Below are 72,089 nucleotides of genomic sequence, written 5' to 3' on the forward strand. Positions count from 1 at the left end.
TGACTCGTTACTTTATGTGATAACTCCAGAATGCTTTTACCTTTCCAAGAGATTCGGAGATTGTTTTCTCGGGACACATTGGACTTTAAGTTACTGGCAAAATTTGGTCGATACATTTAGTATTTAATTGTGAAAAACACAAATTTAGAAAAATGCACATTTTTCGCTAAATTTGAGTATCTGCTTGTAAGAGATAGTTATACCACACAAAATAAATGCAAATTAACATTTCCCATGTCTACTTTAGATTGGCATCGTTTTTTCAACATACTTTTATTTTTCTAGGACGTTACAAGGCTTCGAACTTTATCAGAAATTTCTCACAATTTCAAAAGGCTATTTTTACAGGGACCTTTTCAGTTGTGAAGTGGCTTTGAGGGGCCTGTATAATACAAATCCCCATGTCACCCGAATTTAAAAGCTGAACCCCTCAAAGTATTCAGAACAGCATTTAGAACGTTTAAACCTTTAGGCGTTTCACAAGAATTAAAGCAAAGTGGAGGTGAAATTTACAAATGTTATTTTTTTTGCAGAAATTCATTTTTAATCCATTTTTCTCTTTAACACAGAATGTTTTACCAGAGAAACGCAACTCAATATTTATTGCCCAGATTCAGCAGTTTAGAAATATCCCACCTGTGGACCTAGTGTGCTAATGTACTGACAGGCCTCAGAAGCAAAAGGAGCACCAAGAGGATTTTGGGGCCTTTTTATTAGAATATATTTTAAGCACCATGTTTGATTTGAAGAGGTCTTGTGAGGCCAAAACAGTGGAAACCCCCAAAAAAGATCATATTGTGGAAACTACACCCCACAAGGAATTAATCTAAGGGTGTAGTGAGCATTTTGACCCCACATGTGTTTCATAGATTTTGTTAGCATTTGGGCCTGAAAATAAAAAAATATTTTTTTTTTCAATAAGACGTAGCTTTAGCTCAATATTTGTTGGAAAAATTAAAAGGAAAAAAAATTAACCCCGACATTTGTAAAGCAATTTCTCCTGAGTATGGCAATACCACATATGTGGTCATAAACTGCTGTTTGGTCACACAATAGGGCTCTGAGAAGGAGCGCCATTTGGCTTTTGGAGCACAGATTTTCCTCGATTGATTTCATGACATCATGTCGCTTTTGCAAAGCCTCTAAGGTACCAGTACAGTGGAAACTACCCAAAAGTGACTCCATTTAAGAAACTACACCCCTTGAGGAATTCATCTAGGGGTGTAGTGAGCATTTTAACCCCGCAGGTGTTTTACAGAAATTAGTGTGCGCTCCATGTTGAAGAGTGAAAATGGGAATTTTTCCATAGATACGCCAATATATGGTTTACAATTGCACAGGCTCTGATGTGAAATAAATCAAACCCCTGAGAAGTGACCCCATTTTGGAAGCTACACCCTTCAAGGCATTTATTAAGGGGTGTAGTGAGCATTTTGACCCCACAAGTATTTTCCATAAATGAATGCGCTGCAGATGGTGCAAAGTAAAAGTTAAAATTTTTCTTTAGCTATGCCATTTCAGTGGCCAATATGTTGTTCCCAGCTTGTGCCACTGGAGACACACATCCCAAAAATTGTTAAAAGGGTTGTACCGGGTATGGAGATGCCATTTATGTGGAAGTAAACTGCTATTTGGGCACAGTGTAGGGCTCAAAAGGGAGGGAGCGCCCCTTGGCATTTTCGGAGCGTGGATTTTGCTTGGTAGTAATTTTGTTTGGAGTTTTACTGGTATTTCAGTTTAGAATGTGGGGGCATATGTAATCTGGGCAGAGTACATCAGGGGCATAGTCACGTGGTATAATAATGGGGTAAAAAAAAAAACAAAAAAAAAAAAACATCGAGATGTGTGTTATGCTGTGAAGCAATCCTTTATGCACTGGCCAGTGTCGCACTGATAAATGGTGTCCTTTCTTATCACCCTTTTGGTCCACACTCTCCAGCAAAATTCCCCAAACTGCAAAGGTGCGAAGTGTTGTCCTGGTATATTATGGGTGCCCTCGCTTACAGCAGATATGTTTGGGGCTTCCCCCCTCCCTGGTTGCCTAATTTTAGGGCCTTTCTAAAACGCCTCTTAAAGCAGAAGAAATGTTCCCCTCGAACTTGCACAACTGCATATTCTTTCTTTCTTGACTTTTTGGAGCCTTCGCTTATTTTATGTTTTCATAGATGTAGTGGTAGGAGGGCTGTTTTTTTGCAGGACGAACTGTAGTTATTGTTACCATTTTGGGGTACATGCAACTTTATAACTTTCTATCCAATTCTTTTGTAAAAAGAATGTATTTTTTCTGTCGCCATGTTCGGAGAGCCATAACTTGTGACTTTTTGATCACTTTTTATTCCAATTTTTGTAGGGCAAAGTGACCAAACAAACAGAAATTCTGGCTTTTCTTTTTTACGCCGTTCACCGCATGGGGGAAATAACGTAATATCTTTATAGTTCAGGCTGTTACGGTCGAGGCGATACCATATATGTATGGTTAATTTTTTTTCAATAATAAAGGACTTTACAAGGGAAAAAGGGCAATTGTTTTATTTTATTACTTGAAACTTTTATATCTTTTAGAACTCTTTACCTTTTTTTGTTTTTTAGTCCCACTAGGGGACTTGAAGGTCCAGCGGTCTGATTTTTTTTTTTTTTCGAATACATTGCACTACCTTTCTAATACATTGCTGGGGTGCCGATAAGATGCAAACCACTTAAATGCAGTGATTGCTTTTGACCGCTGCGTTTAAGGTGTTAATGGCAGGGATCGGAGCTAAATTCGCTCCCCGCCATTACAGTAAGATACAGCGGACACTGGGGAATGATGGCACAGACTCCGCTTCTGAGCTGGTGCCATATATTTGTCTTATGGATATCCCAAAATGCGGGAAGCACTAGCTTTCCATACGACAAATGACGGGAAGGGGGTTAATACTGGTTAACTGAAGACAGAGTGTCAGTAAAACATACCAATGTTATCTGCTTGCCTTCAGACCCGCTATACATTGCAGCGATCAATGCCTCAGTTCCTCACATAAAATACGGAGTATGAGAAATACTGCAGACATTCAATCTGAAATGCTTATCACCCGCCACATGACCCTGAAAAACCAGGCTGCATGACACAAGTGTAAAATCTACATCCATTACCAAATTAAATGTGAGCACTTTAATACGGGGCACAAAAAAAAACCACTAACTGGATAATAAAACACTTTTATGGGCATAGTGTCCAGAAAGCAACCACAGCACTAATAGAGCTACATAATATACATCACATATGCAGTGATAAACAACAGTACCACAAAGACGTAAAGTCCAGTGCTTACTCTTATCTATTATGCAACTAATGCGATCTTTCAAGTCGAAGCTCTGCTGCAAACCTAAAGTTTTGATTGAACGAAGGGATTAAAAAGTACAAAATAAAAAAAAAACTTCACTACTGTGTAGGAAAGCATTTTAAAACATCCACTAGGACATGGTTTGATTTGACGCTTGTGAATACAGTAAAACTGATAATCATGCATGAACGGGACCAGACAGGATCCAGATTATCAGAACATTAAAATGAACAAGTATGGAAGATCTCATGGGTAGAGACCTTCAGCAGGCCAGTGCAGTCCAGTTATCAGCTTCCAAGTAGTTTGTTGGCTTCTTCCTGCTGCTCAACTATTGCTATACCGGGTCTTCTTCAGGTTTCCTGCCGATTGGAATGCCATCTTCACACTCCAATATCGCAAACTTCCGGATTTTTCATATACACCGGACGGTCGGGATTTAAAATGTGGTAAAACCTTTCAGCCATACAGTCTTCTGTGGCATCCTTCCACAGTGATGATACTAATACTGAAGGACAAACCTTTTCTTGTTGCATATATTCACGTAACGCAAATCTCAATTCTCTTTCAATTAAGAGGAATTCTTGTCTTTTAAAATGCCGAAAACTGGCTCTCTGACAAGTTTAAAATCACTACTACTAAATACGGCTAAAAGACTTACACAGTGCCTACCATGACACATATTGATAAGCGGTTATATCCAACGCATGTATAGTCATATGTCTATATTGGAAGCTACGAGTCATACTCTTTCTTGGTTGCATCAGACCACAATCCATGATGATGTCTCTGGGAGTTAAACTTTTCATTTGGATGAATCCTTGTGGTTTCCAAAGCTGTTGAACGTCCAGGTCTTTGGGAATTCTGTGTGTTCATCATGTAGTTAGCTAAACTGGTCAAAACGGTTGAGATTTCAGAAAGTTTCTGTAAAGACTGTTGCTCCACAGCTAGAACCTTCTCGCTCAGTAGAGTATTGTCCCGATGAATTCGTTTAAGCATTCGTCCCATTTTGGCACATGACATTCTGCATGTTTTATCGGTCTTCTTTGTGGGGCCTTTAAAAACAAAGGAAACCGTGTGAATTAAAAAGGTACGGTTTCACAACACAAAAATAGATAACAATTTTATAGGGTCTTTTCAAAAATTGTGTAATAGGACATATCACTGACGGCACTCTGCAATTTCCATAACTTCCACTCCTTTTAATGTAGAGTGAGTTTCTGGGATCGGTAGGTATCCAAGCAGCGCAATTCCCACAATTCGAGTTTACAGATGCTCAGATCTGGGAATATTACATGAATATAGCACGGCGGTAGAGTCAAAGTTTTACCTTCTTTTATAGTACCTAGTTAACTTAAAAAGGGCTGTCAGAGATTCAGACAAAATCACCAGATAGGCCAGACCTGTAAAAATAGTGACATAAATGGAATAGATTTACTGCCAAAATTCTGCTCCAGCCCGGTCCCACTGCTTTCCTTTAGTGCCCGTTTGACTGCAGTAGGGACTTGTCCTGACATTAGATAATCTTTTATTCTACTATTTTTGTTTTTAAAAAAAAGGTCTGTCCCATTTCAATGATTTGTCTAAACAACAAAATTCCGCAAACCTCAAGAACCCATTTAAAGTTACAATGAAATTCCTTTAACCAGCATCTGATAGTCGGATGGTCTGCCACAGGACGGCAACAATCTGACAAAACCAGAAAAAGGTTGATCAAAGAGAACAGTTTTTAAATCCGACGAATATCATTATCAAAGCGGTAGAAGCATTTAGTGGGTTGCGGTCGTCTTTGATGTTCTCTACCTATACTTTTTTTCTTTTTACGACCAGTCAAAAGTCAGGCACTTGTGACATTCAATCAAAGACAGATATGAAGGGGTTGTCCAGTCGGTTAAAGCGCTTCTCAGCCGATCAACATAAAAAGCGCATTTTTCCTTTTTCCTGCATCAATATATGGACTTAGTGAGTGGACCCCTCCTCTAAGGACCCACTTTACTAGCCAGTTTTTACTGTATTATGCAAGATTAACCCTTGCATTGAAAAGAAATAAATCTAACCATCTTTTACTAGGTTTTTATTAAAAGGCTGTAGCGGTTTGTTTAAAATACCAACCATATTTCCATGGATGCTTAATTCAACTATGGTGGTATATAATGGAATATAAGTACGTACACAGTGATGCAATTAAAACTTTCCATGATCACAATCCATACACGTGTTACACTTTAACTTAGCGTATGGGGTGTGTACCTTGCTATTTCTTTGCATCGTGGGCTTCTTTCCGTCACACTTGGTCCTTCACTTATTCAGGTTGCCTCCGCAACCCTCTTTTTGCCACCCTATAAGAAGCTGAACCTTACGGGATGTTAGAAGTCTTGCGGAGCACTTGTGCTTCCCTGGAACCCCTCCAGAGATCACTACTGAATTAGTGAGGGTCAATATAAGGCTGTAAAACTGGGTCCTAGTAAGCCCTCCCAGGTCAAGGTCATTTTACAACTATCAGACTACTTGTAAAATAATCCTTATTCTATTTATTCAAATGTAGGCAATGTATGGTATACATGTATTGTAATTCCATGAGATGAGAACGCAGTTTGTATAAAAAAAAACATATCACAAATCCACTCCAAAAGGCCAACCCCTTATCTAGACCACATTTCCGGTGACATTTTCTGTTCCATCATATACTATGCAGTCTACCCATCTTCTTTGTGATGACCACCCCCTTAGAAGACCACTTTTCAATGCAACTTTCGATAGTCATCTCAGAGGTTTCACCGTATATATAAATACTTTGTACGCAAGAACACAATGGTTGCTTTACATTTTAACCAATGCTCTGCAACATCAATTCCATCGGATATATGGAGGAGGTGACCGCTGCAGTTTATTTTAAATTTATTGTTGAACAATTTGCTTATGCAACTCTGTTCCGTCTATTTCCCACCAGTCTGAAAAGGTTACCTGGTTTATTTATTATGAAAACATGTAAAGTGGTTTCTAGGATCACAGTTTAAAATCTCTTGAAAATGTTGTTAGTAGCATAAGATGTGCTTTACCAGATTCCCCATAGTAATTATTGTGTTCCTCTTCATCCTCTGAGTCACTGTAGTCCAATCTGTGCTTCGTGACCTAAAATTTTGGATACAAAAAAAAAATGTGAAATTGAATTTGTTCTGTTTGCAAAATACTCGATGCAAAAAGGTTTTAAATAATGAAAGGGAATTACAAAATGTAGAAGGAAAACTGCAAATACAACAATATACGGCAAGTGTTCTGCTGTTTAGTTACTACTTACCATGATATGTTTTTCTGTGCCGTTTTTCATTCTCTTGCGCGTGACTTGTTGTCTATGATGAGTTAAGTTAAATAAAAACGTCAGATATATTAACCATACCAGTAACATGCTTAGAATCTTTATTAGCATTTTTCCAGCTATATTATTATATGATATAACAATATTATTTGCGTGAGAAATTCCACTGTAGCAGAATAAGTTGTGTGTTATTTTGATCAAGAATATAAGAGACTCAAATATGCCCTCACTTTAGGGCTGGTTTACATGGCACCATTTGTAGATCACGTTCCCTCGATGTATGTGCCCAAATGAGTAATTTATTTTTTTACGCAAACGCTGGAAAGTCTCTTTTAAAGAGAAACTGACAGGGAGACTTTAGCTTATAGAGGATAAAGTCTGTATTAGAAAAAAGTGCAAGGTAATGATAGTATAGTACTGCAATGTTAAAAAAAGATGTCATGTATTGCAGTAGTGACACGCCATATATTTTGATGTATGCTATGAATACAATATCAACATGATGCATTATAACAAAAGTAGTTCTATTAGCAATGCTAAAAAATATGCATTTAGTATGGACTCACTAATGGATTGTGCAGAATAAAATGGATTATAAACATAAAGCTTTAGAAGTCATTACTTACTTATCAGCCGTCTTTGAAAAGGAGTGACTGTGGTTGGAGGCAGAATCCTCATTTACCATTTCCTCACTGTCACATGATGATAAGTCAGAAAGATCATCAGAGTCATCGGTCTGATAACTTTCATAGTCATGGGGTCTGTGATTGCGAAAACACCAACAATTAAGTGTTTCAGTAAAATGCTTGTGGGAACTAAGAACGAATACCATGCAATACTGCGAATGTATCAGCAAAACGGTGACTGCAATTTCTTTTGATAACCTGAGTCAGCGACAGTCCGTAAATTGACAACTGGATGTTACCTTTCTCCTTGTCAAATGGGCGTTTCCCTTCATAGTCTCGGGCTGAGCACAGATTGGACAGTGTCACACTGCAGGGACACACCCCCCAACTAGTAACACCCAATTGTCAATTTATTAAAACATTTGTAGGAGTAATAACAGAGAAGCAGCACAACGCAGGAGTTCTAAGAACAGATGCTCCAGTTTAGGGTTTGTTATGGGGAATACAAGTATTTACCAAAAAGGACAAGTCACTTTACCAAGCTCGAAAAACTATCGCCAAGTATTGAATTCAGGCAGATCCTCCTGGGATTTCGGAGGTAATCAACTCCTTAAACTCAACCATCCTATTGGAAAGGAAGGTGTATTTTAACTGGTTGCCGACACAGGACGAGAATGCTCGCCCTGAGCGGCGAGTACTTTGCGCATTAGGACGAGCATTCTCGTCCTGTGTGACAGCAGTCTGTGCGCCCTATAAATACTTGCAATAGATTTATTTTAGCTAGAGATCAAGTAAAACGTTAAGGCCCCATGCACACGAACGTGCTTTTGCCGCCGCAATTCCCCCGAAAATCTACTGGAGAATTGCGGCCCCATTCATTCCTATGGGGCCATGCACACGACCGTGGTTTTCACGGTTCGTGCATTGCCCCGGAGTCCGGACCTTATTACGGCCGTGTTCTGCGGTCCAGGCTCAGTGAAAATAATGGCCACGGCCATGTGCACCGCCTGCGATTAGCGGGTGGCTCGCGGCTGTCACGCCGTGACTGGCCGACCAGGAAATCACGGCCTTGCACATGGCTACGGTCGTGTGCATGAGGCCTAAGTGTCTCTAGAAATTTTGCAAACAAAAGTGATGAACTTACATAGAAATTTTCAACATTTCATTATTGGGCTCCTCTGCAGAGCTGTCAAGATCTTCCCTCAATCGTTTGGTTCCCCTGGTCGGCTTCCTGTCAGTGGACCATGCTGACCTGTTGTCAAATGCCTAAAAGGATAAGACATATCGGGTACAAAGAGAAAATAATCAAATATAAAAGACAGGTCAGAATTGGGGCAGTTTGTGTATAATATTAGATTATAAGCCATGTGACGTTTAAAAACTGTAAATTTCTCAAAAATTACAGGTTTTTATTCTAAAATTATTTTGTAAACTTTTTTTGTTTTTTATTTTATCCACATAAAAAAATAAAATTAAAAAATAAATAAATCTTGAAATATTCTAGTTTTCCCACTGGCCACTAGAGCACTCACAATAAACAGACACTTACTGTAGTCTGCAGATTTGCAGTATAGATTGGAATTGAATGACAAGAGTCCTCTCATTATCATTATTAGGTGGGTGAGTTAAAGACACTGTCACCACATTAGAAGTGCCCTATCTTCTACATAATGGGATCAGCACTGTAATGTAGATCACAGCAGTGTTTTTTTATTTAGAAAAACAATAAATTTTGACAGAGTTGTGACCTATTTTAGATTTATGCTAATGACTTTCTTAATGCCCAACTGGCCGTTTTTTAGCTTTTTTCCAAGTGGGCGTTGTAAAGAGGAGTGTATGACGCTAACCAATCAGCGTCATACACTTATCTGCATTCATGTACTCAGCACAGTGATCTTACGAAATCACTATGTGCTGTCACTTACTCACACATTAATGTTACTGAAGTGTCTTGAGTGAATAGACATCGCTTCCAGCCAGGACGCGATGTCTATTCACAATCCCGACACTTTGGTAACATTTGTGTGGTAGTTAATGACTGCAAGCGTGATCTCGCGAGATCATGCTGTAAATGACAAGCGAGATCACGCTGTAAGATAAGTCCCACACAAACGTTACCGAAGTGTCGGGATTGTGAATAGACATTGCGTCCTGGCTGGAAGCGATGTCTATTCACTCTCAAGACACTTCAGTAACGTTAATGTGTGAGTAAGTGACAGCACATAGTGATCTCGTAAGATCACTATGTGCTGAGTACATGAATATAGAGAAGTGTATGAAGCGGATTGGTCAGCGTCATACACTCCTCTGTACAATTCCCACTTGATCAAAAGCTAAAAAACGGCCAGTTGGGCATTAAGAAAGTCATTAGCATAAATCTAAAATAGGTCATAACACTAAAATTGATAGTTTTTCTAAATAAAAACACTGCTGTAATCTACATTACAGCGGCAATCACATTACGTAGAAGATAGGGCACTTCTAATGTGGTGACAGAGCCTCTTTAAAGGGATTTTCCAGAGAGAAAATTGATGGCCTATACTCAGAATATACCATCAATGTCTGATCTCCCTGATCCAAAAGTGGGAGTCTGACTCCCCAATCAGCTGTTTTGAAGGGGCCGCGCGTTGCTTCCCCTTAATCGCTCATGCTGCTCAATACTGTGTATCACCGACACACTTGTGGCAGCAGTACAAAGTACTTGGAGGGGGAAGACTAATATATCGTAAACTGCGGCTCCAAGTGTGTCAGCATTTTACAGTATTGAGCAGTATAGGGAATGAAAGGGAAGCAGCGCTTGAACAAAACAGCAGCCCCTACAACACAACTGATTGGAGGGTGTGCCGAGAGTCAGACCCCCACTGATCAGATATTGATGGCCTAGCCTGAGGATAGCCCATAACATTTCTATTTTTGGAAAACCCATTTAAAAGATGATCTGTCATTAGAATTCACAATACAATCTGCATACATTAACCCTTTCAAGACCGAGCTCATTTTGACCTTCATGACCAGCCCCATTTTCTCAAATCTGACATGTGTCTCTTTATGTGGTAATAACTCCGGAATGCTTTTGCCTATCCAAGCGATTCTGAGATTGTTTTCTCGTGACATATTGTACTTTGTTAGTGGAAAAATTTGGTCAATAAATTCATTGCTTATTTGTGAAAAACACCAAAATTTAAAGAAAATTTGCAAAAATTATGATTTCTCTCATTTTAAATGTATCTGCTTGTAAAACAGATCGTAATACCACACAAAATAGTTACTATTTTATATATTCCATATGTCTACTTTATATTTGCATAGTTTTTTGAACATTATTTAATTTTTCTAGGACGTTACAAAATTTAGAACTTTAGCAGCAATTTCTCACATTTTCAAGAAAATTTCAAAAGGCCATTTTTACAGGGACCAGTTCAGTTCTGAAGTGGCTTTGAGGGCCTTATGTACTAGATAGACCCCATAAATCACCCCATATTAAAAACTGCACCCCTCAAAGTATTCAAAATAGCATTCAGAAAGTTTCTTAACCCATTAGGCTCTTCACAGGAATTAAAGCAAAGTAGAGGTGAAATTTACAAATTTTATTTTTTTTGCCGAAATTCATTTGTAATAAAAAAAATTTCCGTAACACAGAAGGTTTTACCCGAGAAATGCAACTCAATATTTATTGCCCAGATTCTGCAGTTTTTAGAAATATCCCACATGTGGCCCTAGTGTGATAATGGACTGAAATACTGGCCTCAGAAGCAATGCAGCACCTAGTGGATTTTGGGGCCTCCTTTTTTTAGAATATATTTTAGGCACCATGTCAGGTTTGAAGAGGTCTTGTGGTGCCAAAACAGTGGAAATCCCCCAAAAGTGAGACGGTTTTGGAAACTACACACCTCAAGGAATTTATCTAGGGGTATAGTTAGCATCTTGACCCCACAGGTATTTTGCTATATTTATTGGAGTTTGTCTGTGAAAGTGAAAATCTACTTTTTTTCTGAAAAAATATATAAAAAAAAATTATATTTGCAAGGAATAAAGATTAAAAAGCACCCCAGAACTTGTAAAGCTACTTCTCCCGATTACGCCAATACCCCATATGTGGTACTAAACTGCTGTTTGGACCCACGGCAGAGCTCAGAAGGGAAGGAGCGCCATTTGGATTTTGAAGCGCAGATTTTGCTGGATTGGTTTTCAGTTCCATGTCGCGTTTGCAACGCCCTGGAGGGAGCAAGACAGTGGAAACCCCCCCCCCCAAAAGTAACCCCATTTTGAAGACTACACCCCTCAAGGAATTGTTATAGGGGTATAGTTAGCATTTTGACCCCACAGTTTTTTTGCTGAATTTAGTGGAATTAGGTCGTGAAAATGAAAATCTGAAATAACATAGAAATGTTTAATTTTTACAATGAATAAAGGAGAAAAAATTACCCCAAAATTTGTAAAGCAATTTGTCCTTATTACAGCAATACGCCATATGTGGGAATAAACTGCTGTTTGGACCCACGGCAGGACTCAGGAGGGAAGGAACAATATTTGGCTTTTGGAGCTCAAATTTAGCTGGAATGGTTTTCGGGTGTCATGTCGCATATGCAAAGCCCCTGAGGTACCAAAACAGTGGAAACCTCCCAAAAGTCCCTTTAGGGGACTGGAACGAGCGATCATTAGGTTGCTGGTACAATACACTGCAATACTAATGTATTGCAGTATAATGTCATTTTACAGGCTCCTGTAACAGCGCGATCACTGTTCCTGTCCGTTAGTCCCGGGTGTCAGCTGTAATACACAGCGGACACCTGCGGAATATGGAGCGTGAACAGCGCATAAGCCCGCTCCATAAATAACCCCTCGCACCACGACATGCTATTAAGTCGTGGTGCGCCAAGGCGTTAATGCGCAGCGGATGGTGCAAAGTGAAAATTAAAATTTTCCACTGATGTGCCATTTTAATGCACAATATATTGTGCCACTGAAGACAAATACCTCATACAATGTTGAGCGGGTTCTCCCGGATATAAAATGTCATATGTGGACGTAAGCTGGTGTTTGGGCACGCTGTGGGACTCAGAAGGGAGGGAACACCATTTGGCTTTAGGAGCGCAGATTTTGCTTGGTAACTGTTCTGTTTAGGGTTTTGCTGGTATTTCAGTTTATAATGTGGGGGTATATGTAATCTGTGCGGAGAACATCAGGACATAATAAGAGGGTATAATAATGGGGTACATAAATAATAATTCGCAGATATGTGGCCGGTGTCGCACTGATAAATGGCGCCCGATCTTATCCGCTTTTGGAACACTCTGCACATTTTGAATCGCCATATTCTGAGAGCCAGAACTTTTTTATTTTTTCTCCAACGGCGCTGTGTGAGGGCTTATTTGTTGCGGGACAATCTGTACTTTCCATTGATACCATTTTAGGGTACATGTGATTTTTTTTAAATCACTTTTTATTAGATTTTTTTGGAAGCAAAGTGACAAAGAAACATAAATTCTGACAATGTTTTTTGTATTTATTTTTTTTTTTTACAGTATTCACCGTGCGGTATAAATTACATTTTACTTTATTCTGCGGGTCGGTACGATTAAGGCGATACCAGATGTATATAGGTTTTTTTATGTTTTGTGGCGATTGCGCAATAAAATCACTTTGATAAAATTATTTATTTTTTGTGTCACCATATTCGGAGAGCCATAACGTTTTTATTTTTCCGTCAAAAAAGCGGTGTAAGGGCTTTTTTGCGGGACGGGTTGTAGTTTTTATTGGTACTATTTTGGGGTACATGCGACTTTTTGATCACTTTTTATTCTATATTTTGGGAGGGTTGATGACCAAAAAAAAGTGATTCTGACATTGTTTTTTTAATTATTTTTTTTTCGGTGTTCACCGTGTGGGAAAAATATTATAGTTTTTTAGTTTGGGTCGTTACGAACGCGTTGATACCAAATGTGTACTTTTTTTAACATTTTCATTTTTTTCCTATAATAAAAGACTTATTATAGGAAAAAAAAGCACTCTTTTTTTTTTGTAACTTTTATAACTTGTTTTTACACTTTTATAAAACTTTATTACTTTATTTTTTACTTTTTACTTGAAGCCTGGCAGCACTGATCGCTGCTATAATACATTACACTACCTAGGTAGTGTAACGTATTATAAACTGTCAGTGTGACGCTGAGAGTCACACTGACAGGAAGCTTATGAGAACCAGCATCCGGCTGGTTCTCATAGGCTGCTGTGCATGGCAGACCCGGGGGCTGTTATATGGCCCCCGGTTCTGCCTTATAACCGACTGCAGCACCAGCAATCGGTCCACGGGAAAGTTTGTTGTAGCAACAAAACTTTCCAGTTCGTTGCTACAACACACTTTCCCTGCGATCACATGACCGGGACCTGAACTAATCAGGTCCCGATCATATCTCCGGGACCAGAGGCAGGTGATAACAGCGCAATCCGGGTGTCAGCGCTACTCTGAGACACCCGGATCGCGCTTTTAACACCCACTGTGAATTCACGTCGGCACTGCACAGAGCCCAGCAAGTGCCGACGTGAATATACAGTGGACGGTCGGGAAGCGGTTAAAGAGATCTTAGATCTGAGGAGACTGTGTAATCCTTTCTTCAAGGTTTTTTGCTGGATATTAAACTGAGCATTTTATGAGATCAAGTATATGCGTGAGACAGAGTATATGCATAATGGAATCTCAATCTCCTCCCACATACAACTGACAAGCTCCTTCCCTGCACAATACTGAAGTCTTACACATACTCAATACAAGCTCCCTGGCTCTGCAGTAAAGAAAGCAGCAGATTGAGTTAGAAGCTGTAGCTCCACACTAAACAGGCTCTCACTGCAGTTACTTAAAATATATATATATATATATATATATATATATATATATATATGTCCCCTAACATTTTTACATAGCGTCAGAACTTATCCTGTGACAATTTTAATACAACTTCTCCATTGTGCCAATTAGCTTCAAATAAAACTAACCTCTCCAAACACTGCAAGCCTTATAGCTTGATAGGAAATCAGGTCTAGAGACCTTGCTAAGAATATCCGTGTATTACAGATATCACACTAAATATTCCCAGGACCAGAACAAAATAATGTTTTTGAATTAAAAATAAAAATGATGCATTTTACCTGATCAGCATTTTGAGATGTTTTGGACATTGCTAATTGGTTGTAGTTTCCGGTGCTATCAATCATGAGTGGCCTAAACACAAGGCAAATTCATTATTCTTGCGCTTCTAATGTGCAATACCACAAACCATTTTAATTTAAAGATCTTCACATATTCATAAGGGAAACATAGCTGTTAAACACTAGTAGACATGTGCCAAGCAAAACAAGTAGGTAAATACAATAAGGTTCTATTCACAAGGTGCATTCAAAAACGCAAATTTGACTGCACCATGTGAGTAGACCCTAAGACCAAGGCTACAAAATATTACAGGCCTCCAACGCTACACTGCCATGTGCCCCGGCTGTCATTTTGCAGGCGAGTTTTCAGCATGTGTGAAAACGTTTGATAGAGTTGGAGCCTCAGTTCACAGAGTCTTTTGACACGTTTTTTGAAGCGGAAACCGCGTCAGAAAAGCCACCAAAAAACGGCCGAAAATGCCTCCCATTGATTTCAATGGGAGGGAGGAGGCGTTTTTTTCCCAAGAGCGGAAAAAACAGCTCGCGGGAAGAAGAAGCGACATGCCCTATATTCGGGCATTTATTTCTCTGACCTCCCATTGACATCGCAGCGCTCAATAGCTGTGGGCGGAAAACGCCACGAAAATCGGCGTGCAGCAGAGCAAAATCTGCCTCAAAATTCCAAACTGAATTTTGAGGCAGATTTTCTGCCTGCAAAAAACTCTGTTTGAATCCAGCCACCCAGCCTTAAGGAGGTTTTCCCATCAGGGACATTTATGACACATCCACAGGATATGCCACAAGTATCAGATAAATGAGGGTCCCACCTCTGGAACCCGCACCTATCTCTAGAACAGGGGGCCCCCTAAACCCCATTCTATCCTCTGTTCCCGATGCGACTTGTTAATTTCGACCAGGTAACTACCATAGAAGTGAAAGGCAGTTACGGAAACATAGCACACGTCTATCTGACATTTATGGCATATCCTGTGGATATGCCATAAATGTCCTTGATGGGAAAACCCCTTTATTTCAACAAAATGCATGGATACATAAAAAATTAGATACATCACAAATAAGTGCAAACAGACCAAAACATAAGCCTGAAAGTGCAAAAAGATGGCTTGATGGGCAACAGAGAAAAAGGTCACGTATTTGACCAATACTGGTTAGGGATCCAAAACATCACATCAGTAAATGGCAATAGGGGCTGGGTAAAAAGGGGTAGCGTGGCGTTTGCCGACGGGCTGGATTGTGATTAATACATTTGCAACGTAAATGAACCGTGACAGAGCTGCTGTGAATGCTTGGTAGAAGCCAACATTCTGAGGTTATTGGGAACAGTTGACAAGCGTGTCAAACACCCCCCTAACAGTTTAGCAGAGATCCTGTATTGCAATCACTTTTTCCTGCACCTGGTGTAAAGAATACACTTCCTAGAATACTAATCACCATAACAAGCTCATTGGGAGAGTTCATTAACAATTCTACGCCAGTTTTCTGGCGTAGAAAAGTTGCAAAAGGCTCAAAAGTTACAATTTGCAAGGAAAATTGCGACTTTTGGGCATTTTACTCCGCCCTCGTCACTTTTGGGGGGACAAGGTGTGTGGTTTACCAAAAGGAAGATCGGCCGCCACAGCCCAACAATTTGAATATAATAAATGCCAGAAAACTGGCTTCAATTATAGCGGAAATAAAGATCAGCTCCTAGCTGGCATAGACGTCACTTCGTGGGGCACAGCAAAGTAGAGAAGTAGAGGCCCGCGTTGGGCCCCGCCCTCGATCCCATCAGAACCCCCCCCGCTCCCCATGACCATAAATTACAAAAGAAAAACCAAAACACTTTGCTTCTCCCTTAAGGCTTCCTCAGCACGTTGCGACTAATGCAAGCGTGAAGGATGGTTTATTTGCTTATATTCTCTGTATGAAATTACATTATGAATTATCAAGCAGGATGCCGAATTACTAAGATATGTATTATGTGAAAGTGATTATAATAATGTTTAAATGATTTAGTTTCGTGCAGCAGCCATCTTGTCTGGAGTTCCCATCTTGGTTCTTTTGAATAAGAAAGACATTGTTCCTTTAACGCAAGTAACGTTGATTTTGTATGTTTTATCTTTGACCTTGGTTCCCATACGAAGCTTGCAGAGAACGCACAGGGAGTGAGATGGGAGGGTGGCAAATATGCTTGTGGGAATGCCTCTCCCATCTTAGAGGAACATTCTAGCCAAGAGAGATTAGGCCACCTGCAAACCTGATGTGTGAAGAATTATAATGATGTATCTGGGATGTATCGTATGGTCTGCTATTGGCTGAATAACAAATATGGTCACATTGTCTCTGATTTGTTAACCTCAAGTCTACACCCCATTTGAATGATATTATTATAGTGGAGTTTGGTAATAAACCTCCAGAGGAGTATTTTGAGCATATCAGCAGCGTCTGTGTTTTCTTCTCCTCTCTCAATATATATCGATGAAATATCCTAATTAGGATGCTGGATAAAGTTCCTGGCGTCAGTGTCCATTGGAACACTCATCTAAATTTCAGTCTAATATATTTTGAGCCATTGACTTCCACGACACAAGGTACTGACACCAGGCAATGTCAGGACCTTGTATGTGTTGCAGGAATCAGGACGTTTAGTGCTGCATCACATATAGGGCCCCGACTCGATGCTCGGCGTCAGCACCTTGTATGAGATGAAGACTGCTAAGGGAGCCAGAGGGCAGAAGCAAAAAGTCAGTATACATTTTTTTTTTTAATGTCTGATGGGATGGGGATGGATGGCATAGAACCGCCGCGGTTCCCGCCACAATTGTGGCACGTGGCCAGCCAAAAGACGCAATAAATTGGTGTTGCATCTTACTTCAAACGGTTTACTATTAAGACAGGCAAATGTAATACTATTCTAATTATTTTACTCCAATGTTCCAGCAAAGATTGGCATCAAATCATGGAAACACAGAAGGCCATATTGTTTTTCAAATGTAAGCCTCAGCCCTTATTTCTCTGGTCAAACCTTCAAAACCAACCCTTCTTGGTTCTCGGGTTATCAGAGTGCCAAAAACCCAGCAATGCCAATTATGTGACTGAATGGTTTCCAACTTCAGTGCTTATATATTAGTGTAGCTACTTGGCGTGGTCCTAGTATGGAGACAATCTGTGGTACGACCATGCAAACAATTCAAAGTGTCCATACAGTAGTGTAAACCAAACAGTAACATCCACATGGAATTACTTCTACCAATACACAGTGATGTCCACAAAACCGTAGTTCTAATAGAAGTATGTATGCCACATAGTACCTCGAATACCTCCTACACATTTATCTGCACTGCACCCATCTACACTAACTGAAACTTACATTTGGGCAGCCAATTGAATGTGAACTATTTCTTCATGTAACAATCTGTACAATCAGAGATCAGTACTGGATAAATCCTTCGGTCAGAAGCAATCTGTCTGATCTTTTCTATCAGGGCAGATTTATGGCATTCTGAGATTTTGCCAGAACCAAGAACATTTGTTTGTCAAAGCGTTGGGGAGTCAGTAGCTGCCACTTATGGCTTCAATGGTTAAAAGCGTAGCCTAACATTTTCAGCGCCGCATACGTTTATGTTGTACTTACTGGCTTGTTTGCAAAGTGGCTATTTGTTCAAAAGACTGTGAAGCTGTAACCTACAAATAAAACATAAGCAAAAAGCACTGTTAAATATCAGATTACTTCATCAATATCACGTGCTAACAATGCTCCACACAACTTTGGACAACCATTTTTCTAAAGAGCTATAAAGCACCACTATATAAACGAAAAGTTCTACAGCTTTCTAATATACCTTGTGTTTCAATTCTTCACCATTTTCAAGATATTGGTTTGCTGCCAGTGAATGAAAACATTTCTACTTTACATTCAGAGGTAGTACTGCTCTCAGCTGAGAAGTAGTACGAGTTGTATCCAGTCTAGGCAATGTTCCGTGGGCGAAGGCTCCCTGAACACTATATACGGGCGGAAAATCCACAGCGGAATACTGTGCAGGCAAGTGGATGAGATAAAAAAAAAAAAAAAAAAAAAATCTCATCTACATGCTGTTAAACACTTTCTGCATGGAAATCAGAGAATGCTGCAGATTTGTGTAAAGTGTAAGACACGTACAGAAGAATTTGGACGATTCGGACTTTATGATAAAAGAAGCTTTGCTGTGGAACCCGTGATATAGAACTTTGAACAGCAGAATGTAGTGTGTAGTAACAATCTTTCGAATAACACGGTCTTCAGCGGCATGACTGTGGGGAGGGAGTCTCACTCTCCTCTTACACGTAGACTTCCGGGGCAACAATCTATAGAATGTCCCTCACCGCAATGAGCTAAGAACGGGGTAACTTCACATTGATGCTCTTTTTTTCGCATCGGAGTACTATTCTGCAATTTCTTATTCCTCTGGGAACAGCTCTGCTCACCAACTGTTGTCTCTGCGTACTATGACCACCGGCCTGCACATGCCCCTCTCCGGATCTCCTCTCGATCAGAGATCTGCACACGTTGCCTGCCTGTTCTTAGACACCGCTGGTGAACATGCAGGGGGATCTCCTAAACCCACTTTTCCCAGAGTCTGTGGCCTGCTTCACTGGCAGTTGAGAAATAGCTCTTTTCACATAGTCGTCCTCCTCCTCTGCTGGTTCAAATCCAACGGCCTCCAATTGCACACGACTACATCTCCTCTCTGGGACCACTGGATTGACTCCAGTTATCAGATAAGCAGGACTAGGTATGTACAGGTTTGTAGCCTCTAAATGTAAACCAGTGTTGTCTTTCACTGACAGCAAACAAATATCTTGAAGATAGTGCAGAATTTTACTATTATCTAATATACTTTGTGCTTAATTTTCACTTAAAGCGATTCAACTTTATTTACATAAAACTAGAAAAAGAGATCCTGTCTTTACAGCGGTATTTAAGCAGCGGTGGATGTAGAACGGATTTAGTGCAGCCAGAAATGTGTATAACCTGCATATTTTGGGTCTTTCCTCCCCTCTCAGTTTCTGTAAAATGCACCTTTTCTCTTTAGAACTGCTGAGAGGAAGGAGCGTTTTGCTTTGTCCTCAGACCCCCTCCCTTCTGACAACATAAGTCTCACACACCAGAAAGTCTAACATTGTGCCCTTCCTCTCCTCAGCATCTTCAGTTACTGTGTTACAGGAGAGGAGCTTTTCACTGACAGAGGATTTTAGAGTTTGCAGGCAGGTAAAGGAGGAGTAGAGGTTGCTGGAAGGTGAGGAAAGTTCTAATTGCTCCTAAATAACAAAAGTCTTATAGTACTCTACTTCATAGTTTTGTACTTAACCAGAGAAAGTCAAAAAACCTATGAGGCAATTGCAAGTTTTCTTATTAGGGGGGAGAGAATTCCTTCCGGACTCCAAGTGTGGCTATCAAAATAAATTCCTGATTTATTGCCCCATCTCAAACAACGAATAACCTTAACTTCGGTTATATCGCAATATCCTGTGGCAGCGTTCCATAGTTTAGAAATACTGGGTGGCAAGACCTGTTGACACTGCATATTGGATCAGCTGTCCTAGAAACCAATATTTTTTGTTATAAACAGCGGATATAAAAATGTTAATGACTTGCCAGAAAAGGACAAATCACATTTAGTTACAGGTGATTTTTTTCATTTTAGCGGGAAACGGTCTTTTAGGGTATATTCACAGGGTGATATTGTTACGCAGAGCGCCACACCATTACCACACTGAAAATAAACACAAATACGTTTGGATTGTTATGTCGTTTTACCACAATAACTTTCCAACATCCATCAATGGTCAATGCAATCGCAGTAATACCACAGCAAAAAAAACATACGTAATTGCAAATAGCTTTGCGAAGTTGCAATACTGGTATGGCTCTCCGCCACTCCATGCCAACATGTTAATATACCCTTAGACATCTCTTTTCTAATTTGGCTACAGCTGAAACTTATTTTATACTCACAGTTTCAAACTGCGACTGTGTCGGTCGTAATTGTAGGACCTCCTTCCACAAGGCCTCATTTTCCCTTTTCAAAATAAAAAAAAATAAAATAAAATATGTTTACAGAGGTAAACAAGGGCATTATTTCTTTACTGATCAAAAGGTACATAGGAATGCTGAGCCCAGACATAAATAAATGCACCAATGTTTTCTACTTCCAAAGCGAATAATAAAACAAATAAAAAAAGAAAAAAAATCTGCCTTCTAACTAGGTCTTTTTTTGTTTTTTACTTTAGGATGATAGCGGTCTACATTCCTGTATAACAGAATGCATATTGCACTTCAAATCTACATTAAAAAGTTGGAGTAGCTTTAAGAGGGACCTGTCTCTGCAGATATGTCGGATTTATAAAATACTTGTATTTTCTTTGACAAAACAATTCTGAAGCCTCTTTTCTTAGAACTCATGCATACGACAGTAAATTTTATCTGCAATTACGGATGCTTAATTGCCGATAGAAATGAATGGGTCAGTATTTTATCAGCCAAGGACACCTTTCCATATATTTACGGGTGTGTCCAGGTCGTAGAAATGACCCGCAAAAAAAAAAAAAAGGGACATGTCCTACTTTTGCCACTTTACGGACCTGTACTTATTACTGTGAGCACGGTCCACAAACGCAGCCGTCCGTGCCGTATTTACGGACCATGAATACTGCATGGTCCTGTGCATGAGGCCTTAATTATTCCTCCTGGAAACTTATGAATAAATTGACAACTGGTTGTTGGCAGCTCCCTTGTCAATAGAGCACGTCTACACAATCTGACAACGTCCAATTAGTGCTGACAATTTCAGACTGTAAAGGGAGACAACCCTTTGACGAGAGGCTTGGTAACACCCAGTTCTCAATATATTCATACATTTCCAGGAGGAATAACAGGAATGACAAAAAGCAGAGTTCTAACAAAAGATGCTCCAGAATTGTTATTGAATGAGGAATACAAGTATTTACCAAAAACAAGCATGTCTGGAAAACAGACAGGTCTTTTTGAAATACTTTGATTCCAAATTTGGTTTTAAATTCTGCTAGTTGTCTTTGAACCAGACAGCAGTTTCGCTCCAAGCGGATGTCAGACAATTGACCTAATAGTTTATTTCTAAGTGTTTAACCATCACTTGAGCCCCCAAATTAACTGCTCTCTGGTAATAAGCAACCAAAAGAAACTGGGAATTGAGTGACGTGAAATGTAAAAAAAAAAATTTCATAAATTTAAAAAAAAGCAGTAATTAAAAAGTTTAAATCGTAAAGCCACACATATAAACACTCACACTGTCAGCACCTTTCAATGGGGTAAAGGGAATAAGCCACTGCCAGACCCCTCTAGCAGGGGGTGGGCTTATCTCCCGCTGGGCATGTTGGACTTCAACATCTGGTGTTGGGGGAAGACTGAGGCGGCCCTCATACACGTCAGCCAATCCTACCAAAATAAACTTCTTAGGCCGTGTTCAAACGGCATGTATTTGACGTGTTTTACATGCCAAAACCGCATGCTTTAGAGGTGTTTTCCCATCAGGGACATTTATGATCTATCCACAGGATAGGTAAAATGTCAGACAGATGAGGGTCTAGAACATAGCTCTAGAACGGGGCCTTCTAAACCCTGTTGTACCACTCTGCTTTGCGGCTGAAGCGTGTGATTTCTGACCATGAACAATAAAACAGCGCAGCACACATGCTACGCTACTTCCGTAACGGACAAGCACTACTATGGGAGTTACAGAGACAGCATAGCTCAGCGAGCTACGCTGTATTCTCATTCATGGTAGGAAATCACACGCTTTAGTGGTGTAGCAGTAGAACGGGGTTTAGGGGGCCCTGTTCTAGAGATAGGTGCAGGTCCCAGAGGTGGGACCCGTATCTATGACATATTTTGTTGATATGTCAAATGTCCCTGATGGGAAAACCCCTTTAAGCTTCCCATTGACACCAGAGGGAAAGCACCTAGTTAGCACATACGTGTTCTTTTACGCACATGTAACAAAAAATTAACCGTGTAAAAAAAAAAAAAAGTGCCAGGTCAATTCTTTGGAGTGGCAAATGCTCCTAGTTCCCGTAGTCAATGGGGGTACTAATTACGTTGCCGAGAACGCACACTAAACTCCTATGCTGTCAAAAACGCTTTACACTTTTTTTTTTCAGCGCCGTGTGAACGAGGCCTTATGTGTATGGCTGGCTTTAGAGTGCCTAAGTGCCTATATGTATGGCTAGCTCCAGGGCGCACAGACTATTTCTGTCCAATTTCTATCCTGGCCAATAGCAATCTAAAGGTGGCCATACACATGAAATAAATGTCATCCGAACCTGCAGATTTCGTCATGATCGGACAAATCTCTAAAGTATGTGGCGAAAAGGAGGAGAAATCTAACATGGCCGATCCTTTGTTCCCATGGGAATAAGCTGCTGCTCCTCCGTATTTAAAATTATGCACACCCAGCCAATTGTGCATGTTTATGGTGGAGTCGTTCAGCCAACAGCTAACTAAAAAGGGGTTGACCCAAGATTAAAAGTTACCTCCAAACCACAGAATAGGTGATAACATGCTGATCGGTGGGGGTCCGATCTCAAGAACCCCCACCGATCACAGGAACGGACGTCCTGCTCCTCAGAATTAACTAAGCGGCAAGTTGGACAGGCGCACTGCTGCTCTATTCACTGTATATGGCACTGCCGGAGACAGACTAGCGCTATACTCTGCTACCTCTAGCAGCGCCATAGAGAATGAATAGAGCAAGTGTGGCCTGCCGCTCCAGTCATTCTGAGGAATGGGACCCACGTTCTCGTGATTGGTGGGGGTCCCAGCGGTCAGACCGCCACAGATCAGTGTTATCACCTATCCTGTGATTTGGAGACAGCTTTTAATCTTGAGACAACCCCCTTAAAGTGCATGGCCATCTTATACTGATGTGTGTACATGGCCTAATAAATCGAATTGAAACGAGTCATCTACTAGAAAACAGATTGGACGGGTTTAAAAAAAACACGATTGTATTTTGTAAACAGCACGTGAAAGACGACTCCATTATAGGGAAAAGGGTGATTTTAGGCTAGGTTCGCATCCTATTGAAATTAAGTGTATTTTTTGTTGGGCAATTTTACCATTAAAACAGGGATGCGAGAGGACAGAAAAGTGATACAGGCTCCCCATTTTCTCTGGATCCTGTTTTTTGTACATTAGAGGTCAATGGTAAAATGGTAGGCATCCTGTTTTAGGCCCCATGCACATGGCCATGCCAGTAATCACGGCCTGCGATGGCGGGCCACATTTTTGAGCACGGCCCGAAATACGCAAGGGGACAGACATTTTACATAACTTTCCGGACATTTCTACGGCATGGACACCCACGGCCAATAGAATTGAATTGGTCTGTAATTGCGGACCGTATTATGGTCTGTAACTACGGGCAATTTTTACGGTTGTGCGCATGAGGCCTTAGGCTGTGTTCCCATCCCATGCATAAACTTGGTGTGGACAGGGCCTTGTTTTGCTGATATTTAAAAAAAAAAAAAAAAAATAATAAGGGAAGGATTGGTTCTATCCTAACAAAATATCTGTGTATAAACCGCAAACACAGGCCAATCAGCAGATATTGGATTTTGTCTGATTGGTCAAAAACTTGTGCGTGTAAACCCAGCTTTACTGAACTTCCTATGCAGATTTTAACTATTTTAAAATGTATTTCAAAAGTTGAATTGGTCATTAATAATTAGTGTTTCCACACTATTTTTAATACCTCTGGGCTACACTTATCACACAAACAAGTAACATACAAAAGCCGTAGGGATCGGGAGACGTTCAACTGTTTACGGTGGGTCTGTAAACTACAGTGGCGATGTATATCCTAAATACCAATGGCCACACTCCCAACACAGATAGCTGAATGATACATTTTTAATATATATGACTGCAGAAAGGAGAGGCTGTTATAATGGGCTAAGGGAAACATCATAAGGGCTTCCAGTATATAGGCATGAACGATAATAAAAAAAAAAAAAAAAAAAAAAAAAAAGGGACTATCGCCAAATTATAGGCATATCAGTAAGCAGAAGTCCGAATTTCGTGTGGAGTTTAAGCTCTATTGACCCATAGCTCCAACTCAAAGAAATTCTGGTAATACGAGTGCATAAGGAATGGTCCAGTTTAGATGCTGGGCTCATGATATGGCTCAGCTGCGTCTCACCAGATTATTACCAATTGTAGCATTTTATTTTTACAGACCCACAGTGCCTCCATATGCATTGGGCTATCAGTTTACAATCTGCTATTTAAAAGAAATAAAAAATAAATAAAATTGTACACACACACACTTCAGTCATAACGGTTACATTCGCCACTTTTTATAGTCCTAGCCAAGATGTCTTGCTTTAGGGTACCTCTTCAGAGATTCAACAGCTGTGTCAAGGAGATCTTGTCTTGCTTGCAGCTGATGGAGCAAGGTTAATATTTTCTGCATGTCATCTGGCTCAGTTTTACCTTCCTCAACACGGGGAACAGACACCTGGCAGAAAGTTATTGTACACAATAAATGACAGAGTCTTGGTGAGGACATGTCTCATTCTCTTATGTAGTAGGAGTTAAAGAGGCTCTGTCACCACATTATAAGTGCCCTGTCTCCTACATAAGATCGGCGCTATAATGTAGCTGACAGTAATGCTTTTTATTTAGAAAAACAATCTATTTTCACCACTTTATTAGCGATTTTCGATTTATGCTAATGAGTTGCTTAATGCCTAAGTGGGCGTGTTTTACTTCAGACCAAGTGGGTGTTGTACAGAGTGTATGACGCTGACCAATCAGCATCATGCACTCCTCTCCATTCATTTAGGCAACGCATAGGGATCCTTTTAGATCCTTATGTGCTGTCTTATACTAACACATTAACTATACTGAAGTGTTTAGACAGTGAATAGACATTCCACGGGATATCTATTCACAATCTGTGCACTTTGTTACTGTTTCTGTGGTACTTACAGCAGAGCAAGCGTAATCTCGCGAGATTACGCTGTAGATGACAGGTTACAACGAGATTACGCTTTGCTCTGCTGTAACTACCACAGAAACAGTAACGAAGTGCAGAGATTGTGAATAGACATCCCGTGGAATGTCTATTCACTGTCTAAACACTTCAGTATTGTTATTGTGTTAGTATAAGACAGCACATAGCGATCTAAAAGGATCCCTATGCGCTGCCTAAATGAATGGAGAGGAGTGCATGAGGCTGATTGGTCAGCGTCATACACTCCTCTGTACAACGCCCACTTGGGCATCAAGCAACTCATTAGCATAAATCTAAAATCGCTAATAAAAAGTGGTGAAAACAGATCGTTTTATTAAACAAAAAGCACTGCTGTCACCTACATTATAGCACCCATCTCCTTATGTAGGAGACAGGGCACTTATAATGTGGTGACCGAGCCTCTTTAAGAAGGTTTTTCAGGAGCCATAGCAGGAAGAAAAAAAAAAAATGAGAATAGTTCCCTTACCAATATATTTTCATAATTCTGCCTCCACTCAGCACTAGTGAAAGGCCACAGCTGTATTTAAACATAGCCACAAAAAGAGGTCTTAGGGCCTGTTCACATCAGCATTAGCTTTCCGTTGAGGGGTTCTGTCTGAGGTTTCAGTCATAGAACCCCTCAACGGAAAGACAAATGGAAACCTTAGCTTCCGTTTGCATCACCATTGATATCAATGGTGATGGAAACATTGCTAATGTCACCATTCCGGCAGGTTTCTGCTTTTTCGACGGAATCAATAGAGTAGTCGACTGAAACCTCAGACGGAACCGCTCAACGGAAAGCCAACGCTGATGTGATGTCACAATTAAAGGACCGGTTCACATCTATCCAAACACGTGACTCTGGCGCTGCATGCAAATTGGTCACAAGGACACATTACTATCTCCATATGGTTTACATAAGGCCGTGGCTTTTCAACATCAGGGAGTTGGAGTAAAACAACAATGGGGAATATAGTGGTAAGTATATTTAAATATATATTTTTTTTTTTTACTTGTTGCTGTTTTTTGTAAAAAAGATTTAAAAAAAATAAAATAAATCAAAACATACTGAAAGAACTCCTTAAAGCAACCTTACACTCTTACCTGAGATATCTAAGGTATGAGCCTATGTTCTAGATGCTTTCTATAGCTGGAGTTACAGGCTATGATTTTTCTCTTCAAACATAGTTATTCCAAGAAATTAGAATGACAAGTAAAAGATAGTTTTCAGTTGGACGTTTTTTGACATTATAAATGAATTCTGACATGGTTAAGGGCCTGTTTACATCTGCATTTGGGTTTCCGTTGCTCGGCACCATCAGAGGAGCAGACGAAAAATAACGGAAGCGCCAGTTCTGTTGCATGACTAACACCATCAGTACTTGACAAATTCCCTTGACTTTAATGCATTCCGTCAGGTTTCTGTCGTGGTTTCCATAATTTTACCGGAAACAATAGCGCAGCTTGTTGAGCGGTTTCCGCCATTTTGGACCGGATCTGTGAAGAGGCCCTAACGGAGCCTCTAACGCAGATCTGAATAGGTCCCTTGTTTGTGTTACCAGACCGTAGTGATAGATGTAAAAGGGAATCTTTTCCAGTAGCTAGGATAGGAATTAATTGCCCCCAATTATCTCAAGTTGTAAGCAGAGAAACATAGCGTGTAAAACCAGTCCAACATGTAAAAGGTGTTTTAGGGGTAGATATTTTTTTGTCGCTGTGCACAACAGATTTCAAATGCCTTGAAAAAAAATGTGCGTGCTTTCGAATGGCACAAGGGAGCCCTTAAAGCGTACCTATCGTTTTTTTTTTTTATAGATCAGTAGTTGATGTGAATAAATGAAACTATGTAATATATCTTATTTGAGGGAAGTGGCCCCTTCCTCCCCTTCCAGCAGCCTGTCGTGCCCCTTTCCCTGCAATCTTTCTGTAAATGTTCAAAAACATTCAGTCGCCAAAAAAAATCTGTTTAGTGTAAAACAGTAAATACTAGAAATGGAGGAGGGGGATGCAGCTGCAGCTGGTTACCCAGTGTTTTCAGCACGAGTGGTGACGTCTGATTGGTTAACGCACCCAGAACAGCTCTTACATCACACCAGGAAGAGCCCACCCACTCAACAGGCACGGAGAGAGAAAATGTACATTTACAGAAACCAGCAGAGGGACGAGAAGAGGGGGGAAAGAGAGGAGGGAAGAAGACCCAAAATACACAGGTTAGACATCGCATTTCTGGCTGCATTGCATCAAATATACATATATAATATATCTACATCTGTCAAAGGAGTGATTTTTGTTTTGGTAACGATAGGTACTCTTTAAAAAGTATAACCACTCCCCACACAAATAGACAAAAGATAAAATGCATCATACTGTATCATATAAAAGTCAACTATTAAAAAATAGAGACCTATAATTTCTTCAATAACTTACACAAATGCAAAGCATAACCTGATGGAACATTTACAAGAACACATCTTTAAAGCCAAAGTAGAGGTCTTCAAGAAAAATTTATTCTACGATTATCAAGACAGAAAATAATTGCCTCTTAAAGAGGCTCTGTCACCAGATTTTGCAACCCCTATCTGCTATTGCAGCAGATCGGCGCTGCAATGTAGATTACAGTAACGTTTTTATTTTTAAAAAACGAGCATTTTTGGCCAAGTTACGCAGATCTGTGACGTCACTCACAGGTCCTGCATCGTGACGGCCACATCGGCACCAGAGGCTACAGTTGATTCTGCAGCAGCATCAGCGTTTGCAGGTAAGATCGACTTACCTGCAAACGCTGATGCTGCTGCAGAATCAACTGTAGCCTCTGGTGCCGATGTGGCCGTCACGATGCAGGACCTGTGAGTGACGTCACAGATCTGCACTGTCAGAAGCTGGGCGTTCTGAAGAGAAGAGGATGTTACTTCTCTTCAGAGCGCCCAGCTAGTGAAAGTATTAAAAACGCCCCGATGTACGCACATAATACACGCCCACTTGGACTTTTACTTTTAAACACACCCACTTGGACTTTTGCAAGCCTCATTTGCATAACTACAAAAATGGTCATAACTTGGCCAAAAATGCTCGTTTTTTAAAAATAAAAACGTTACTGTAATCTACATTGCAGCGCCTATCTGCTGCAATAGCAGATAGGGGTTGCAAAATCTGGTGACAGAGCCTCTTTAACTAAAACTAATGCCAATATTAAATTGTTCTAGTGGCTGCTATTATGCCGACACTACTTGAAAGACTCCAAAAAGAGTACCCAACAATTTCTGTATGCCAATTTAAAAAAAACGATCACCATTTCTGTGATCTAGAAGAGTCACACGTTATGCAGAATACATGGCATAAGTATAGATAATACAGAAGTTGCACAATCAATTATGTTGACAAACATACATGACACCTTGAATTCAAATCACAAAATCAAGTTTTTGGCATCAGGTATTAGTTAGAGATGATCGTTAGGCTATGTTCACATCTGCGACAAGAGTCTCCGTTGCAGATTGTCATATTTGATGGGAAGAAAAGTGTGGATTATTATTAAAGGGGTATTCCTAAAATAAACAATCACCTATCCACAGGACAGGAAATAATTGTCTAAACGCTCACACCAATCACGGGAACGGGGGTCCCGAACCTACAGTTCCTCCTCACTGCTCAGCCACAGAGCACTTCTCCCCATTCATTTACACAGCACATAGTGATCTTACTAGATCACTATGTGCAGCCACATAAACACACTATAACGTTACTCAAGCGTCCCGACAGTGAATATACATTACCTCCAGCCAGGACGTGATGTCTATTCAGAATCCTGACACTTCGGTAACGCTTGTGTGCGAGTTACAGCAAGGCAAACGTAATCTCGCGAGATTACGCTGTAAACTCATTTAAAACGAGATTACGCTTGCCTTGCTGTAAATCTCACACAAACGTTACCGAAGTGCCAGGATTCTGAAGAGACATCACGTCCAGGCTGGAGGTAATGTATATTCACTGTCAGGACACTTGAGTAACGTTAATATGTGAGTAAGTGGCCGCACATAGTGATCTAGTAAGATTACTAGGTGCTGTGTAAATGAATGGGGAGAAGTGTATGACATTGATTGGTCACTGATTGCTCAGCGTCATACACTCCTCTGTACAACGCCCACTTGGTCAAAAAGTAAAACACGCCAAGTTGTCCATTAAGAAAGTAATTAGCATAAAGATAAAACAGGTCATAACTCAGTCAAAAATAAAAAAACACTGCTGTAATCTACATTACAGCGCCAATCACATTATGTACAATATAGGACACTTCTAATGTGGTGACAGAGCCGCTTTAAGATACTGCAAGAGGCAAGGCTATACTCCATTGAAAAGGTGTAGTGGCCACCTGAGTTACCTTGGATGAACTAGGTATATGTTCTTCTACTGTGGTTCACTGGCTTAGTATCTGAGGGGTGTTTTAAAGGAAGGGATGGGTGCCAAAGGCAGGTGTCACCCATTTGCAAAGTGTACAGAGCAATCCTTGTGCAAAGAGAAGCAGCTCCTTGCAAGAGGTCCTGTGTGCGGTGTCCTGGCTCGTCTATGAAATGCAGACAGCGGGAAGAGGGGGACCGCCCTGTCTGCAAACACTGATTAGTGGCCACGTGACTGCAGTGAACCAATTGCTGTACAGGATCAGAAGTGCGAGTCCTGCACCCTATAGAAAACTGAAAATTGGCAGCCCGCTGCTACAAACGGTGGACAGGAATGTTTTATACAGAGGAGCCCGTTGTGAATGTCTGGCTGTAGCTGCACTAGAAGGAAAAAAGTGGCACGCGACCTAAAAGATGGATATTTTGGCCTCAGTATGTGTCACCGTTTCGTTTTTTTGCTGGATAGAGTAGCGGATTCGACTATTCTATCCAGAGGCATCTAGTAAAAAAAACTGTATACTTTGAACGGATGCCTTAATATCCTATGGGCGACGGATGCCACTGCATGGCATCTGTCAGTGGACACGAACGTATACATTGGAAAATGTTCCCTTGTATGTTAAATGGAGCCCATTAACGCAGTGTGAAAACAGCCTACAAACTTTTGCAGATACCATTTTTCAAGCCCTCAGGCAACAGTGGTTTCATCATCATGGCCCTAGTGAGACCAAAGCCTTAGTCAGGGAAAGCAATTCAATGGTGGTTAATGTTCTCTGTATGTCACAAGCAGGCACAGGGTTGTGAATGCAACTTAATTTTTATTTTTACAATAAAAAAAACAATTCATTAATTTCTTTGAAATACAGCTTCTATGTACCCCGGATACAGAGAAGCTGTAGCTTGCACTGAAACCTGAATCAGTCAGGTCAGCGGGACCGACTGCTTCTGTGACAGTGGGTAATGATCCACCTTTTATAGATCACATCTAAGTTATAAACTAGCTGGATTCTGCGTGATAGACACACAGGCCCGCTAACAAAGAAGTCAGTCCTGCGGACCTGAAGGATTCGGATTTCAGCGCAAGATACAGCTACTATTTATCCAGGATACATAGCTGTATATCTAAAAGTTCTTTTTTTTTTTTTTTAAACAAAACAATTAAAAAGTTGCATTAAACACCATGATACTTTGTTTGTTATATTAAAAAAATCTTAGGGTAATTACTCATTAAGAAGTCTTTCAGTATAAATTATTCTGATGTTTGGGCCATATGTTAAAAACAAAGTAACAGCCAGTAGGTAATATATCCCGATCTCGATGCGGTTAGAAAGTGCTGTTGGCCCAAATGGATTCAGATAAACAAGCACTTTTACTCAAACACAAGATGAGGGAGAACAAAGGGTGAGATTTATTAATACGATCTTAAAGAGAGACCGTATAAACCTATGCCAAACTAGTCACAGTGGCGCCTGACGTATGATAAATTTGGAACATATTGCTAGACATTTTAAATACTTTTCTCTTATGCCATGTCTTGACTGGAATAGTTTACATCAATATCGATCCCGGTCTACCTACATTTGCTAAACACTATACCCGACATTTGTAAAGTGCAAATAAGCAAACAAACCTTAGCCTTCCGGATTACCCGTTTATCTCCCGTACTTGTCGTTACCTTCCGCTTTATCTTGGAGAGTAGCTCTTCATGGCCACGCTTGAAAGACTGGTGTTGATATCTGCCTGAACAATATTTATCATGTCTGGCTGCACCAGTATCATCCTGCATAACTTTATGAAAGCCATCTGAAATAAAAATTACATGCATTTCAGTGCCAAACTTATCTTAGTGCAGCTATCGGAATTGTAAATTTAAGTTTAGGTCATACACCAGACTAAGAGCCTATTTACACCGGCCAATTATCAGGCAAACGAGCGTTCACAATAATTGCGCTGTGTAAACAGGGCAACAATCAGCAGATGAACGAGCAAACACTCGTTCATCGGCTGATTGTATCGTTATAAATGGCCAAAATATTATCGTTATCAGCAGCACATCTCCCTGTGTAAACAGCGAGATGTGTGGCCGACCTGATAGAAATATATGGGGACGAGCGATCGGAGTAACGAGCGCTCGTCCCCATACTAGCTCCTTGTGAAAGGAGCAAACGAGCGCCGATCAACGACCAGACAAAATTACACACTAACGTTACTCAAGTGTTCTGACAGTGAATATACATTACCTCCAGCCAGGATGTGAGGTCTATTCAGAATCCTGACACTTCTGTAGCGTCTGTGTGATCTTTATAGCAAGGCAAGCGTAATCTTACGAGATTATGATGTAACCTGTCATTTAAAACAAGATTACGCTTGCCTTGCTGTAAATCCCACAGAAACGCTACAGAAGTGTCAGGATTCTGAATAGACCTCACGTCCTGTGAGAAAGTGGGCACATGACGATAAGTCAGAATCCTTGCAGCCGGTCATTACTGCTGCAGTCCCACACTGGTGATTTAGATAACCCATCGTTGTGACATTGTGTGTTGGACTCACATCAGAAGGCCAGACAAAAGTAATGTCCAATGCAGCAGGCAAAAGAAAAAAAAAAAAAAAAAAAGCCCTCAACTCTAGGAGGTGGATGGGGAGAGAGAGGAGACATGAGGTCCCGTGTCATGAAGTTCTGGAACATTCCTCCCCGGAGACACGCATCTGTGGAAAGTATCGGACATTGCAGCGGAAGGAACGAACAGCAGCAGTTATTGGACGAGGAGATACAAAAAAAAAAAAAAAGGGCCGAGGGACAGAGGTAGAAGGAGCTTCCGGTCCAATGAATCCAGAGTGGTTCCACTGGGAAAGGATCACCCTTTGAAGGGGAAAATTGCACCATGGTTGTCTAGATCAAAATGTTACAGAGAACGCTCACTCAGAGGCGGAGAGAGGTGGTAGAGCCTCTCCGGAAGGGCCGAAACCCCGTCTGAGGAACACTACCTACCCTGGCGAAGAAACACTTGCCAACTGAGTGTCGAAGGTTACACCAAGGAACTTTAGTGCCTGGAAAGGGAACAGACAAGACTTTGAGCAGTTTACGATCGAACCTAAATTGGGTCAAAGTACCAAGTGTAATCCGGAGAGCAGCCACATTGTCCTCCCCTAGGAGGAGACTTGATCAAAATTTCATCCAAATGGGGTGACAACCCCCCCTCCCCCCGGCTCAAAGAAGAGCCATCAACATGGAGGGATTTGGTAAAAAATAGGCATTCAGTTACTTGAGGTCCTGGCTGGGGAGCACTGACCCATCCTATTTTGGTATGACAAAGATTGGAGTAAAACATCAAAATCTCTGATCTAGAGGTACAGGGATGATGACCTCTTGAAGTGAGAGAATCGATTGCCTGAAAAAAAAAAAAAAAAAAAGGGAACAGCAGACTGGAACTCAGGAGGAATGCTAGTAAGAAGGTGTTCCCACGTAGTGTAAACGCTGCGTCATTTCCGCAGCATTTACAGTAGCAGCAGCAAAGTGGATGAAATGTAGAAAATCTCATGCTCACGCTGCGGAAAAAAAACTGCAGTGTAAAAGTTAATAAATTGAACTGCAGTGCGGAATTTCATTCCGCAGAGCGTCAATATATGCTGCGTTTTTGTTGATCCTCTGTTGTGGGTTTTCCACATTGAATTCAATAGGGATGCAAAATCCGCAACAGAAAGCCAAGTGTTCCAAACGTAAATCGCAGAAATAAAAAATAAATAAAATTTAAAAAATTGGAACTCCAGGAAAAAAAAAAACAAAACTAACGTTAACCCAGAACGCTCTCATCCCACGTGACCGCTGCAGCCAATCGCAGGCTGCAGCATCATCGTAGGAGGCCGGACTACGCGCAGAAAAAAAAGGGAGGGGGGGGGGTAAGTGTCCTACAATTTTTCGGACGGAAGGTGCAGCGGATTCCAGGTCGGATATGCTGCATAATTTTTACGCAGCCTATCCGACTCGTGTGAACCCGGCTTTAAAGAGAACCTTTCACCTGCCCATACTTGTGCAGCGGAGTGTGGAATGTAATAGGCAGGGCTGCACAAACACTGTTTCACTTGAAATTATTTTTCTAACTTTCTCCCTTATTTACATATCGGTGCCATTATATTTGGTGCCCGATATATAAATAAGCCCCTGAACTGTCAATGGGGCATTTCTATCTAACTAAATGGCAAGGGGGCGTGATCTCTTCCCCAATCTCTTGTCCAATCAGCTACAGTGTCAGGGCGGCTTGCGCTGTGTTCCCTCCCGCGAGAACACACACAGAGAGCGATGCAGAACCACCAGCCTGTGTGTGTTCTCGCGGGAGGGAACACAGCACAAGCGGTCCGGACACCGTCCGTAGCCGATTAGACAGTGTCAGAGCGAAGAGATCATGCCCCCATGCCATTTAATTAGATAGAAAAGCTCCATTGACTGTTCAGCTTATTTACATATCAGGCGCCAAATATAACGGCACCGATATGTAAATAAGGGAGGAAGATAGGAAAAAAGTGTAAAGTGAGACAGTGTTTGTGAAGCCCTGCCTATTATATGCTGCACATGTATGCGCAGGAGAAATGTTCTTTAACGTGATCTTGTATTCCAAGAATACCACTTCCTGAATCGAGGCCTCCGAGATGTGGTATGTCTGACTTTGTTCTGGGGTAGGCAAGAGCTTGTTTCGCCTGCGGCTTCTGAGATAATCTTGTCAAGATAGGTGACGGAAAAAAACGGAAGCCTGAAAAGAGAAGAGCAGTTAAAGATATTTTGGATCCTTTAACTGTGGACCAGAACTTCAGCCAAGTTGTTCTGCGGATGGCAATGATGGAAGCCAAAACACACACCACCAGGTATCCAGTACCAAGAGATGCTTCGCACAGATACTTTGTCGTGCTAGACATTTGGAGTGGGAAAACCATCAATTCTTCCAGAGGAGCTCCTGAGAGGATACCATGACGAAGTTGCTAGGCCCTCTCAGAGGGCGCAAGGCAGAGCCAGTATCCTCAAAGAAAGACCTGAATAATAACGCCGGTCCAGCAGGTCTAGAAACGATGCTGCATCCACAATAGGTAGGATAGTGGTCTTGGCCCGGCGGAAGATTCCCCCCAATCACTGGCGAATTAGACCATTTTGAAGAGACAACTTATGGAGAGGGATACATAACATCTAACCAGCCGACATTAACAAACTTCTTGTCAGGGTTTCCACACCTTAGAGACCACCTCTTAGAGCTCAGAGTGAGAGGAAAAAAAAACTTTTGCGACCGTTAGGTCAACAGGATGAAACTATTTCAGGTAAAGGACACACCCCTGTTTGCATACCACACCCCCTATTTGCATGCTACGCCATTGAAATAATATTTATCCCCTGATCCTGCTGTATATAATATATGCCATGACACTGCCCCCCTACAGTATATTGCCCCCATAGTGCTCCCCACACAGTATAATATTCCATAGCTGCCCCCACACAGAATATTGCCCCCCCCAGTATAATGCCCCCATAACTGCCCTCCACGCAGTATAATGCCCACCATAACTGCCCTCCACGCAGTATAATGCCCACCACAACTGCCCTCCACGCAGTATAATGCCCACCACAACTGCCCTCCACGCAGTATAATGCCCATCACAACTGCCCTCCACGCAGTATAATGCCCATCACAACTGCCCTCCACGCAGTATAATGCCCATCACAACTGCCCTCCACACAGTATAATGCCCATCACAACTGCCCTCCACACAGTATAATGCCCATCACAACTGCCCTCCACACAGTATAATGCCCATCACAACTGCCCTCCACACAGTATAATGCCCATCACAACTGCCCTCCACACAGTATAATGCCCATCACAACTGCCCTCCACGCAGTATAATGCCCCCATAACTGCCCTCCACGCAGTATAATGCCCATCACAACTGCCCTCCACGCAGTATAATGCCCATCACAACTGCCCTCCACACAGTATAATGCCCATCATAACTGCCCTCCACGCAGTATAATGCCCCCATAACTGCCCTCCACGCAGTATAATGCCCACCATAACTGCCCTCCATGCAGTATAATGCCCACCATAACTGCCCTCCACGCAGTATAATGCCCATCACAACTGCCCTCCACGCAGTATAATGCCCATCACAACTGCCCTCCACGCAGTATAATGCCCATCACAACTGCCCTCCACGCAGTATAATGCCCATCACAACTGCCCTCCACACAGTATAATGCCCATCACAACTGCCCTCCACACAGTATAATGCCCATCACAACTGCCCTCCACACAGTATAATGCCCATCACAACTGCCCGCCACACAGTATAATGCCCATCATAACTGCCCTCCACACAGTATAATGCCCACCATAACTGCCCTCCACAGTATAATACCCACCATAACTGCCCTCCACACAGTATGCCCCACAGCTGCCCCAACGCTGTATAATGCTCCCACAGCTGCCCCCACAGTATAATGCCGACATATTGCCCTCACACAGCCCCAACAGTGCCTAATAAAATACATACCCACCTAACCCCATTTCAACGACAAGTGGAGATCGGTCTGCTCCTCCGGGCTGTGTGGCTCGGCGCAGACAGGCCCGATGCCATCACTGCCTCGCGCCAGACTGCACCGAGCCAGAGGACACAGATAAGGTTGAAACCAAGGGGGGGGGGGGGGACGACGACAACGACAACTTTTAAAAAAAAAAATAAACATTAATGTGCAAGAATACATTGGTCAATTGCACCGAATTTTGGTTTATTTTTTCCCCGATGAATTGCACGGCATTACCATAACCTCTGGGAAACAGTGGAGGAAAAAGAGGCTGATGACGGTTATGCAGACCTGGCCCGCTTTTGGGGCCTACCGAATGAAGATGATGTGGACAGAGTCCAGATGTGGCTGGTCAGAAAGGCAAACCAATATGCCCATCATGGACTGTGTGACATTAGTAGGATAAACGTAAGAGTTTCTAATCATTTTCGCTCACAGTAGTCTATTAACCAGCAGAGCCACCCCTTCAGTGAACTGCCTTCAGCTGAGGGGGAACACTGATGGGGAGAATTAGAGGAAGGGTGCACATTTCGAGCTGGTCTTCTTAGGCAGGGGAACAACCTCGCTTTAGAGTCGTCAGTGTGTCCACCTTGGGGGGGAAAGCAGGGGGGACAGCGTCACCCATTTCCAATGTAATGAGATCGAGAACCGGGGGAAAAAAAACCAAATAAATAAAAGGGGAAAAACTTCCTGCAAACACTCAACTAAGACGGAGTTAGCTCAGTGTCTCTAGACCAGGTATATCCTGTAGTTGGGGCCAACACTTATTTAATTCTTCGTGTCAAGCCTCCTAGCGGTAACAGCATAGACCCATGGTCTATGTTCCCTAATCGAATGAACAAGAAATTCCTGTTTTTTCCCTGTGAATGTGGATCTTGAATTATTAGTATGATAGACTAACTTTTATTCATTTTAAATTTTCATCATATGTTGATTAGCCATTGAGTATATTTTCCATATTTCTTTACGTGTTTATATGTATGGATCACTAATACGTTTTATGATTTTTATAAATCTCAAGCAATAGATGTAATTATTAAATTTAGAACATTTTCAAAAAAAGAAGATGCCTCGAGAGCTGGTTATTCAAACAGCTAATTCTTTTTTGGTTCCTGTGGATACTAGTAACAATTACACCAGTTCACTTGGCGCCATTTGTTGGTTTGACAGGTGCACTACCCAACTTCCAGTTGTCTAGAATCCTCTCTGTATTGGAGAACAGAGGGGTGATGCAATGAGCGGGTTTTAGGCCCCGTTCATACAGTCAGGATTTACAGAAGCACATTCGCCGTGTACTTTTTTTTGCCATGGATTTGCATGTTGATCAACTCCATTGAAGTTCAGCGCAGAATCAATGAACATGCTGTGGATAGTAGAGAGATCATTATTTCCCAGATTTTTTTCTTGAGCATGTAAATGGGGCATTAACAATTGCACTGCCAGTAAAGTTGCAGCAGATCCATGAGTTAATTTGGACTAAAACGACAACGTATGAACATATCCTGTGCGTTGTTCTTAATAGTGATATCTATGCCAATATAAATAATTCTGTACTCACAAAATATACACACACACACACAAACACACATCTATCTCAAGCAATTTGTGTGCAGATTTAATTCATTCCTCTTGCCTAGATTTGTTGATGTGGACATCATTCTGCAACCAAGGAGACACACAGATCTGCATGGTATATTTTGAATCTGTAAGCTCACTTTATTTATTTAAACTAGTTGCATTGGGAGAGAATAAAAAACTAAATAAAAAAAAGAAGGTTGGTACAGAGTGCAAAGCTTTAAAGGGAAGGAGTCATGAAATCTTTTTTTTTTTAATCATATTGCTTTTAATATATTAACATAAATTTTATTTATTTATGTTCTCATGTTCTACTTTTTATTGTGTTTTTACTTCTCTATGGGGGCTGCCATTTTTTTTCATCTTTGTATGTGTCGATTAACGACACATACAGAGATGGAATACGGCACATACAACCCCATAGAGAATGCGAACGGGAGCCGTTCCATTCACTATAGCGTACGCCGTCTGTGTGGGAACGGCGCATGCGCCGCTCCCACACAGACCAAAACTAAGCTCGTTCTCAGAGCGAAATCCGGCGCCATTTTCATGTGGACCGGAAGACGCTGCCGGACAGTAAGATAACGGCTTCTGGCCGCGGCTTCCGGCCATATGTTCAAGGAAGCGAAGGCGCAAGTAATAGGAGCGGAGGCGGCGGTAGGAGCAGGTAAGTTATGTTTGTGTATGTGATGTGTGTATTATGTTCGTGTAAGGGCAGATACAGACGGACGTTGCGTTTTTGCGCGCGCAAAAACCATTTGACAGCTGCGTGTGTCATCCGTGTATGATGCGTGGCTGCGTGATTTTCGCGCAGCCGCCATCATAGAGATGAGGCTAGTCGACGCCCGTCACTGTCCAAGGTGCTGAAAGAGCTAACTGATCGGCAGTAACTCTTTCAGCACCCTCGACAGTGAAAACCTGTTAAAAAAAAAAAAGTTCGTACTTACCGAGAACTTCCCGGCCGTTGCCTTGGTGACGCGCCTCTCTTGACATCGGGCCCCACCTCCCTGGATGACGCAGCAGTCCATGTGACCGCTGCAGCCTGTGCTTGGCCTGTGATTGGCTGGAGCTGTCACTTGGACTGAATGGTCATCCCGGGAGGTCAGACTGGAGGAAGAAGCCGGGAGTTATCGGTAAGTCAGAACTTCGTGTTTTTTTTACAGGTTCATGTTTATTGGGATCGGTAGTCACTGTCCATGGTGCTGAAACAGTTTAACTCTTTCAGCACCCTGGACAGTGACTATCTCCGGACGTCGCGTACCGGAAATTTTTTTGCCGGGTTCGGCCAAAACGAGTTCGGCCGAACCCGGTGAAGTTCGGTTCGATTGTCCGGGTTCGCTCATCTCAAAGACACTCCATTTGGATGTTTGGAAACAGAAAAGCACGTGGTGCTTTTCTGGTTACATTCATCCTTTTGACAGCTGGTGCGCTGTTTCAGTCGGTTCGCACGGAAGTGCTTCCGTGCGACCTGCGTGGTTTTCACGCACCCATTGACTTCAATGGGTGCGTGATGCGCGAAATACGCGGAGATATTGAACCTGTCGCGCTTTTTGCGCAGCTGACAAACGCTGCGCAAAAAGCACGGACTGTCTGTACTGCCCCATAGACTTGTATTGGTCTGTGCGTGGCGCGTGAAAACCACGCGGCCCGCACGGACCGAATACACGCTCGTGTGAATCCCCCCTAATACTGTCTGCTGAGCCCTGTATCCAATCCTCCTACACTGTGCAGTCGCTCAGAAAATGGCGGCACACAGTGTAGGAGGTTTAAAGATTCAAAACCCCTCCTTCTCCTGGCACTAGCCGGAAGAACGGCGGGGGGATAGTGTGAGGACACTAAAGGAGAGTGTGTCCACCCCAAATTTGCAGCATAAATCAATGAGGTTGCTTTACCACAGGCGGTTTGTGTGGAGATCTTCCGTTTTTTGGTCCATCATGAAATCCACGGGTTTGTGCAGTTTTCTTAGCCCATTTTGTGCTTTCTGGCCAGGTGTACATTACATCTAGAATTCTCTCTGTTCTTGAGTTTAATTATTTGGCTTATGATATATCCTTTTGGATAGAGATTTCTGTACTATACCACATCACATGATGTTTATACTATGGTAACATATAACTGGGACTATTTACGTTGTTTCTCCACACTCTCCTTTTAAATTGTGTGTATTATTGTTTTTATTTCTGTGATGGCCAATATGCTGTTATGTGCAATATAATAAAGGTTATTTTTTATTGTCATGGTACGTAATTAGTGCTATGTGTCGCTTATTTTTCTGGATATACTGTCTTCACAGTCTTCTATAGGTATTGAGTTCTGCTTTGCGATCTGTGTGGACGCATTATTTTTTGGCGAATGCCAATGGTCTATAAGTATATAGGTATTCATCATGCTTTACCACAGTGACCATGCTGCAATTTTGGGAACTGCTCCCTCTAGTGCCCAGCACATGGAAATGTTATAAATTAGAATCTAATTTAGAATATTTCCTGACTTGTGAAAAAATTAAAACAATGTGTAATCACTTCAATAATAATCGTTTAACTGAAAAAAATAATAATAATTCTAGCGACACATTCCCTTTAAAGTCTAATGAGACATGTCCTTTAAATAGTGTCATCTATATGATAGCCATACGCTAACAGGCACTGAGAACACCTCCTGCATCTGCATTGCCCTTGCGCCACCATGGTTCGGGAACAACTTCAGCCATCCTGCTGAATCTGATAGGGTGGTGCCACAGAAGGTGTTAACCCCTTCCCGACATTTGACGTAAATATACGTCATGGAAAGCATTGACTTCCCGCAAAATGCCGTACATTTACGACAAATGTTTGGCACTGGCTCAGAAGCTGAGTCGGTGCCATCATAGTCGGATCTCAGCTGTATCTTACAGCTGACATCCGACTAACGGCGGGTACCGAAATTAGCTTCGATCCCCGCCATTAACCCCTTAAGGGCAGCGCTCAAACGCGATCGCTGCACTTAAAGAGGCTCTGTCACCAGATTTTGCAACCCCTATCTGCTATTGCAGCACATAGGCGCTGCAATGTAGATTACAGTAACGTTTTTATTTTTTAAAAACGAGCATTTTTGGCCAAGTTATGACCATTTTTGTATTTATGCAAATGAGGCTTGCAAAAGTACAACTGGGCGTGTTGAAAAGTAAAAGTACAAGTGGGCGTGTATTATGTGCGTACATCGGGGCGTTTACACTACTTTTACTAGCTGGCGGCAAGATGGCGCCGGGTCAGGAGCTGATCCGGCGTCATCAGCGGTGGAAGTCAGCTGTACTGTACAGCTGACATCCACCTGTAACGGCAGGAACCGGAGCTAGCTCCGATCCCTGCCATTAACCCCTTCGATGCAGCAATCGAAAGCGATTGCTGCATCGTAGCGGTTACTAGCAGATCGCCAGCCCTGAGAGGCAATCGGGACTGGCGACTGCTGTTATGGCAACAGGAGACACAATGGTCTCCTGCTCTGCCATTACGGAAGCCGATTTAGGCCCCGCTGGGAGGCGAAGCCTAATCGGCTTGCTGTCAGTGAATGACTGACAGATCTAATACATTGCACTACATAGGTAGTGCAATGTATTAGAAAAAAAAAAATCTGACCGTTGGACCTTCAAGTCCCCTAGTGGGACTTGAAGTGTAAAAAAAAAAAAAAGTGTCAAAAAAAGTGCAAAAAATAAAAGTTTGAAAACAATAAAAGTTTCAAGTAATCAAATAAAACACAATCCCCCTTTTACTCTTATCAAGTCCTTTATTATTGAAAAATAATTAAAACCATATGTATTTGGTATCGCCACGACCGTAACGACCTGAGGTATCAAAATATTATATTATTTATTGCACGCGGTGAACAGCGTAAAAAAAAAAACGTAAAAAACTTTACCAGAGTTTGTTTTTTGGTCACTTTGCCCTACAAATATTAGAATAAAAAGTGATCAAAAAGTCGCACGTATCCAAAAATGGTACCTATAAAAACTATAGCTCGTCCCGCAAAAAACAAGCCCTCATACACCTCCGTCGACAAAAAAATTAAAAAGTTATGGTTCTCACAACTTGGCGACCGAAAAAAGACATTCTTTTTACAAAAGTAATTTTATTGTGCAAAAAGTTGTAAAACATAAAAAAGTGCTATAAATTAGGTATCGCCGGAATCGTACTGACCCGCAGAATAAAGATAACATGTAATTTATATAACGCATGGTGAACGCTGTATAAAAAAAACGAAAAAAGCTGTGCCAGAATTGCGTTTTTTTGTTTACCTGGCATCCCAAAAAATAGGATAAAAGGTGATCAAAAAGTCACATGTACCCCAAAATGGTACCAATAATAACTACAGCTTGTCCCGCAACAAACCAGCCCTCATACCGCTACGTCTATGAAAAATAAAATTAGTTATGGCTCCAATAAGTCAGGAAATAAAAAAATATGCAGTTGTGCCCGAGGGGAACATTTCTTCTGTTTCAAGAGGCGATTTATCAAGGACCTAAAATTAGGGAACCAGGAAGGGGAGAGCCCAAACATATCCGCTGGAAGCGACGGTGCCCGTATTATACCAGGACAACACTTTCCCAGCAAAATTCCCCAAACTACAAAAGGTGCGGAGTGTGGACCAAAAGGGGGATAAGAAATGACACCATTTATCAGTGCCACACCGGCCTGTGCAGAAAGGATTGCTTCACAGCGTAACACACATCTATGGATTATTTTTTTTTTTTTATACCACCTGACTATGCCCCTTATATACTCTGCCCCGCTTACATGTACCCCCACATTATAAAACAAGTACCCCACATTATAAAACACCAGCAATACTCAAACAAATATAGTACCAAGCAAAATCCGCTCTCCAAAAGCCAAATGGTGCTCCCTCGGCTCTGAACCCTACAGCGTCCCCAAACAGCAGTTTCCTTCAACATATATGGCATCGTCATACCCGGGAGAACCCTTTTAACAATTTTTGGGGTGTGTGTCTCCAGCGTCATAAGCTGGGCATGACATATTTGCCACTGAATGGCATATCTAGGGAAAAATTTAAATTTTTAATTTGCACCATCCACAGCGCATTCATTTATGGAAAAGATCTGTGGGGTGAAAATGCTCACTACACCCCTTAATAAATGCCTTGAGGGGTGCAGTTTCCATAATGGGGGTCACTTCTCAGGGGTTTCTTTTTATTATTTCACATCTGAGCCTCTGCAGTTGTGAACCAATACTTTGTAAATCGCCAAATTAGGCCTCCACTCCGCATGGTACTCTTCACTTCTGAGCCCTGTCATATGTCCAGACAAAAGATTAGGGCCACATGTAGGGTGTTTCTAAAACCGGGAAACACCGCATAATAATTAGAGAGCTGTCTTGTTATGGTGGCAGAAGCCGGGCACCACATATTGGCATATCTATGGAAAAAAATCCCATTTTCACTCTGCAACATCGAGTGAACACTAATTTCTACAAAACACCTGCAGGGTTAAAATGCTTACTACACCCCTTGGTAAATGCATTGAGGGGTGTAGTTTCCAAAATGGGGTCACTTCTGGGGTGTTTCCACTGTTTTTGGCCCACAGGCGCCCAGAAACCAATCCAGCAACATCTGCACTCCAAATGGCGGTCCTTCCCTTCTGAGCCCTGCCGTTTGCCCAAACAGCAGTTTATGACCACATATGGGGTATTGCCGTACTCGGGAGAAATTGCTTTACAAATGTTGGGTTCTTTTTTTCCTTTATTTGTTGAGAAAATGAAAAAAATTGCGCTAAAGCTACGCCTTATTGAAGAAAAAGGACTGTTTTTATTTTCACTGCCTAATTCTAATAAATTCTATGAAACATCTGTGGGGTCAAAATGCTCACTACACCCCTAGATGAATTCCTCAAGAGGTGTAGTTTCCTAAATGGAGTCCCTTTTTGGGCGTTTTCATTGTTTTGTCCCCTCAGGGGCTCTGCAAATGTGACCTGGCCTCCGCAAATCATTCATGCTAAATGTGATCTCAAAAAGCCAAATAGTGCTCTTTCCCTTCTAAGCCCTGCCGTGTGTCCAAACAGCCGTTTATTCCCACATGTGGGGTATTGTTTTACTCTGGAGAAATTGCTTTACAAATTTTGTGGTGCTTTTTCTCCTTCAGTCCTTCTGGAAATGAAAAAAAATTAGCTAAACCTACATTTTATTTGAAAAAATGTAGATTTTCATTTTCACAGCCTACTTGCAAAAATTTCTGCAAAAAACCTGTGGGGTAAAAAAATGCTCACTATACCCCTAGATAATTTCCTCAAGGGGTATAGTTTCCAAAATGGGGTCACTTGTTGGGGGTTTCCACTGTTTTGTCACCTCAGGGGCTTTGCAAATGTGACATGGCCTCCGCAAACCGTTCCTGCTAAATGTGAACTCCAAAAGCCAAATAGCGCTTTCCCTTCTCAGCCACGCCGTGTCTCCAAACAACCGTTTATTACCACATGTGGGGCATTGTTTTACTCGGGAGAAATTGCTTTACAAACGTTGGGGTGCTTTTTCCTCCTTTATCCTTTGTGAAATTGAAAAAATTCAACATTTTAGTGGAAATAATGTTGATATTCATTTTCTTGCTTTTTCTCCTTTAGTCCTTGTGGAAATGAGAAAAAAAAAAATAAAAAAAAAAAAAAAAAATCGCTAAACCTACATTTTCTTTGAAGAAATGTTGATTTTAATTTTCACGGCCTACTTCCAATAATTTCTGTAAAAAACCTGTGCGGTCAAAATGCTCACTACACCCCTAGATAATTTCCTTGTGTCTAGTTTCCCAGATGGGGTCACTTTTGGGGGATTTTTACTGTTTTGTCACTGCAAGAGCCCTTCAAACCTGACATGGTGCCTAAAATATATTCTAACAAAAATAAGGCCCCAAAATCCACTAGGTGCTCCTTTGCTTCTGAGGCCGGTGCTTCATTCCAGTAGCACGCTACGGCCACATGTGGAATATTTCCTAAAACTGCAGAAATTGGGCAACAAATATTGAGTTGCATTTCTCTGGTAAAACCTTCTGTGTTATAAAAAAAATTGTATTAAAAATTTATTTCTGCAGAAAAATATGACATTTGTAAATTTCACCTCTACTTTGCTTTAATTCCTGTGAAATGTGTAAAGGGTTAAGACATTTTCTAAATGCTGTTTTGAATACTTTGAGGGGTGAAGTTTTTAAAATGGGGTGACTTTTTGGGGGTTTCTAATATATAAGGCCCTCAAAACCACTTCACAACTGAACTGGCCCCTGTAAAAATAGCCTTTTGAAATTTTCTTGAAAATGTGAGAAATTGCTGCTAAAGTTCTAAGCCTTGTGAGGTCATAGAAAAATAAAAGGATGTTCAAAAAACGATGACAATCTAAAGTAGACATATGGGTGATGTTAATTAGCAACAATTTTGTGTGGTATATCTGCCTGTCTTACAAGCAGATACATTTAAATTGAGAAAAATGCTAATTTTTGCAATTTTTCGCAAATTTTTGGTGTTTTTCACAATTAAATACTGAACATAATCGAGCAAATTTTGCCAGTAACATAAAGTCCAATGTGTCACGAGAAAACAATCTCAGAATCGCTTGGATAGGTGAAAGCATTCCGGAGTTATTACCACATAAAGTGACACGTCAGATTTGAAAAATGAGGCTCTGTCAGGAAGGTTAAAAGTGGCTAAAGAGGGAAGGGGTTAAACATCTGTCAGTGGCTTCAATTAGCAAATGACGATGTATTCCAATTTTTTATTTAGATCAGATGTAAGGACAGGTTCACATATGTGCTAAAAAAAATTTTTGTTCAGTCGCAGGAGAACACAGATTCAATGCTGTGACAGATCCGTCTCATGATGCTGCACTATTAGAATTTCTGATGGAATCTGCGACAAAGGCTTCTAACAGAGCCTCCAACGCAGATGTGAATGAGGCCTAAACGTACACTGGTGAGAAAGGTGAATATATGCTCAAGGGTCTCTAAACCGGAGTTTAAAATATGTCAAAGCTGCCATGCCACAAAGTAACGTAACTTACACCAGTTCAGCTGTCTCACAAAACTTGCCATGTTGTTATGTTTGAAATGTCTAGGCAGTATTTCTTTTGCAAACCTTTCTTCATCCAACACGATGAAGCTGTTTCCATCCTGAAACCAAACACAAATGGGGTGTTACATAGACCATTGTATTATTTTCCCAGAATAAGAGACAGAGTATGTTAACGACAAAAAAAAAAAATAAATACAAAGAAGTACAAAATCTGCAGCTTCATTAGAAGGGGCACTGGGATTTTTTTTTTCAACTGTGTATTTATTGCTAAAAAAAACAGTTACAATAAAAAATATAAAAAAACAAAAAAAAAAACAAAAAGGGAAGCAAACAGTATGTTGCAATAAGAAATGTCAACAGAGTAATAAGGAAGTCATAGCATTTAAGTGTTTCCAGCAACACATCAAAGCAAGTGAAGCATATCAACGGCATATGAACAGCAATGATACACCGGGTAGAGAATGCCAGTTCACACGCTTTCGTAGCGGGCACTAAAAGCAAAAACAACATTGAAGACGCACATAACGATACAGGGAGTACAATAGGGACAGCGGGGAAAGATTGAAACAAAAAGGTCAGGAAGCCATGCCAGAGTACGGGTAAGGGTCAATTCTCACCATCGACAGATGACGTGATAGAAGACACATCCCATTGGTGTCAAACCTTTGAAAAGTCCTCTAGGTGATCAAAAATGACGGCAGTAAAACGTTCTAGACATCTGATATCTTTAATCCTAGAGTATAAATCAGTAAGCATGGGAGGAGCGGGCTAGGAGACATCTAGCCGCTGTCAAAATGTGCAAGAGAAGTGCTAAGAATGGGACACTGACATTTAACTAATCTACAGTATAAGGCCTCATGCATACGACCGTAGCCATGTGCACAGCCGTGATTTTCGGGTTGGCCGGGCACGGAGTGACAGCCACGAGCCACCCGCAAATCGCGGGCCGTTAACATAGCCGCAGGCATTATTTTCAATTAGCCCAGACCGCAGAACACGGCCGTAATAAGACATGCCCGTTCTTTCTGCGGTGCGGGCTCCTGGGCCATGCACGGACCGTGAAAACCGCGGTCGTGTGCATGGCCCCATAAGAATGAATGGGGCAGCAATTCTCCCGTGAATTTTCGGGGGAATTGCGGCCGCAAAAGCACGTTCGTGTTCATGCACACGGCCGTGCCCGTAATCACAGCCTGCCACCGACGCCCGCGGGCCGCATATTCATGCTGTGCTCCCATAGAAAGTATGGGAGCAGAGCCCGTAAAATCCGCAAAGTAGGACATGCTCCATAATTCCCGGCACGGTTCTACGGCACGGACACCTTTCCATAGCGCTACGAAAAGGCGTCTACGGCCAATAGAACCGGGCGGGTCCGTAATTGCGGATCGTATTGCGGTCTGCAATTACAGAGTTTTTTCACGGTCGTGTGCATGGGGCCTTAGAGGAAAAAAAAACAAAAAACTTGCATATCTGCATAAAAATCGATTTCACTTGCTTTATTTTTTTGGTTCTATGGTTTTCATTAGAAGTCTTTGACACACTGGAAACACCCACACATTTTGACAATAGACCACAAATCCAAGCTATTGTACTGTGATGGGACTTACACGCCAAATTATTGTATGGAGGGGTCTTTCAGATGTCTAAGTGATTGATGACTTTGGAGGAGATGGAGATTAAGAGGAGGATTATGGAATTTTATACTTGTAGGGTTCTGCATGTAACACACACAAATATACACATAAGCCACTGCAGCGAATGGCATGTATGCCCAGGCGGCCATATGTTGTAAAGCTGTAAGGCCTCTAGCAGGGTGGGGACGTCAGAACAGGTGCCAGGGTCTGCACAGATGCTACCAAAGTTCCCAATATTGAGTCGGCTAAAACTCCTCTAGTCCACCATGGGATTTTGTATTTTATTTGGCACGTAGCATTTGTATACTACTAGGTGCCAAAAAGAAAGAAATTCTGGTAATTAGTCATTGGTTTGTATCAGATGCACCTTTACGAGTAGTAGCAAGTGCTTTAAGATATCCACTTATCACAATGCTTAAATAGTTCATTATATTCAGAATACAGTAAATTCTGATAATCCTTCACGTTTAGAACCATCAAGGTGCAATATTAATGGAAACGCTGGACAACTGGAAAATGGCTCATATTGTCTCCTGTACATCTGCAATGTTGTTGCCAATGCTGACCAACCACTACTCTACTGCCTTCACACGGACAACTATGGGGATAGAGGTTTCCGTGTGATGTCCATTGTTTTTGCAAACCCATACACTAGAGTGGGTGAGACAGACTGCAAATATGCAGAAGTATAGGACATGTGCTATAAGTTTGTGGAATGGACACATGGATCAGCGAATTTAAAAAAAAAATAAAAAAAACAAAAAAAAAAACAAAAAGGAAGAAGAATGGATAGGACACTGAAGAGAAGCCCCAAGGCCTCATACACACCAAAGTTTTCTTCAGTGATCGGTTAAAAAAATAAAATAAAAACGCACACACTGACCCATCCATTCCAATGAGACCATGCACACATTTTTTTTTTCTGCGGATCAGTGTGCCCGATCCGCAAAACTCAGATTCCTGTTAGTTTTTGCGGATCTGTCTTGCCCATTCTATTAAATAGTCCGTTAAAAATATTAAAAGATGAAGCGCACACGGAAGCCGTTGTGTATGGTCCGTGTTTTGCAGATTAATTTTTTTGCGGCCGTATGAAAAAGAGAAGGATGTGTGCATGAGGCCTTACGCTCTATTCACACGACAGGGTCAGTGTCTGCCGATAAAAACGGCGTAATACACATATATGGATTATTTTATTGTTTACCCCATTATTATACCACCTGACTATCACTCTGCCCAGCTTGCATATGCCCCCACATTATAAACGGAACCACCAGTAAGGGTATGTGCAAATGAGAACTGTCTTATACGTCTGAAAAGACACTGTTTTCAGGAGAAACCAGCTGTGTCGTTTCAGACGTAAAATCTCCTCCTCGCATTATGTGAGGCGTCTTTGACGCCCGTAAATCTCGCCGAGGCAGTCAATTTACGCGTCGTCGTTTGACAGCTGTCAAAAGACGACGCGTAAATGACAGGTCATCGGCACAGTACGTCGGCAAACCCATTCAAATGAATGGGCAGATGTTTGCCGACGTATTGTAGCCGTATTTTCAGGCGTAAATCGAGGCATAATACGCCTCGTTTACGACTGAAAATAGGTCGTGTGAACCCAGCCTAATACTCAAACAAAACTACTACCAAGCAAAATCTACGCTTCAAAAGCCAAATGGCGCTCCCACCCATCTGAGCCCTACAGCGTGCACAAACAGCAGTTTACTTCCACATATATTTCTCTGCCATACCCGGGAGAACCCTTTTAACAATTTTTCAGGTGTGTGTCTACAGTGGCATAAGCTGGGCACGACATACCTGCCACTGAATTGGCAATTCTGGGGAAAATTTTTAATTTTTACTTTGCACCATACGCAGTACATTCATTTATGGAAAAGACCTGTGGGTAAAAATGCTCACTACACCCCTTAATAAATGCCTTGAGGGGTGTAGTTTCTAAAATCGGGTCACTTCTGGGGGGGGGGGGGTATCTTTTATTATTTCCCATCTGAGCCTCTGCAATTGTGAACCAACTGTGTAAATCGCCAAATTAGGCCTCAATTTCGCATGGTATTCTCTCACTCCCGAGCCCTGTCAAATTTCCAGAATAGGGCTACATGTAGGGTGATGCTAAAACCAGGAAACACAGCATAATAATTAGAGAACTGTCTTATGGTGGCACAAGCTGGGCACCACATATTTGCATATCTATGGAAAAATCCCATTTTCACTCTGCAATATCGAGTGCACACTAATTTATGCGAAACACCTGCGGGGTTAACATGTTCACTACACCCCTAGGTGAATACCATGAGGAGGGTAGTTTCCAAAATGGGGGTCACTTTTTGGGGGGTTTCCACGGTTTTGTTCCTACAGGTGTTTTGCAAATGCTACATAGCGACCAGAAACCAATCCAGCAATATCTGTACTCCGAAAGCCAAATGGCACTCCTTCCCTTCTGAGCCCTGATGTGTGCCCAAAAATGAATTTATAACCACATATGGGGTATTGCCATACTCGGGAGAAATTGCTTAACAAATGTTTTTCTGCTTTATTTTTTGAGAAAAATGAAACATTTTGCGCTAAAGCTACGTCTTATTGGAAAAAAATTTTTTTATTTTCACTGCCCAATTCTCACAAAAAAAGATTCAGAAGTGTCAGGATTCTGAGTACACATGACGTCCAGGCTGGATGGTCATGTGTATTCATTATCAGGACACTGCAGTAATGTTAGGGCTTGTGTATGAGGCTGCACATAGTGATATATCTATATCGCTAGCGCAGTGTAAATGAATGGAGAGGAGTGCATAATGCCGATTGGTCAGCGTCATGCACTCCTCTGTACAACGCCCACTTGGTCGAAAGTAAAAGTACGCCCACTTGGGCATTAAGAAAGCTCATTAGCATAAACCAAAATCGCTCCTAACTTTGTGAAAAAAGATCGTTTTTTTAAATAAAAAGCATTACTGTCACCTACATTACAGCGCCCATCTCCTTATGTAGGAGACAGGGCACTTATAATGTGGTGACAGAGTCTCTTTAAATAGGGATGAAATAATCTTAGATTACAAAGAACTCATCTATACAGTTACTTCATGAGCAAAAGAATACATCAATATCTCTGTACGGACATAACTCATGTATGATTCTATAGAATATACAGAGACAAGTAGCATATAATAGGGATACGGCATCAATATCGGATAGTGGGGTTTCGACTCTAGTCCCCCTCACTGATCAGTGCTCCAGCGAGCATCAATTCCCCTTGATCGCTTACGCTGCACAACACCCTGACTTTCTTAGCGGTGGTGCACAGTAATTAAGCTTCCTCCCTTTCAATCAAATGGGAAAAAGTTGTAATAACGTGCTCCGCTGCTACGAATGTGACAACTTTGTAAACTATGGAGCAGTGTAAGAAATGAAGGCACAAACCTTTCAGACAGCTGATCGGTGGGAGTGCTGAGAGTTTTACCCCCACCAATTAGACATGGGTGACCTATCCGGAGGATAAGGGATCAATTTTATTTCACACTTTAGGGAGTTGTCCTGTCTTATGTAAATATAAGTAGAGAGGGTTTGTTCTATCTGGACCACCTCCGTCCTAATCATAAGCACATTAGCCATGGGGTGTTGTATGGATTGGCAGTTGAGCATGCCCACATTACACTATCTGGCTCAGCTTTAGTAGGCCGTAGTTTCATATTAGACTGGGCTGGCTAAGCACAGTACCGTATGTATTCCTAGGTTTTCACCGTGTTACCTTTGCATGTAACAGAATTTCTTATGGGTGCCTAGGTATAGCTGTGGTATAGTGTGGCCTCTCTGTGTGAGCCTAAGATTGTGACACTACATGGGACGCTTGGGCTGCAGCCTAGGCACACTTGTTGCTGGAACTTACAAGGCCTTTTGGCTCGAAGGACTGGGGACCAGGTCGCTTTTCATTTTGTTAAGGGCTTGAAGTAAACTATCTTTGTAAGCACTTTTTGTGTGGCACGTATATACTTTTCAATAGCACTTGGGTGACCATTTGATGATCTCATGGAAAATGAAAGTCAACACCTGATTGGTTGCTTTGGGCAATACTGACCCTCTTTTAGGTCTATACATTTCAGGCAGGAGGCAAGTAGAAAATCCTGAGCTATGAAGAAATTATGAAAAATCCCATACGCTACAAATATTATATCGTAAAATAAAGCCAAGACACAATTAAGACAGCGCTGTAGAATGTAATGTGATCCTACAGCTCTGGCGGCCGCTCTGGATAATGGAGCCAAGCAAGAGACTGGCTCTTAACTGGTTCCCGACCGCTGGCTGTATTTTTAAGGCCAGCGGTCAGGGTCCTTAAAACCCGAGCCATAGACTTTTTACGGCTCGGGTTTTAACTTGCTGCCCGCGCGATCGGGCAGCTGAATGTCGGGTCTCCGGCTGTCAGTGACTGCCGGGGACCCTGAGGAGAAGATAGAAGCAGCTTTCACTGCTTCTGTCTTCTCCGATGTCTTTTTACACAGCGTTCAATGAACGCTGTGTATAGGAATAGAGACAGCAGCAGCGGCGCTGTCTCTATTCCTCCCGGTGATCATGTGACAGGTCACATGATCGCCGGGTGCTGTTAGTGGCAGGCTGCTGCTGGGTCTTACTAGACCCAGCACAGCCCTATTAATGACAATCGTCACTATGAGAGGGCTGATTTCCCCTGTAACTGGGGCTGCTGTGCAGCTCCAGTTACAGTGGAAAAACATGGTGTAAAAAGAAAAAAAAAAAAAATATAAAGTTCCCCAAAGGTCGTCTTTGACCTTTGAGGAACAGACCACAGTAATAAAAAAAATAGTAAAGTAAAGTGCAAAAAAAAAAAGTTAAATAATAAATACAAAATACCCACCACAAAAAAAAACGTTCCCCTCGCCAATCATTGTTGTAACGCTAGCGCTGACCCAATTACCCTAATATAGACATGTAATATATTAAAATTTACGGTAGACAATGGCGATCACAAATAAAAGGTCTATTTTAGGGTAAAACTATGTTATTACCAAAAAAAAAATATAGCTGAAACGTAAAAAAGCTTATTTTTTTTACTATTATTTTCAAACTTTATGAATAAAAATTCTAAAATAGCAAAAAAGGTGTGTATAAAAACGATAAAAATGAAACCTGCATTGTCTACGGAAAAAACGTCGCAAAAATCACGTAGTTAGCCCAACAAATAAAAACGTTATAGCCATTTAACTAACACGTGCTAAAAATGGCTAAACGGTGTCTGGTCCTGAAGGCGCAAAATAGCCCGGTCCTGAACTGGTTAATGCGGAGAAGTTGTCGGCAGGCAAGGGCTATAGCCAGTCCATGCTCTATTAGGCTGGGTTCACACGACCTATTTTCAGACGTAAATGAGGCGTATTATGCCTCGTTTTACGTCTGAAAATAGGGCTACAATACGTCGGCAAACATCTGCCCATTCATTTGAATGGGTTTGCCGACGTATTGTGCAGACGACCAGTAATTTACGCGTCGTCGTTTGACAGCTGTCAAACGACGACGCGTAAATTGACTGCCTCGGCAAAGAAGTGCAGGACACTTCTTTGCCACGTAATTTGAGCAGTTCTTCATTGAAATCAATGAAGAGAAGCTCAAGATATATGAGCGTCACAGACGCCTCGTATATTACGAGGAGGAGCATTTACGGCTGAAACGACGCAGCTGTTTTCTTCTGAAAACAGGCTGTCATTTCAGCCGTAAAAGCCAGCTAGCGTGTGAACATACCCTTACCGTTTCTGCTTCTAACTACAAGTCATTTAGAAAATTATTGTGCGCACTCCTGAACTGTAATGGCTTTATGTAAAATGTCAGTATATCTGGAAGTACTCTTTAAAGGGGTTCTCCGGGCATTTTTTTTATATTGATCGCATATACTTCAGATAGGTAATCAATATCAGACTGTGGGTTCTGACTTCCGCCCGAACCTCGCTAATTCCGCAGCGGGACCCGCCAAGCAAAATCCACTGAACTAACCCGTAGGGAGGGTACGTTCACCGTTTTTTGTCAAGCAAGAAAATAAAAAAAGATTTTAAAAAAATCATGTTTTCTTTTTTTTATTATTTAGTACATTGAAAAACCGGGGATAGTTTTTGGTCAAAAACAGCTCCAAAATGAACAGCGCATTTTTTTTCTGCTTCCCACTGATTTCAATGGAGTTTTAGAAGTTGAAACCGTTTAAAAATAGGACATGACACTTTTTCCCATGAGCGGACAGAAGCCACCTGGGAAAAAGATTTGGGAGGATTCAGACGCTGTTTCCGCGTCAAAAACACCGTGTGACGTGGGCCTTAAAAAGGGGTTTTCATGCCCCATTATTATTTTTAAATCGAATATAAAAATTAAACAAAAACAACCATACTTTCTCTTTAAAATGGCCCGCACTGCTGGTTCCCTGGTACCTCTCCCCTCCGATCTTTGTCTGTGCAGCTCCAGCAATAGTGACTGAAGAAGCCAATAAGTGGCTGCAGCGCTGACGGTCAGCACGTCACCTGTCGTGGCCAGTGATCGGCCGCATGTGGATACGACATTGATGCTGCGGCGTAAACAAAGACCAGTGAGGTACCACGGAATCATAAGCGGAAGTTAAAAAGTAAAAAAAAAAAATTGTTTTTATTATTTTAACCCATATCCAGATTTAAACACTATCTTGGGCCTGGAAAAAAAAAAAACTATAAAAAACATTACTTTATACATTTCCATATATTTGAATAAAGAAGCTCTGTATATACACAGATGGAATATTCTACTGTATCGGCCGCCAATTCATTGTGATTGATGGTTCTTCTTCATGTGTGGATGTGATTTCCATTTCATACAGAAGCAGTGATTTCCACTACAGCAAATCCCCCTCACCATTACCCCAGAATCCGCTTTTGCGGAATGTATTTTCTCCAGAAATGCCCATTCATGTAATTTTCGCCCGTACACCTCAGCGACGCTACAACACACGCTAGGACATAGACGGAAGAGGACTGAATAAGGCCTCATAATGGAGGAGAATGTAAACACGCTACAATAGAAAGCCTGTGCGCCGCCGGGCTTCGGTCCTTACTTGGCTCCAGCAGATGTATTCGCTGTTCCTGGGATCCTCCACCAGAGCCCATATTTTTGTGAGGAATTTCGGAACACTGGAGCTGGCCTTCATGGTTGCAGTGCGCCAATATCTCTGATCCCTCCTCTTATGCTGCTGTGGAGCCTGGAACTCTCTGCCTGTTATTCCCAATCATTTACATGCCTTCCATACACTAACAACACACGGGGCCCCGCCTCCTCACGTGACCTCTATTCACGTTACACGCCGCCCCTCACGTGACTTCTAACCTCTGCTTCTGTGCGTACCGTCAAACGCTCGCCGCTCCCCCCTTTTTTTTTTTTTAGTATTCGAAATGCTTTATCAACAGCGCAGCCCAAAGCACATTTATACAAAGAATGTACAACGGCTTTTAAAGCGGCCCATAAAAAATAAAAAAAAGAAGTCCATTTTTGTTTTTTTGAAGGTTTAAAGGAGCCGTTTACTGATTTTTTGTTTTTATAAAAAAAAATTCAGATAGATTCAGATGCGTTCTTTTCAAGTATATGCATACGTGGGGATCCTTCTGTTTAAAAAAATGAGGTTCTGTCGCATAAACGTTTTAAATAACCGTAAATAAAAATAAATTATGTAAACCTGTGAAAACGTATGGTAAAACGGCGTACTTCTGCCCCTAGAAACATCACAGGATTTGCAGAAACATGATGTTAGCGGAGCTGCAAGTAATAATCTATGTGTTATAACCGGAAATAAAATTAACAATATTTCACTCCATTTTTTGAAGACTGAATTCCCACATTCCGGTCATATTGTGTTTTATGCCTTAATTTCCGCAACATGTGAACACTGCCGAACTGCTCCACTCAGATTATAGCTCATAGTTACCAGCTTTTGAGAACGGGTTTAGGGACATTATAGATGAAAATAGACTTGTCCTAAATTACTGAACATGCCCCGTAACGACAGCCAGGATGCCCCCATAAACAGTGTCAATACCACTAAGCAGTTCCGAAAAGTACCTACAGTAAAATACTGCTGTAGGCGGGGAGCGTCCCCATAGACCGGTAATAATTCCAATGGACTGCAACTAGTAAAGCTGGCCATAAACTAGATGTAATAAAGGAGGTAATATGCCTGTATGGAACTGGCCACAATATGTATAAAAGGGTTATTCCCACCTTAGACATTTATGGCATATCCACAGGGAATGTCAAAAATATTTCATAGATGCGGGTCCTAGCTCTGGGACCCACACTTATCTCAGTGTATTACATTCAGGGACGAAGTATTGGGCACCATGAAGATTTTGTGCGTTTATATAGGTATGGATGTATTGGCAAACTTTTTGTAGAGAAGGGTCGTGTCCAGGAAAAGTGGAGGTCTGGACTGAATGGGGAAGAAAAAAAGGGAACGACTCCAATCAGTAGGAGTCACCTGTGAGTCACTGAATGTAATTGGTTATTTTCCCTTTCACTATTCAGTACAGTACTCACTGGTGCTGTATTGCATTACAACGCACAGTGCAGTCAGGTGTACTCTTCCCGACTTCATCGCTGCATAGTGCCTGCCCGGGGAGTACACTTCGCCGCACTGCTCATGCTTGCAGAGTACAAGACAATACCGCATCCTCGAGTGTTGGAGGAGACTGGTAGTGATATAGAATGGCCATGGAAGTTCAATTAAAGGTTAGAATGTCATTTCAATTTTCCAATCAGGCAGCAGAAAAGCTACAATCAGTCCGGTCGCATCTATCAAACATTTATGGCATGTCCCGTGGATATTTGTTTATGGTATGGAGGTATTCAGTTAGGGTATGTTCACACGAGATCATTACGTCCGTAATTGACGGACGTATTTCGGCCGCAAGTCCCGGACCGAACACACTGCACAGAGCCGGGCTCCTAGCATCATACTTATGTACGACGCTAGGAGTCCCTGCCTCGCTGCCGGACAACTGTCCCGTACTGTAATCATGTTTTCAGTACGAGACAGTTTTCCGGCAGCGAGGCAGGGACTCCTAGCGTCGTACATAACTATGATGCTAGGAGCCCGGCTCCCTGCACTGTGTTCAGTCCGGGACTTGCGGCCGAAATACGTTCCGTCCATTACAGACGTAATGACCTCGTGTGAACATACCCTTACTGTGTGGTAGCTATATGTGGTCAAGGTGTGGAGGTATTTGGCCCTTGTAAATTGGTATTATCAGGTCACTGTATGATTGTATTATCTAGAGGTGTACTTACGTATCGATTATTTATGATGGGGAAAATTATTTGGAGGTAGGACTGATGTGAGACAAACATCTATTGATACAGATATCCTTGGGCAATCTGCTGTTGATCTGGTGTATCTATGTCTATTAAATGAAATACTGACTGCAATGCCATGAGGAGTGTATGGCTGTCCCTGTTTGTGAAAGCATAAGGAGAGTGTGTGATTCTGTGCCTGAGTATAAGAGCATCAGCAATGAATGCCTGTCTCTGCATAAGTAAACATTAGGAAGGTACATCTTGTGATGGATGGTCAAATTGCTTATATTCTCTGTATTAAATTACATTATGAATTATCAAGCAGGATGCCGAATTTTGAAGATATGTATTCTCCATGTTGTAATGACCTCTTTCTGGTTCTGCTTGTGTCTTCGTGTGGCCTTCAATACTGGTAGATAGAAGTCTGGCAGAACGCCTAGACATGAAATAATCATCACATTTGTAATTAATTCTTCATCTCAGTATTTCACACACATATATGAAATCATCACATAGACTTATGAAAACCTCCTACATTTCTATTGTTTGTAGGCCAGGATTTGCAGGTGTTAGAAAGATCACGTGTCCTCAGTGGGAAGGTACCCTATGACGTATTTTCAGTCTACATGTAAAATGTTATGATTGGTTGTTCCATGAGAGGTAACACCCTGGTTAGAGGGTACGCCCTGAGGGTATATTAACTTATGCATCTTGATAATAAATGAGAATATTGATTGAGACAACAGATTGCTATTGTCTTTATTGATCTCCCGATGCACTGCTGATACTTCAATTACCATATTGGAATACCACCTGACAAAGCAAAGGGAGCCCATTAGAGCGCCCATCCCAAAAGGTGCTACCTGGAAGGGATTTCTTCGACAATCTGTTCCTGATTTTTGATATGTCCTGGTCAGGGGGGGTGGGTACTGGTTAAGGTCTAGTTCACACAGAGTTTTATTTGCATCTGTAGTTTTTGACCTGCCGTTGAACCGCAGGCAAATAACACCGCGAATAACGCTTGGAAACAAGCGCCACAGTTTTTTCTGCCTCCCATTGATTTCAATGGAAGGTCAGTGGTGAACCGTGGCAAATGAGGAAATGCCATTTTTCCCGCAAGCGGCTAAAAGTTGCCCAGGAAAGAGAACGCCTCTGCCTCCCATTGAAACCAAAAGGGGGCGATTTCGGCTGTTTTTTGGTGTGGATTCTGACGCAGTTTCCGCATCAAAATCAGCGCCAAAAATCTCTCTGTGAACTGGGCCTAAGCGGGTGTATAGAGACCTATTACAGGCAATGCTCCATGGGAAAAAAAAGTATGCATGTAACTAATATCAGCCTAACCAGGGACTCCTTTAACAGGAAAAGAGACCCATCTGTAGACAGCACTGTTTCAGGGTTCTTGCTTACATCAGTACGGAGCAGGGTAGTGATTAGCTGAATGAGATGCCATATCTCCAGTCACATTAAACCAAGGAATATGTACAGTAGAAACAGCAGCACATCCAAAATCCTTTAAAAAATAATAGAAGGGGTGCACAGCAGCTAAAAGATCCATGTCCATGGACTTTCATAGACATACAAACAGGGTAAAAACGCATGTACTCCAAAGTAAAGTTGAATTGCGAGTGTTTATTCACCCCACAGCATGTCTGCAACGTTTCAACGCCAAGGGCCCCTTGGGGTTGAAACGTTGCAGACATGCTGTGGGGTAAATAAATACTCACAATCAACTTTATTTTGAAGTGCTGCAGTTTTTCCCTGTTTGTATAAAACCAAGGAAACCCACAAAAAAACAACCCTGTCCCGAGCAGAGCAGGAGCACCAAGTAACACTTAATATCATATATTGTACAGTATTATAAAAAAAATAAAAAATTCTTAGCACTTCCTAAAGTAGATTTTACACACAGGGGGTCAACGGAACCTTAAAGCGGATCTGTCATGAATTCATAACCTCCCAACTTATCAAGTATCGCAAAGAGGGACAACCTTCTGTGGGCTTATTTTTTTTCCTTTTAAGCCATGTCTCTAGCCCTGCCCATATACACCCGATTCAGCCCACACAATATCATGCTCCCATAGTGCCTTCCCACGGTATAATGCCCCTACAGCTGCCCCCACACAGTATATTACCCCATAGTGCCACTCACACAGTATAATGCCAAATAGCTGCCCCCACACAGTATAATGCCCTCATAGCCGCCGCCATACAGTATAAAGCCAGAACAGATGCCCCCATACAGTTTAATGCCCACACAAATCGGCAACGCTCTGGCCGGGGATTCTGATCCAGCAGTAGCTCCTGATGTCACTGTCCATATATGGATAGTGACGTCATGGGCTCCACCAGAAGTGGAATCCCCGGCCAGAGCATTGGAAACACTCTGGCCGGGGATTCGCTCCTGGAGGGAGCCCCTGACGTCACTATCCATATATGGACAGTGACGTTAGGAGTTCCTCCAGGAGCGGAATCCCCATCTAGAGCGATGTTAGGGGCTTTGACATTCCGGAATTATCTGAGAATCCAGGAGGAGCCATTGACGTCACTGTCCATATATGGACAGTGATGCTGGGGGCTTTGAGATGCCAGATTCACCGGTAACAATCTGGCTGGGGATTCTGCTCCTGGAGGAGCCACTGATGTCACTGTTCATATATACGGACAGTGACGTCAAGGGCTTTCCCAAGGCAGGAAAGCTTGCATTGATCTGGCCGGAGACTCCATAGTTGAAAGCCTGACATCACTGTCCATATATGGACATTGACGTCAAGGGCTGTCCTGGGCTCAGCGCTTAAAGTAGCACTGTGCCCGGGGAATCCTCGACGAGAGGACAGTGAATGCTGATGCGGACGGTTCCTTGCTTCAGCATTCGATTCAACTGTATCTGCAGCCTGAGGACGCAGATTCAGTTGACACAGGGACATACCACAGTCCGCCCAGTACAGCGGGACACCCCCTGGAATCTGGGACTGTCTCGCAGAACCCGGGACGGTAATGAGGTATGTGTATTTATGCTGCCCTGTCTGAGGGCAGCATAAAATAGTGACAGACACGCTGATTTCTTATAGTAATATGCTGTAGTATAGGGGAATTTACACTTTATAGTTTTGGTGGGCGTCTGGCCATGTAGGTCTTTAGTCCAAGTATATTCAAATATCCACGCTCCACCCGCTCTCCAGCTGTTAATTAAAACATTTCTCCCTCTGCACAGTAATAGGGAGAATTGTGTCAATCAGTGGCTTGAGGGAGGCAGGGAAAGCGTTAATATATAATAGTTATTGGACTCAAGCCCTGCATCGCCCAATGCGTGCCTCAACTAAAAAAGTGTAAATTCTCCCAAAGTACAGCACATTATTGTCTGCAGTAAGTGACAGATCTCCCTGAGTGTGAAATAGCCCTAATAAAGCTCCTCATCAACATCCTAAGGTGTTTCGTCTGTTGGTTCCGTACAGACTCATTGTAAGTTTTAATAGTTCTATACTCATTGGAACCATTAAAACTATTTCAATGAAACCTAGTCTAATTGATCTTTTTTACCAGTGTTGTATAACAACGCTTGTAGTTCAGGCCTCTCCTCCTGCAAACTCATAATTTGTGGACAGCAAAGGCGTACAGCATTTCCCTCTGGTCTGACCCCACACTGAGCCATGTGGAGTATCGGACTTGATCAGTACAGCATCAGATACAATATGCTACCTCTGTGTTTGGTCAGACCAGTGCGGTTGGGTGGTTGTTGGTATGCCAAGAGAGGTGGTTCACGAAATATTCATACAAAACTTTCATACTTTCAACGTGGGTTAAATGTAACCATGAGCATATTTGTTCTGGGGTAGGTGTTCACTTCTGATTTGAGCATGAATATATGATGGCGTGGATCCCTGGTTTATGAAATTTCTCTGTTTCAATTTGTTGACGTTCTCTATAGCGTCTGTGCAGATCTAGTGGTATCTTATTACTTGATTGCAAATGATAGATCTTTTTGAGTGATTAGCATATAAACTGTTGTATTACAGCTGTGTGGACCGATCTGTTGGTTTGTAGTAGACATGTGTAAAACTGGCTTTACACATTAGAGTAGTCATCCAAAATGGCTGATTTAAACCATTTCGGATTATAATCTTGTTTAGAAATTTTGTGCAGACAATAATGTCTGCCGAAATAGTGATTGGTCTTGTTGGCTTTTTTTGCCCAGTTATCCTCTAAAACAATACGTGTACAGGATGATCAGCCAATTATAGCCGAACATTCCCACTGCACAAGCACATTTTTTTTCTTTTTCTTAATTTTTTTTAAACTATGTCCCTGATCTGCTGGTTAAGTCTGTTACGTTGATGGTTAGATTGTTCATATGAACGATCCAACGTGCTAATCCTAGGTGTATGACAATTCAATTTGAGTTTGATTGTAGAGTGAATTCTATTCTTCACAGACCAGATGGCAAATATTCAATCAATGTAACAAGTAGGCCACCGGTCACAGCAGATTCTAGCTTTTCTGCTGCCTGAGGTGAAAATTAAAATGGTACCCCCCCCCCCCCCCCCACAGATTTTGATTGACATCTCCCTGGCTGTTCTACATCACTATCAGCCTCCTCCAATTCTTGCGGATGCGCCGTTGCCTTGTACTGGCATGCATGGTGCCGCCGGGCAGAGAACACCTTGCTGCACGGTGCGTGCCCAAGTAGTACAATGCAATGGCGCATCCGAGAAAGTTGAAGGTGACTAGTAGGGATGTAGAACAGCCAGGGGATGTCAATGAAGCATGGAAAGCTGGGTTCAGAGGCAGGACTGTGTGACTCTTAAGGATAGCGACACCGCCGTATGACACTTTAATGAGTAATTAGCATATAGCGTGTGTCGTTTTAAAAGTTGACTTTATAGATTTAGCTGCATCTGAAAAAAAAACATACAAGGGAATGTTTGGAAAGATTGTCAGGTCATGTATGGTGGCGGCTCAAGGGGTTAAAACTACCTGACAGGTTCCCTGTTATGGCAGGAAGGAGGTGAAGGGAACAAGTGAGCCCTAATCTACCCACCGCCCTGTCCCTGCCTACTTGCAACGACCCGCCCTAGGCGACGGGGTACAACTTGGCGGCGGTCCCTACGCTGACTAAGTGCAAGGGGATACAAACAGGGAACAAGCAAGGGAAGGGGCAGTAGCCCACGGAACACCGTGAGGAAACGGAGTGGTGAACGAGCCAGTCAGGATCAGGATGTAATGGAGTATACAAACGCAGAGCACGGAGCAGGAAGCAAGCCAGGGGCAGAGCGAAGCAGGATAAGCGGGAACTGAAGCAAGGCAGAAGCACGGCAGAAGCAGGCTGGAGCAAGGCAGCAGTGGGGCCAGGAAACCAAGAAGAATCACAAGCAATGAGGAAGAGAAAACGGCAGGTATAAATGGACAGGGGGCGGAGCTAACTCCGACTGACCAGGCCGCGATAGGCTCTCCCACTCCTGAGCCTGCCACCCTGATTGGTGGGAGCCGGTGTCAGTCTAAGAGGTCTGGCCTCAGGTGTCGACTGATTAATCCTGGGAGTATCCACAGACGTAGTGCCTGGCAGATCCTTTACAGTACTCCCCCTTTTATGAGGGGCCACCGGACCCTTACTAAGAGGACCCGGTTTAGTGGGGAAGAGAAGGTGGAACCACCTGACCAATACCCCAGCGTGAACATCTCGAGCAGGTACCCAAGTCCTCTCCTCCGGCCCGTATCCTCTCCAATGGACCAGGTACTGGAGGGAGCCCTGGATCATCCTACTGTCCACAATCTTGGCCACCTCGAATTCCACCCCCTCAGGGGTGAGAATGGGAACAGGAGGTTTCCTCGAGGGGGACCAGGACGGGGAGCAGCGCTTAAGGAGGGAGGCATGAAAGACGTTGTGTATGCGAAAGGATGGGGGCAGCTCCAGACGGAAGGATACAGGGTTGAGGACTTCAATGACCTTATAAGGCCCAATAAATCGGGGAGCAAACTTAATGGACGGGACCTTAAGGCGCAAGTTCCTAGACGACAACAACACCAGATCCCCGACGACAAACCGGGGGTTAGCAGAACGTCTTCTATCCGCCTGAATCTTTTGTACGCTCTGGGACGCCTCTAGGTTCTTCTGAACCTGGGCCCAGACTGTGCACAGTTCCCGATGAACGTCCTCTACCTCGGGATTATTGGAACAACCAGGAGAAACGGAGGAGAACCTTGGATTAAACCCGAAATTACAGAAAAACGGGGAGACTCCTGACGAGTTACTGACCCAGTTATTCAGGGAAAATTCGGCGAGGGGAAGGAATGAGACCCAATCAAATTGACAGTCAGAGATGAAACACCTTAAATATTGTTCCAGCGATTGATTAGTCCTATCCGTTTGGCCATTAGTTTCGGGATGGAAGGCGGAGGAGAAGGACAGATCAATTTCCAACTTTTTACAAAAAGCTCTCCAAAATAAGGAAACAAATTGTACCCCTCTGTCAGAAATGATATTGACTGGGGCCCCATGGAGACGCAGAATGTGTTTAACAAACAAAGAAGCTAACGTCTTGGCGTTAGGTAGTTTCTTAAGGGGCACAAAGTGGCACATCTTGCTGAAGCGGTATACTACCACCCACACCACCGACTTGCCCTGAGATGGAGGCAAATCGGTGATAAAATCCATGGAGATATGGGTCCAAGGTCTCTGGGTAATGGGCAATGAACGTAGTAAGCCCGAAGGTCGGGACCTAGGGGTCTTGGACCTAGCACAAACCTCACAAGCGGCGACGTAAGCCCTAACGTCTTTAGGCAACCCAGGCCACCAATAGTTTCTGGTAATGAGGTGTTTGGTACCCAAGATGCCAGGATGACCAGATAGTGCGGAGTCATGGTTCTCCCTGAGTACCCTTAGCCGGTATTGCAGGGGGACAAACAGCTTGTCCCCAGGGAGGTTCCCGGGAGCAGAACCTTGATCAGCCGTAATGTCAGAGGCTAAATCAGAATCAGTGGCAGAAACGATTATACAAGGGGGTAAAATACAAGCAGGATCCTTCTCAGAAGGAGGATTGGCCATGAAACTACGTGCATCAGCCTTAATATTTTTGGACCCAGCCCTATAGGTAACCAAGAAGTTAAATCTGGTAAAGAATAGCGCCCATCGAGCTTGTCTAGGATTAAGCCTCCGGGCAGATTCTAGGAAAACCAGATTCTTGTGGTCAGTAAGGACCGTTACCTGGTGTCTGGCCCCCTCCAGGAAGTGACGCCACTCTTCAAAAGCCCATTTAACCCCTTAAGGACGCAGCCTAGTTTGGGCCTTAAGGCTCAGAGCCCATTTTTCAAATCTGACATATTTCACTTTATGTGGTAATAACGTCGGAATGCTTAAACCTATACAAGCGATTCTGAGATTGTTTTCTCGTGACACTTTGGGCTTCATGTTCGTGGTAAAATTTGGTCGATATATTCAGTCTTTATTTGTGAAAAATTGCAAAATTTTGAGAAAATTTACAAAAAATAGCATTTTTCAGAATTTAAATGCATCTGCTTGAAAAACAGACGGTTATACCACCCAAAATAGTTACTAGTTCACATTTCTTATATGTCTACTTTAGATTGGCATCGTTTTTTGAACATTATTTTATTTTTCTTGGACGTTACAAGGCTTAGAACATAAACAGCAATTTCTCATATTCTTAAGAAAATTTCAAAAACCTTTTTTTGAAGGTACCAGTTCAGTTCTGAAGTGGATTTGAGGGGCCTATGTATTAGAAACCCCCATAAAACACCCCATTTTAAAAACTAGACCCCTCAAAGTATTCAAAACAGCATATAGAAAGTTTTTTAACCCTTCAGGCATTTCACAGGAATTAAAGCAAAGTGGAAATGAAATTTGCAAATTTCATTTTTTTCTGCTGAATTTCAATTTTATTACATTTTTTTCTGTAACAGAGAAGCTTTTACCAGAGAGACACTACTAAATATGTATTGTCCAGATTCTGCAGTTTTTAGAAATGTCCCACATGTGGCACTACTGCACTCGTGGACTAAAACACAAGCCCCAGCAGCAAAGAAGCACCTAGTGCATTTTGAGGCCTCTTTTTTATTAGAATATATTTTAGGCAGCATGCCAGGTTTGAAGAGGTGTTGAGGTATCAAAACTATGGAAACCCACCAGAAGTGACCCCATTTTGGAAATAACACCCCTCAAGGAATTCATTTATGGTTTTTGTTATCATTTTGACAGCATAGTTTTTTCACAGCACGTATTTGAATTGGGCTGTGAAATGAAAAAAATGATTTTTTTTCCAATAAGATATCATTTTTGATCAAAATTTCTTATTTTCACAAGGAACAACATACCCCATTTTGTTGCCCAATTTGTCCTTAGTGCGGCAATACCCCATTTTTGGTGATAAACTGCCGTTTGGGCCCATGGGAGGGCTCAGAAGGAAAGGAGCGCTATGTGTTTGTTGGAGTCCAGATTTTGCTGGATTGGTTTTCGGGTGCCATGTCGCATTTGCAGAGCCCCAGAGGTATCAAAGCAATGGAAACCCACCAGAAGTGACCCCATTTTGGAAACTACACCCCTCAAGGAATTAATTTATGGTTTTTGTTATCATTTTGACCGCACAGTTTTTTCACAGCACCTATTTGAATTGGGCTGTGAAATGAAAAAAATGATCTTTTTTCCAATAAGATGTCATTTTTGATCAAAATTTCTTATTTTCACAAGGAACAACATACCCCATTTTGTTGCCCAATTTGTCCTTAGTGTGGCAATACCCCATTTGTGGTGATAAACTGCCGTTTGGGCCCATGGGATGGCTCAGAAGGAAAGGACCACCATTTGGCCTACTGGAGCTTTTCTGGTGCTAAGTCATGTGTGCAGAAGCCCCTGAGTTACCAGTACAGTTGAAACCCCCGAGAAGTGACCCCATTTTAAAAACTACACCCCTTAAGACATTCATCTAGAGGTGTAGTGAGCATTTTGACCCCACAGGTACTGTGTAAAAGATAATGTGCAGCAGATGGTGCAGTGTGAGATTTGCAATTTTTTCTATATATATGCCATTTCAGTGTCCAATATATTGTGCCCAGCATGCGCCACCGGAGATATACACCACTTAAATTGTAATGTGGGTTCTCCTGGGTACGGCAATACCCTACATGTGGCTGTTATCAGCTGCCTGGGCATACGGCAGGGCTCAGAAGGGAAAGATGAGGGGGGTAAGCTGTGCGGAGTGCATCAGGGTAAATTAAAAATCAAGGGATGTATGATACATTTTAAAACAATCTTTTATACAGAGCCCTGGTTTTTCGGGACGCGTGTCACATTGGTATATTGTGACTTTCCTTATCCCCCTCTTATAGCAGACTCTGCACCTCTTTTGACTCTTTCCCTTTCCACCGGTTTGGGGAACTTCTCCTGGAAAGTGTTGCCCTGGTACGATGCGTGTGGCCTCGCTTCCAGAAGTACTGGGTGCCCCCCCTTCCTGGTCCCTAAAGATTAGATCTTGAAATTCCAGGAAAGTTCCCCTCTGGCCTGCACATCGACGTAGCACGTACGCATTGTACAAAGCCATCTGTATGATGTGCCCGGCCAGCTTCTCATACCACACCGCGTGGCGCTGTAGGGCTTCAGGACTTGATTTGACAAGTCCATCCCTCCCATGTACCTATTGTAGTCCAGGATGCAGTCTGGTTTGGGGGTGGCCTTTCCTTCATATAGCCTAAACCTGTAGGTATACCCTGATGCACTCTCGCACAGATTATACATCTTCACGCCATACCTTGCCCTCTTACCCGGCAGGTACTGGCGGAATTGAACCCTCCCTTTAAAATGTACCAGGGACTCATCAATAGAAATACACTTCTCGGGGGTGTATGCTTGGGAAAACCGGGCACTGAAACGGTCTAATAGGGGTCTCCGTTTATACAAACGGTCAAAACTGGGGCCATCTCGGGGTGGGCACGGCTCATTATCAGTATAATGTGAGAAGCGAAGTATTGCCTCATTTATTTATTTTCAGTTCAGTTCTGAAGTTGCTTTGAGGGGCCCATATATTAGAAACCCCTATCAAACACCCCATTTTAGAAACTAGACCCCTCAAAGTATTCACAACAGCATTTAGAAAGTTTATGAACCCTTTAGGTGTTTCACAGAAATTTAGAGCAAAGTAGAGGTGAAATGTACTTTTTTTTTTTTGTCAGAAAATCCTCTTTATACCATTTTTTTTATAACACAAAAGGATTTACCAGAGAAACGCAACTCAATACTTATTGCCCAGATTCTGCAGTTTTGAGAAATATCCCACATGTGGCCCTAGTGCGGTAATGGACTGAAGCCCCGGCCTCCGAAGCAAAGGAGCGCCTAGTGGATTTTGAGCCCTCTTTTTTATTAGGCACCATGTCCGGTTTGAAGAGGTCTTGTGGTGCCAAAACATTGGAAACCCCGCAAAAGTGACCCCAATTTGGAAACTAGACCCCTTGAGGAATCCATTGCATTTTTCATGTCATGCATACGGCTTTTTGATCAGTTTTTATTCTATTTTTAGGTGGCGCGGTGACTAAAAAAACACAATTCTACTATTGTTTTTTTATTCTATTTTTTTACAGCGTTCACCGTGCGCTATGAATGACATATTCACTTTATTCTGCGGGGCGATACGATTACGGCGATACCGGATGTTTATAGTTTTTTTTTATGTCTTATGGCATTTGCACAATAAAATAGGTTTTGTAAAAAATCATTCACTTTATTTTTCAATCAATAAAGCCGTGCGAGGACTTATTTTTTGCGTAACGAACTGTAGTTTCCATCAGTACCATTTTTCGGTACATGCGACTTTTTGATCTCTTTTTATTCAATTTTTTGGGAGGTGAAGTGACCAAACAATTGTTATTGTGGTACGGTTTATTATTATTTTTTTTTACGGCGTTCACCGTGCGGGATAAATAATGAAATAATTTTGTAGTTCAGGCCGTTACGGACGCGGCGATACCAATTATGTATAGTTTATTTGTTTGTTTATATATTTTTATTAATAATAAATGAGTGATAAGGTAAAAAGGGGGATTTTTACTTTTAATACTTTTAAAACTTTTATTTTCTTATTTTTACACAACTTTTTTTAACTTTTTTTTAACTTTATTACTTTGTCCCACTAGGGGACTTGAGGGCAGGAGGCCCTGATCGCTATTCTAATACACTGCACTACATGCGTAGTGCAGTGTATTAGAGCTGTCAGCTACTCACTGACAGCAAGCATAGTGGGTCCTGACGTTGTCAGGACCCACTAGGCTTCCGTCTATGGCATAGCCGGACGCCATTGTTTGGTGTCCGGTTGCCATAGTCACCATCGCCGGCCGCTATCGTGTAGCAGGCCGGCGATGGCGGATTAACCCCTAAGAAACCGCGATCGCTATTGAACGCGGCTTCTGAGGGGTTAATCGGCGGGGGAGCTCCGCGATCGGTCCCGGCACATTGAGCAGTGATAGTCTGCTGTCGGAAACAGCAGCTGTCACAGCTCATGAACGCGCCCCGCGCGAACGGCGCCGTGTTTACTCCATGACATACTATTATGTCATGGAGCGCGAACGATGCACTTACCATGACATAATAGTATGTCCTGGAGCGTTAAGGGGTTAATGGCTAAAAGTTTGCGGTTGCCAATATCATAGTTACTCTCCGTGGGCGAAAACTTCCTAGAGAAGTAAGCACAGGGGCGGAGATGGGTGAGGGAGCTGGTACCCTGGGACAAGACGGCCCCCACTCCCACCTCGGACGCGTCAACCTCCACAATAAATGGCTCCCTTTGGTTGGGCTGAACCAGCACGGGGGCCGAGATAAAGCACTTCTTGAGGGTCTCAAAAGCCTTTACGGCCTCAGGAGGCCAGTGGAGGACATCAGCACCCTTGTGAGTGAGGTCCATAAGAGGCTTAGCGACGACCGAGAAGTTGGCAATAAATCTCCTGTAATAGTTAGCGAACCCCAAAAAACACTGTAGCGCCTTCAGGGAGGCAGGTTGGACCCATTCCGCCACAGCCTGAACCTTGGCAGGGTCCATGCGGAATTCATGAGGAGTGAGGATTTGACCCAAGAATGGTATCTCCTGTACCCCAAACACACATTTTTCGGTTTTCGCAAACAGATTATTTTCCCGGAGGACCTGGAGGACCTTCCTGACATGCTCCACGTGGGAGGACCAGTCCTTGGAAAACACCAGTATGTCATCAAGGTACACTACAAGAAAATTTCCCAGGTAATCTCTCAGAATTTCATTAATAAAATTCGGGAAGACGGCAGGGGCATTACACAACCCAAAGGGCATGACCAGGTATTCGAAATGACCTTCGGGCGTGTTGAACGCAGTCTTCCACTCATCCCCCTCTTTGATGCGGATAAGGTTATATGCCCCCCGTAGATCGAACTTAGAGAACCATTGGGCCCCCTGAAACTGATTAAAAAGATCCGGAATCAAAGGAAGGGGATACTGGTTCCTTACTGTGACCTTATTCAAGTTCCGATAGTCAATGCACGGCCTAAGACCATCATCCTTCTTCCCCACGAAGAAGAAGCCAGCACCTACAGGAGAAGTCGAGGGGCGAATGAAACCCTTGGCCAGGCATTCTTGGATATACTCCCTCATAGCTTCACGTTCAGGACATGAAAGATTAAATATCCTACCCTTAGGAAGCTTAGCACCAGGTACCAAATCGATGGCGCAATCGTAATCTCTATGAGGGGGCAACACCTCGGAGGCCTCCTTAGAAAACACATCAGCGAAGTCCTGAACAAACTCAGGTAGCGTGTTCACCTCCTCACGGGGAGAAATAGAGTTAACCAAAAGACATGACGTCAGGCATTCACTACCCCATTTGGTGAGATCCCCAGTATTCCAATCAAACGTGGGATTATGCAGCTGCAACCAGGGAAGACCTAATACCAGATCGGACGATAATCCCTGCATCAACAGTACAGAGCACTGCTCCAAATGCATGGAGCCAACAAGGAGTTCAGAAACCGGAGTATGCTGAGTAAAATAACCATTAGCAAGAGGAGTGGAGTCGATACCCACTACCGGTACAGGATAAGGCAAATCAATAAAAGGCATTTTTAGAGACATAGCAAATTCCACAGACATGATATTAGCAGATGAGCCAGAATCCACGAAGGCACTGCCAGTGGCAGACCGGCCAGCAAACGAGACCTGAAAGGGAAGCAAAATTTTATTGCGTTTCATATTAACGGGAAATACCTGTGCGCCCAAGTGACCTCCCCGATGATCACTTAGGCGCGGAAGTTTTCCGGCTGCTTATTCTTGCGCCTGGGACAGGTGTTCAGTAGATGCTTGTCACCCCCACAATAGAAGCAGAGACCATTCTTCCTGCGGAACTCTCTACGTTGTCGAGGGGACATGGAGGCCCCGAGTTGCATAGGTACCTCCGAGTCTTCCGTGGAAGAGCGAGGAGACGGGACCTTGGGGGGAATCGCAGGGAAGTCAGAGGGGAAAACATTGAAACGTTCAAGCTGGCGTTCCCTGAGACGTCGGTCAAGTCGTACTGCTAGGGCCATAACCTGGTCTAGGGAGTCAGAAGAGGGGTAGCTAACAAGCAGATCCTTCAGGGCGTCAGATAATCCTAACCTAAACTGGCACCTTAGGGCCGGGTCGTTCCACCGAGAAGCTACGCACCACTTTCTAAAATCAGAACAGTATTCCTCAACAGGTCTCCTACCCTGACGTAAGGTCACCAGCTGACTCTCGGCTAAGGCAGTCCTGTCAGTCTCGTCGTAAATGAGTCCGAGGGCAGAGAAAAAACGATCAACGGAGGAAAGTTCAGGGGCGTCAGGAGCCAAGGAGAAGGCCCACTCTTGGGGCCCTTCCTGGAGTCGGGATATAATGATACCCACCCGCTGGTTCTCGGAACCTGAGGAGTGAGGTTTTAGACGGAAGTAAAGTCTGCAACTCTCTCGGAAGGAGAGAAAAGTCTTACGGTCCCCTGAGAACCGGTCAGGTAACTTGAGGTCAGGTTCTAGAGGTGAGGTGAGGGGTACTACTATGGCAGCGTCAGACTGGTTGACCCTCTGAGCCAGGGCCTGGACCTGTAGGGAGAGGCCCTGCATCTGCTGGGTCAGGGTCTCAAGGGGGTCCATGATAGCGTCAGCGTAGGAGAAATGGTAGACTAGGTATGCGCTTGTGATTATGTTATGGCAGGAAGGAGGTGAAGGGAACAAGTGAGCCCTAATCTACCCACCGCCCTGTCCCTGCCTACTTGCAACGACCCGCCCTAGGCGACGGGGTACAACTTGGCGGCGGTCCCTACGCTGACTAAGTGCAAGGGGATACAAACAGGGAACAAGCAAGGGAAGGGGCAGTAGCCCACGGAACACCGTGAGGAAACGGAGTGTTGAACGAGCCAGTCAGGATCAGGATGTAATGGAGTATACAAACGCAGAGCACGGAGCAGGAAGCAAGCCAGGGGCAGAGCGAAGCAGGATAAGCGGGAACTGAAGCAAGGCAGAAGGACGGCAGAAGCAGGCTGGAGCAAGGCAGCAGTGGGGCCAGGAAACCAAGAAGAATCACAAGCAATGAGGAAGAGAAAACGGCAGGTATAAATGGACAGGGGGCGGAGCTAACTCCGACTGACCAGGCCGCGATAGGCTCTCCCACTCCTGAGCCTGCCACCCTGATTGGTGGGAGCCGGTGTCAGTCTAAGAGGTCTGGCCTCAGGTGTCGACTGATTAATCCTGGGAGTATCCACAGACGTAGTGCCTGGCAGATCCTTTACATTCCCATTAAATATACAATGAACTGAAAACAACTCCATCTGCCCTGCAATTTTGTTATTTTAAAAATATATCCTATATAATTACAGCATCAGAACCAAGCTCAATATATATATATATATATATATATATATATATATATATATATATATATATATATATACAGCACCAGGACCAAGCTCAGTACATATGTACAGCACCGGAACAAAATGCAGTACATATATACAGCACCAGAACCAAGCTCATTACATACAGTTAGATCCAGAATTACTTGGACAGTGACACAAGTTTTGGCATTTCAGCTGTTTACCAAAACATATTAAATGTACAGTTATATAATCTATATGGGCTTAAAGTGCAGTCTTTCAGCTTTAATTTGAGGGTATTCATATCCTAATTTGA

At 42.5% G+C, this 72,089-nt stretch overlaps 1 protein-coding gene across 5 annotated transcripts; it reads right to left on the minus strand.

Annotated features, from left to right (window-relative positions):
* Positions 1-3,182: 3,182 nt before the first annotated feature.
* Positions 3,183-55,009, minus strand: LOC142759803 (uncharacterized). Of its 5 annotated transcripts, none has more exons than XR_012883199.1 (13): positions 54,708-55,009; positions 45,994-46,102; positions 31,466-31,638; positions 24,816-24,940; positions 20,404-20,467; positions 18,043-18,092; positions 14,409-14,481; positions 8,407-8,528; positions 7,263-7,397; positions 6,619-6,670; positions 6,380-6,452; positions 5,571-5,669; positions 4,288-4,375 (listed from the first exon to the last, which is right to left on the minus strand). XR_012883199.1 is itself a non-coding variant. In XM_075862398.1 (12 exons), exons 1-12 carry the CDS (start codon positions 54,798-54,800, stop codon positions 4,056-4,058), a joined length of 1,344 nt encoding a protein of 447 aa, XP_075718513.1. In that variant the 5' UTR covers positions 54,801-55,008; the 3' UTR covers positions 3,183-4,055. The 5 variants fall into 5 exon arrangements, 3 of the variants coding, with proteins under 3 accessions (XP_075718513.1, XP_075718512.1, XP_075718514.1); XR_012883198.1 differs by having other exon boundaries at positions 5,571-5,675; XM_075862398.1 differs by lacking the exon at positions 5,571-5,669 and having other exon boundaries at positions 3,183-4,375; positions 31,511-31,638; positions 54,708-55,008.
* Positions 55,010-72,089: the final 17,080 nt, after the last annotated feature.

Source organism: Rhinoderma darwinii, chromosome 4 (genome assembly GCF_050947455.1).
Source record: "Rhinoderma darwinii isolate aRhiDar2 chromosome 4, aRhiDar2.hap1, whole genome shotgun sequence".
In the NCBI taxonomy this organism is placed as follows: Eukaryota; Metazoa; Chordata; class Amphibia; order Anura; family Rhinodermatidae; genus Rhinoderma; species Rhinoderma darwinii.

Coding starts and splice junctions, on each gene's coding strand:
- LOC142759803 (XM_075862397.1), bottom strand. CDS start 54,800: ATGAAGGCCAGCTCCAGTGTTCCGAAATTCCTCACAAAAATATGGGCT. Junction 20,468..24,815: donor GCTGTTGAATCTCTGAAGAG/GTACCCTAAAGC, acceptor TATTTTGAAAAG/GGAAAATGAGGCCTTGTGGA. Junction 4,376..6,379: donor TAATTACTATGGGGAATCTG/GTAAAGCACATC, acceptor TTGTTTTTAAAG/GCCCCACAAAGAAGACCGAT.